Raw genomic sequence first — 65,049 nt, forward strand, 5'->3', positions numbered from 1 at the left:
TTTTTCTGCTATGGCACGGGGCTTAACTCGGAATGGCTTTTCGCTTGCGTTAACAATGAAAAGTGTTATTTGTAGGCGAGCTCAGAGATTTTGCGCCCTCCAAATGAATCGCTGGCACAGCCAATTTTTATTTCATTTGCGTGTAACGTTAATTCATTCGATTAACGCTGTCCTGGAGGCCGTGCTGCTGCTGCTGCTACTGCTAGCGTAACTAATGGTCCAGCATTGCGTGTCGAGGACAATATTTGGGCGTGGTGTGGCCAACTCTCGGGTCCAAGGGCGGCGCAAATTTTCGTATACACTTAATCGTCTGCCAGTCCGCTGCAAATTCTTAATTAACACACACACACACACATGCAAATAAATATTTATCGGCTTTCGTTAGCGCGTTACTCAAATGGGCAGCTCTGGGCTGAGCCAGAGCCTCGGTCTGGTCAGTCAGCCGGTCAGCCGTGGAGGATGTCGCGACGTCCTGCAACAAACCCGCATGAAACATTTCCGCTTCCGTTCTTGTCTCTTTCATTTTGCTCAGCTCGTTTACACTTGAATTCTCTATGCCCAAACTGCAAGTTTTTGGGTTGTGTGAAATATTTAAACAGTTTGCAGATACAGATAATAGTGATGGATGGGAATTCTAAAAGACAAGTTAAACAAGCGGTGCTTAATTTATTTATTGCAGCCACAATTTAAAATATAGATTGCAATAATTTTTTTTTTAATTTCTGCTCTTTTTGAATTAAAAAAAAAAACAATAATAAGTATAATTATCTTTTTATTTTTATCTTAAACTTAACTTGTTAAGTCCTTATTTTTTATTAACCTTAATAGCTTTGCTTATCATAAAATGTATCTTATGCTCATCAATTATTTGGATGCAATTAAGTTAAGTAATTTCTGCCTCGACGTGTTGAAAAATTTCATTACACTTTACAACTTTTTTAATTTTTTTCTTCATGTGTTAATGTGGCTGTTGATGTGTTGGTTGTCGACTGGTTACTTGGATTGCAGCAATTGCAATGTTAAGCGATTTAATGAAATATTTCAGTGCATATAGCATGCCTGAACGCGCTGCCACTTATGCCACGCCCACAGCGCCCCACATGAAAGCATATTTAATACTGTAAACTTTTTGCCCGGCAATCTACCACGAAGCTCTAATGAGTTTTTATACTAGACAACACTTCAACTTCAGTTTGCAGCAACCCACACACGCACACACACACACACACATAGCAAATGTCAAATATTTGATTAGCCCCATTACAGAGAAAAGCAGTAGAGAGCGAAAAAAAAAGGAAGAAAATTTCTGTGTTTGACCCACATGCAGTGGCGTAAGGGTTGTATGTTCTTAACCGTCGAACGCGCACACACACAGCTAAATAGAAAAAAAAACTTCATTATAATTTTAGCCATTAACTCGTTTCGTCGTTTCCCCTACATTTTTACTCATTTTACGCGCGGCCAGGAATAAAACACTTTTCATAATTAAGCATTGTAATTTGGGTCTTGGACTCTCTCTCCGTTGAGAATAATAGTTTTGTTGTTGTTGTTCTTGTTGTTGTTGGTGGGTGGCTATGACAAGCGTAGTAAAAGTTGTTGGCAGTTTGGACATATATGATTGCTTGTCTATTCATATTTCAATAATTCATTAACGCCAACACACATATGATTGTGTTCATGTGTGCGTGTGTGTTTATTGGTGGGCGTTTGCTAAATATTGTTTAAGCAAATAATTGAGTCAGAGTGTTTTGGCAGCTTGAAATTTAATTCGAGTTATTTTCAATTAGTCCGTCAAATATGTCAACTGCCTGCTTATATTGGAATTTTCAACATAATTATGCAGATGACTTGTCAAACTGTTTAATCCACATTTATTTAGCCATCAATTTAATTGAAAATTCTACACACTTTGAACTTTGGCATAGCTCTAGCCCAAAATGCTGTCATTAAATACTAAAAATTGCTTCCAGACTGCCAGAGCTTAAAGTCTGTGCTTGGCAGCAACAGAACAACAACAAATGCTGTTGCTGTTGAGCATTAGTTATTACTACAAACTATAATTTAAAATAAATGCCAAAGTAGCCAAAGCTCTAAGCCGCAGACCAGTCAGCCAACATACGCTCCTTCTCTTTCTCTCTATCTCTTTCTCACTCTGTCTAGCTTTGCTTGCTTTATAATAAATTTATAAATGAAAATATGAAAAATGGCCGTTGAGTGTTTTTGCCAAAAACTACAAGTAAGCTCCGAAATTTCGCAGCGCAACGCAAAAAATTTCATTTCTGTATTCCATGTGGGGGGTGTGAGCTAAGGCTTAGCCCTGAAAATTATCAATGTGGTTACGGTCATCAGTGTGCTGCGGTCGAGTCATAAAGTTGGCTACAAACCAAAAGCATAGCCTTAGCTCTTAGCCCAAATGCAGTTTTCAAGTTTTGCATTTGCACAATTTTAAGCAACAGCAAATAAAAAAAATGATGGTAACAACTTTAATGCACAGAATATTTATTTGCATTTTATTTTCAGTGCGTTATGTTATTAAATAATTGAGTAATACAGTTTTCATTATTGAAATAATTAATTAAATATTATTGAAATTTATTCAACAGTTTTGATAGCAAAAATATTTATTTTTTGTATTATTTATAGCATTAATGTATATAGCTCAAATATTATTTATTTGTATTATTATTATTACTAAATAAAAATTTAATTGTGATTTTACTGCTTTTATTTGTTACATTTTAATTTAAATGTGCTAGAAATCAATATTAAATTTGTATATATTTATTTCTTATTTGATTTAGCAGCAATTTTCATTTAAATTGAAATATATTTTTGCAACTTCGATGCAAAGACGCATTTCTTATTTATTTCATTTATTAAATCATATTTGCATTTGCTTTATTAAGCTTTGACATATAAAGAAAATATTTATTTTTATATGAATTTAGAATGTAAGAATTTAAAGCTTATAGCAGTATATTTTTGGTAGTAGCATGTGGCATATTTTTAAAAAAATTTGATTATGATTTAAGTTTTGCTACAATTTAATTAAAATATGCTAGAAACCAATATTGAAATTTCTATGCAACTCTTTGTAATATATTTTTTTTATTATTTGATTTAGCAGCAGTTTTCATTTAAATTGAAATATATATTTGCAACTTCGATGCAACCTGTCCACTTGTTAAATTTATTAAGCTTTGACACACAAAGAAAATATTTATTTTTATACATTCTTAAAGCTTATAGAAGTATTTTTTTTTTGTAGTCCTTAGCAAGTGGCATGTGGCATGTGGCATGTTTTTTTGCATATTAGCAGCTAGTAGTTTGACATTTGCAACTCAATGTCCAGAGCAGCATGCGCACAACTTATTCAACAATTTATTTCTTTGGACATGCACTTGCCACATGCAGACATGTTGCATGAATATTTATATAAACGCATATATATATATATATTTATTTATATATGAAGAGCAGCTACAGAATGACAAAAAAGAAGAAAGAAATCTACTGACACATTTTCAAGTTGTTTCGGTTTTTGTGGTTTTTCCTGTGTGTGTGTGTGTTGACTTGCAAAAGAAATGCATGATGGCCAAGCTAAATAAACTTTCACTCGGACGTACGACAGAGAGGGAGAGAGAGCATGCCTGGCAGCTAATACACGTGGCATGGACGTTCCCAGTACAGTTTGATTAGCTTTTCATGCGTTGTGCGTTTGCTTGGATTCTGGAGCTCTGGAGTGGAGAAGCAGCCAAAGCAAATGAAATCAAACGTAACTTTTGTGCACTGTTGTTGGCATTGTCCTTGGGCAATTGCACTTGCTGCTTGCTGGTTCGCTCTGTGTGCCATGTCCCGTTGCAAATTAAAGTTGCAACAACACAAGCGCCCAGACAAAAACTTTCGCCATTTTCTTGGCCCCACAACTTTGAGCTTGCATTTGTGTTGCCTTTAGTGCATATATAAGCCATAACTCAAGCGTGTGTACCCAACACCTGCTGCCAGCAAAGCGCCCTCTGGCGGCAGTAACAAGAACAACAGCTCCTGCCATCTCTGCCATTGTCGCAAGCTGAGCGTGAAAAAGAAACATTTGCATATCCTGTGACCCACTTATAATCATTTTTCATGAACGTGCACAACTGCTTATGTATGTGTGTGTGTGTGTGTGTGGGCGACATCTAGCGTGCAAAGCTGTCGCAGAATGAGGTTATGTTTGCCTCAGCGCAGCATCATTTGCATAAATTGTAAGTGCAGCGCCCAAGGTGCGTGATTTATACTAAATGCAGGCAAAACTAAAACTAAATAGTGGAGTGGACACGAGCACAAATACAAGAAGTTTCTATAGACAGAAGCCAAATTATGAACAAATTCTATTTTGGTGCTCATTAGCGCTGGCACAAAGTGTCAGCGTAATTAATAATCCAGCAGAATAAAAAAAAAAAATAAAGAAACGGAAAGAAAAATAAATAAAATACCATAAAAAAAACTATCAACTATATTTGTAGTTATTGCAAGCCGACAAGCAGATGCGCTTCAATTAAATTAAATAAAAAATATATGTATAAATACAATATAAACAAAAAGCTAAATAACATGACATATTTAATTATAATTTAAAAATAAATATTAGACAAAAAATTAAAATAAATTTAAATCTAGAAAGATATAAAAATTTGAAAAATATAATAAATAAAAATGTAATAAAAATTATACAAATTTATTTAAATATATTGAACAAAAATAAAAAAAATATTTGAATCTAAAAAAATATAAAATATTTCCATTTAATATGAATAGAATTTTTTAGGATAAATATTATTAGTATGATTATTAAAAGGCTATTTAGTAATATTTAAAAGTAATACTTGGGATTAATATTATTAGTATGATTATTAAAAGGCTATTTAGTAATATTTAAAATAATATAAAGCTGCAAGTTTTAATTACAAGTGCAAATATAAGGATATTTAATAAATCATAAATTATATTGTAGAGTATATAGTATAGCTCTAGTATTTTTATCTGAAGCACACACACCATTCAATATGAAGTGAGTGACAGCAAGAGGAAGAGAAAAAGGGAGGGAGTGCGAGAAGTGTGCGGACTGTGAGCGAGGCTGAGAATATTTATATGCCTGTAATTAATCAGTGCAGCTACAGATACAAGTACATCTAGTCATATATATATATATATATATATATATACAGCAAAAGCAATGTAATTTTATTTCTGTTGTTGCTGCCCTGTCTTAAGGGCGTTTATCTTGCCTACCTCATCTCCCAATCCAAACCCAAGTGCAACTCATTAGACTTGCGGCTTGTGGCATTAAATTTTCCAGCATTTAATTGACAACACACACACAGATTCTTAGACAGTCAACCTTAGCTATGTAAGTGTGTGTGTGTGTGTATTAATTGCTTTGGCCCGAGTGCAAATAATTGTAAAATTAATCAAAATGTGCAGCCCGCTGTTCAAACGAATTCAAAAGCAAAACTTTATATTTATTTTACAAAATTGGGTCAAATGCTTTATCGCCCAACCAAAAGCCTATTGTAAATAATCAGCTTGGATCAAATTCATTTTGACCAATGCCATTTGTTTGTCTCTCTCGCTCTCCCTCACTGTTTATTTGTTTTTCTAACTGTACGCTGCTCTGCACAATTTTCATTAAAAACGTTGTATGCAATATTTTGCCAAACGTCGAAATATTCAAATGTTTAAATAGTCTTAACGGCAATTAAATACAAAAGGCATACATATGTTTATACAAAATACAATTCAATTTTGTTAAATTTCAATAGCGATTACTAATCAATTAAATTATTTTTCGAAAATAATAATTATGTTAGCGTTGTAAAATATTTTCAATATAATTAGTGCCTGTTTATGAATTAAAATGTATTAAAAGAATTTAAAATATTTTTGTGCGCTTTTAATCGCTTTAAAAATATTTGTATGTATATAAATTTAAAAAAATATTGTTAAATACACAGAATTAATTTGGGCATAAATAGCACGAATTCTATGCGAAACAAAGTTGAAATATCAAACCCGAATTTTCTTTATATAAAATATTAATTGATATTGAGTATTTTTTAAATATATAAAAGTTAATATATTTAGCTTAAAGTAAAATGTGTTTTTCTGTGCACAAATTAATTTATACAAATATTTAAGCATTGACCTTGACCAACATTTTAATAATATGTGAACATTTATTTTGGCACCAAGTTCTTATAGATTTATGTAAATTTAGCTTGCAGCTCGAAAGTTTATCAAAGTTTGGCCAGCACTGGCTGTCAGTTCATTTATCACAAACACACACACACACACATATATAGTATATATATATATATATATAGCGCATATATCAATCGGTAGCAAGTTTTTGGAGCTGCCGCCGCGAACGTGACATGAATTGCACTTAAGTGATTTTAATAGTTCACGTGCGCCTTTTGACAAAACTCTGAGTGACTGACGACTGACCGAAGCCCAAATGGGGGAAATGGAAATGTGCGGCAAGCGCGGGACACGTTTCCGCTTCCTGTGCTACGCCAGTGAGTTCAATAAGACAATAGAGAGCAAAAGACAGAGACAGAGAGAGAGAGAGAGCAAACAATTTCCGCGCGCTGTCTAAGCAAATTTTTCTACGAAAATTTAGATTCAAATACAGTGCTAAACTGCAGGCATTGAAGTTGGTTGAGTGTGGCCTGTTGTTTATGCCACGCACGGCATTGTGCGTGCCTCAAAACTGTCAGTTTAGCTGGAATATTGAGGCACACAAGGAGCTTCAATCTCTTCTCGTTCTCGTTCTCGTTCTGGCTCGGCTCGGCTTTCGCTTTCTCGGCCACAATGCGTGTAATGGACACGCGCCACCTGACTTAATATCAATTTCAGCTGCCAACCAACTAACCAGGCCCACAGTTTACCTCAGTTTTTATACACTTTGAGGTATTTTTATAAAAAAAGGGCAAGGGGTAGCATAAAGTGGTGCCAAATGCATAAAATAAATTAAGGTATCAGCAAGACAAACTGATTAGCTATAGCCATGGACCTACTCTTCATACGTCTGTATGAGCAACAAGAGCTCAGCGAGCTTAAGAGCTAGAGCAAGCAAATTTGTTATGTAAGTTATCCTATGCAATTCGAACAATACGCTTATATTTTTGAAATTTTTTTAGCCAATGAAAATAGTAAAATATCAAAAATAAGTACACAACCCGCTTTGCTACGAAACCCTATTCAAAGTGTATCTAAAACTTAGTTGCGGCCAGCTTTAAAGCGCACACTTTGTTTGTTTCTTTTTTTTTTTGCTTCTGCTTTGTCTCTCGGCAAGTTTTTTAAGTCAAATGAATTTTTTATGACAACGCTGCATTCGTTCGCTGCCAGGTTTGCTGCTTTGGTTGCCTTTACGTGTTTTGCGTTTTAAAACGACGTTTCATAGTGTGGGTCATTTAAAAAACAAAATGCTTTTAAAATACTTGCCAAGACTGCAGGCCGCACCACAAATTTGCAAATTGAGTTGATTGTGCACAGAGACGGCAGCAATCGACTTTAAATTACAGCACCAAGCTGGCCAAGGTAATGGAAGGTGCTAATGGGATTATAAGGCAATTAGATGGTGTGGCCAAAGGTACGACAATAAATACAAAAAAATTTGATAAACTGGCGGCATAATAAATAATTATGTAGGCAAGGTCACATAATTTTTTACTGCTGCAGATTTATTATGTGCAAAATTCTAAGAATTTATGTTTTATCTAATCAAAATACCAAATATAATTACGTTAATTTTAATTTAAATGCTTATTTTTTATTTGCAGACTCAAACTCAACACAAGCTGCTATTAAGGTAAGTCTTTTATTTAATTTAAATTTTAAAAAATATAAATTTAAGAAATAAGAGTCTACAAAATATTATTTCGCTCTATTTACAATTAGTTAATATCATTTTGAGTGAGAACTGTGCAACTTTTAGAAAAATTAAGCTTAAAAATTATTATTTAGCTACAATTAGTTAATTTCAGTTCGAGTGAATGCTTTGCAACTTTAAGAATTTCTGCTACTTAATATTTATTTGCTTAGCTTTTCCATAATGAGATTTTTGTTGTGTCAATTAGAATGACATTCAGGCTGCCAAAATAAAAGTCATTAGTTCAAGACAATAAACAATTAAATGCTGAAAATAATGAACGAAGAATTCAGCGCACTATAAAATTTAATATAATATTTAAACATAAGCCACTAACTTATCTCAATATTTTTTATATATATTTAACAAATAATGATTTAAAATTCTTCAACATTTATTTTATGAAGCAAAATCGAAACAAGCATTACTGTTTAATTCCTATAATAGAACTTAAATGGATTTTTTTTGTAGCCAAAATTCCAGTTTCATATAAAAAAACGACCTTGTTCAACGTCAATGTCGTTGCAACTTCAAACCTTAACCATTTCCGTTTGGTTAACAACCAAAAAAAAAAAGAGAAAGGAAACAAACATAAAGCATTGCTGTTGTTGTTGTTGCTGTTGTTTTAGCCTCATGCTAATCCTGTAACTGAGCTCTGAAGGGTGACCCTGTGTGGCAGTGTGGCAGGCGAGGAGGCGGCATGCCTCAATGACTTTCCACTGTCGCCCAGGGACGACGCGCGCACTTGGCCAGGGATTATTTCCACACATTAGCCTGAAACACTACACTACACACTTCGGTCTTATAACGTTTGAGAATGTGCCTAATGCCGAAATGTGAAAAAGAAGTGGAAATGGAGAGAAAATCTTTAAGCCGACATGACCAATGGGCTTGCCACTTGTTAATATTCTCATACTAATTTCCCGTTGCCTTAGGTAGGGCGCCAACTTTATGTGTTTTTGTTTTTTAAGGGGGGAGGCGAAGTTCGTTCGCCTGCTGTTTGCCCCTTTCATTAATCACACTGATCGCTTTTCGAGCACGCACTATTCGCCATTCATTTTTTAGGATTTGGCGCATGTGAAAATTTCCCAGCCAAATGCTGCGACGCATTTCAACAGCCCAAACTAATTGAAATTTGTGTGCGAGTGATAAATTTCGTTTGTGCAGAGAGTGTTAAGCTCAGAATTAGCGGCTAAGTAGTAAAAGCAAACGAAAGAAAGAGTGAGAGTGAGAGTGAGAGAGAGAGAGAGAGAGAGGATAAGAAGCTGAAATAAACTTATGCTAAATAATTGACTATTTAAATTTTTTTATGGTCCTGCCAAAAATACGATTCAAATATAGAAGGTTTAAATAATGTAAAAAAAAATGAAATATTCAATTTTTGTGGATTTCATAAAACTCTTTTATTTGAATTAATCATTGACTTTTGTGTTAAATTTTTTATTTAAATATAGAAGGTTTAAATAATGTACAAAAATTAAGTCTTTAATTTTTGTGGATTTTAGAAAACTCGTTTATTTGAATTAATTATTTACTTCTGTGTTAAGTTTTTTATTATAATAAGAATTTTTTATTATAATAAAAAAAAATGAAATATTTAATTTTTGTGAATTTTATAAACCTCATTTATTTGAATTAATAATTTATTTTTGTCTAAAATTTTTTATTTAAATATAGAAGGTTTAAATAATGTAAAAAATGAAATGTTTAATTATTGTGGATTTTATAAAACTCATTTATTTGAATTAATCATTTACTTTTGTGTTATATTTTTTACTTGATGTTGAATATATTAAATAATTTTGAATTTTATAAGCTTCAGTTGCTTGGTAAGAGTATCTGGCAAGTCGTTGCTCTTTTTCTCAACAATTCTCTGCACTTGTCGCATCCATTTGTTGTCATTTGTTCCGTTTCCCTGTCGTCTAAAGTTTCCATCTCCTGTAGCTACGGTCACTGACTCCTTACCAAAAAATTTGATTCAATCCATTATTTATATTTTATTTTATTTGTTTGTTTCGCCGTTACCCTCGCATCTCGCGTTTTCATCAAATTGCATATAAATAAATTTTCAGCGTACGCTTTCCATTTCCATTTGGCGTTTCCCATTGTTTTGTTTTCCCATTTATATATTTCCTATATTTTCATCCGTTTGGTTCTTCACGCGCTGCGCACAAACATCCCCGGGTTGCAGTCCCAGGTGTATTTGTTTGATATATTGCGCAGTTATTGCACACATATCCACCAGATCTCGCCCTCTCTATAGCTCGGAACTGTATGCAACCCTCACCCTCTCCATGAAGCGAGCTGTAGCTGGGAATGCATCATGTGTGCGACGTATGTTGAAATTTCATGCGTTGTTATTGCTATTTGGGAAATGATTGTAATGCAATTTAATTGAGTGTTCGATTACGCAAAAACGTTAAAAACAGCGGCGAGGGCAGCCGAGAGGAAGAGAGAGAGATAGATCGGTGGTCTGCTATCGGTGATCTGAGATCAATAACTTAACAGCAACATTTATGGATCTAATAAGATTTGCATAGATATATGACAAGGCTCCAAAGCCCATTGACAATGCTTTTAATAATTTGAAAATTTTTTAGCTTTTCTACAAATTGAAATAAAAAGCTATTCAAATTGAAATATGTAAATATATTTACTCTCTTCGCTATTAAAAAAAAAACCCATTGAATTCGGAGATGTAAAACTGATTAGTTCAAGAACTACACTAGGTACAGTGTGTTCTCAATAAGTGTGCATACTTCAGATTGGAAAAATAGAATAAGGTAAAAAAATGTAAAATAAATTAATATACGAAGTATTGAATAGTCTGAAAAACTCGTTTGATTTTTTGGCACAAGCTATAAATGCAGAAGCAGAAATTTTTCAAAATATATTTTTAATAATTAAATAATAAAACAAAAAGACAGTTGTATAACAATTATTAGTTAAATTTGGACTTTCATAAATATATTTATATTTTTATTTTTAATAAATAGTTGAAGAAGTTTGAAATTTACGATTTATTCATGCCGCACTCACCTCTAATCTTAATTTGAAAATATTTCCTTATAACTTTGTATGCCACAAAATTATTGAATCTATAAAGTTTGCTTTACTAAATTAAATACTTAAATTACCTTTGTAAGCAGCCAGACAAGTTTTAGTTTTATGGCTGCTTATGCCTTTTGCCAATTCCATTGACAAAGATGCAGTTTATTAAATTTGTTGTCTTCGACACTTGGCGAAGTAGATAACTGCATCGACCGTAAGCAATTGGCCAGACGTGTGGTTAACACACACAAACACACAAGCAAAAGCTTAAGCCTTTATATGAATTTAATAAAGTAAAGTTTGGCTTGCATTGATTAGAGAGAGAGAGACGCAAGTTTAAAGTTGGAAGCGTTCACTTAGCGCTGCTAACTAATTGAAACTTTGCCTAATGCGTGTTTATGAGCATAAATAGGAGGCGGGTAGGGGCTAAGTGTTGGGTTAACAAAGCTGATGTGTCAGATTATAAACTGCAAGCTAAGACTTGGCAATAATTTGATAATTTAATTACACTTAACCTCGTTGAACCGAAGACTGAAGGCAAACCCTTTCACCCAACCAGCCCAGCCAGCCACCCACCCACCAAGACAAGCATAATTTATGCAATTGCTAATGTGTGCTTGGTGTTGTTGTTGTTGTTGTTGTTGTCGGCGACATTTTGCTTGTAGTAGTAGAAACGCATGCATAAATAAGTTTGCTACAACTTCGAGTGTGTGTTGGTGTGTGCGGCATCCACATAATTGTCGGCCATGTATCTTACAAATGCAAATTAGATGCAAATGTTAATAATCTGCGTGGATGAATTTTAATGAGCCAGCCAAAGTGTTTTCCCGCCGTCTTCGTCGTCGTTCGGTCACTTGAGCAAGTGTCAGACAGTTGATGCATCAAGGATTAGGCTACTGACCAGCAGCAGCAGCAGTTGCAACTGACAATGAGTTTTTCCAGCGAATGACAGCTGGAAACGTGCCTCATAAATTTCGCCACACGTTTGTGTAGCCAAGGTTAACCCCTTGTTGCCGCTTTTAGCAGCTGCTCCAGTCGTCTTCAAGTAGCTGCGGCTAATTAACACTGCCGTTAAGTTGCCTTTGTAGCAAGTGTGCTACGTGCCTGCCACGACTATCAAATTTATATTTTCTGACACTTTTCGAGTCGCGTCCAAATTTAGACAGCAGCGTCTGCAGCATTTCCTTTTCACTGCGTCTGCTGCTGCTGCTGCTGGGGCACGAGTAAGTTCAAAAATGAAAACAGATGTTGAAAATCAGTTGCACATTAAATGCTGTTCATGTGGAAACTTAATTGTTGGCCACAGAGTCGTCGAGCTCAGTCGATCTGTCATTTGATTTTGCAGCAAGTGTCGCTCAACATTTCGAGGGTGTTTGCCAAATTTGTTGCCACTGGAGTGCGCTAAATATAACTATCAATAATAACATTTTATATATAAACGACATATGTTGTGCGCCCGCTGGTCAGTGTTGATACATTATGAACACTTTCGCCCAAAAACGAAATCGATGCCTGCTAATGATTATTATGAGAAATATTTAAAGGGTCTAAAAATTGCCAAGCTGTGTTTTAACTTTTTAAAGTAATTAATATAATTTTATTTATTTGTTATTTATTAAATTAGAATTAATTTTATAGTACAGCTTGTTTTTGTTCACGTTACTTAGCTGCTTATATTTAATTTTGTATTAAGTTTTATAAATCTTTTTTATATTTTTAGTGCTGCTTAATATTTTGCTAAAATTTAATTTCATTTAGCTTTGTTTCTTATCATAAATTAATCCTCAGCAGGCTTAATTGTGATTTTGCAACTTTATTTAAACTAACTTTGTTCTAAGACTGAATTTAGTTCATTCTCTCAATTTATTTGCTGTTGATGCAGACTCCTTCCATTGCAGCTATGACTTGTTGTTGAAATATTTACTTTACTCGAGGTTGTTGCAATTTGAACCTAACACATAATCAACTCGTAATCTTGCTTGAGTTAAACTTAAAGCACTTGCAAATTTGTCTGCAACTAAAACACAAGCAACAAACACATGAGGCACATTTATCAACTAGACAGAGTGAGTCGCTCTCTCTCTTTCTCACTCACTCTGTAGGTAAATAATAGATAAAACTGCAATGGAAATGTTAATGCAGCAAGCTTGGGGCTTGGGGTTTGGGCTTTTGGGGAGACCAGCAATTAACACACTCAAATCTTGAGTTATGCAAGCAGCACGCAGCACTTTGATAGTTAGATAAACAAATGCACAAATACAAATACAAATAGAGACACACACACACACACAGACAGTGCTATAAACAATGGGAGGGCAAGGACATGCCGAAGCAGGAAGCAGCAAACTAAACACACACAACTAATAGTTAGAGCGAGAGAGAGCGAGTCGAAGACAAAATGCAATTCAATGCCAATATACAAAATGTAAGGTAACATGCAAATTGACAGTAAGGACATGGCGCCCAGGACATGACAAATGCAAATACACAAACAAAAGCCAAATAAAGCGCAAGCAGGCAGGGGTTGTTGGGGGTAGACCTTGCGTCAACACATGAATTGCATTAGTTGCAACGACGACGCTGGGGCGACAATTTGACATTTTACTCTTTGGGATATTTTTGTTTTGCCAGTCTAACCTCGAGCAATTGTTTGGCCAAGGACATTGGACGAGTCCAACGATAAACTGTCGAAATTGCAGCAATTTAACGCTTGATAAGCTGTCTTCAGTGCTAGTGGGGCAGAGGCGTAGTCAAAGTAAAAAGCGCTTGAGCTTGTGGCGAGACATTTGCTTGTGAGTTGAGTTCTTGTTATTTAATTCATTTAAAAATTAAATCGACAAGCAAATTTTTAAAATGAAACAGCTACAAGTAGCATAGAAATTTTTATTACAGTGTAGCCTGTAACTTTATAAAACTTATTCAAAGCACTAATATTTCAAATTTAATTTTTTTTTATCATTTTTATATTATTTGTCAAAATTAACAAAATCTTATTTAAACTTTTTCAATAATTTTTCAAATTTTATTTTTAAAAATTTTTACAAAATCTAAAAAAACTAAACACTAATTTTACAATTTTTATTTTTATAGTTTTTATTTTATTTAATTCTTTTAAAAATGAAATCGACTAGCAAATTTGCTATTTACAATCAAAAATTACAAGTAGCATATAAATTGTTCTTACAGTGTACGCCGGTTTTTTTTTTAAATACAAAACTTAATTTAAACTTAAACATTAAGAATTACTTTATTTTTTTTTATTATTTATATATTACATGTAAAAATTAGGAAAAAATTAAAAATTAAACTTATTCAATTTTTAAATTTTATTTGTATTAATTTTTACAAAATCTAAAAAAAAACTCAACACCAATTTTACAATTTTTATTTTTGAAATTTTTTCTTCTGGTAATTTTATGAGGCGTCGTCAAGGTAAAACCCAACTACAACTTATAAAGGGTTTGAGCTTAGGGTGCGATTGCATTTCGACATCTGATATTGTGAATTAGAGCTCTAAGTATTTAAGCGATTTTTGCTTTATTAAAAATCCCTCAACAACAAAGCAAACAAAACGTAAACCCACCACCAAAAAAAAAATTCCAAAATATTTTCCTTTTTTTTTTGCACAGGTCGCATGTGTTGTTGACTCCTGCAAATGTTTAGAGACTGTCGCAAAATTCATTCCCATTCATTCATTTATGCCCATTACGTTTCATTTCGTTTATCCCTTTTATGGCTTGTTTGGGGATTTTCATTATTACAATGACAACGTCATCTCAGGCAAGTCCATGCCACTCTTTGTTGCATGCGCCATGTTTATTTATAACTAGCAATTGTAATTAGGATTACTTTTTACTTATTTGCACAGTTGCTCGCTCGCTGGTATAAAAAACATTCATACATACATATTTCTTTTTTGTTCTACTGCTTCTTCTTCTTTAGCATTAAAGTATTTGCACAGACGGCTTAGTAGGCAGCAGCAGCAGCAGCTCGGCTCGGCAGCTCTAGTTAATAGCTTGACTATAATGATACTATAATATGGCCTGAGCCTGTGCCTGAGCCTTGGGCCAAGCCATAAGCAGCTGATGCTTTGAGCCAAAGCAAACTAACTACATAGATAACAAATGAGCTCCAGATTCATGAATGCCCTGAGATATTGCTGGCCCAGCTCATAAATATAGTTGGCATAGAGCCGCGACAGCAGCAGCAGCAACTGCTGTAATTTGTTGAGATTTAATAGCAAAAATATTCATTGTTAATCGAAGCTAGTTAATGTTGCAATTGTAGCAAGTTGTGTTAATAATTTTGCATTTTATTTTCCATTAAATTGCAGTTCAATAGCTGCTGAGACTTTTTCTCTCTCTGGATAGTTTAATTTATTCTATATAATATTTTTATAAATTTAGTAAGCAAGCTAATGTTGAAACTGAATGAAATTTAACTACAATTATATTGAGTTTGTTGTATTAAATATTTTTATTAAAATAAAATAAAATATTATTTAATATGCATCATATTTGCAATGTTGGTAAGCAAATAAATATTTAACAAATATTATAATATTTTATTTTGCTTTTGATTATTAAATTGTAGCTAAAAAGCTGCTAAAACTTTTTTTCAACATGTGGCGATAGTTTGCATATCGAATACGAAATAATTTATTAAATATTTTTAAAAATTTGGTAGGCAATTGAGTTTATTATATTAAGTTTATTATATTAAATATTTGTATTAAAATAAAAAACATTTAATACGGTGCAGATGTGCAATGTTGCTGCTTAATAAATATTTAAATAATATATTATTTTAATTTTTCTTGTTTTTGCTTTTAATTATTAAATTGCAGCAAAAAAGCTGCTGATACTTTTTGATTGAGAACTAGAATTTATAGAAAATAAATGCCAATGCCTAAGTGTTTATGACATTAAATAAATGTATTAAAAATTAGATAAGCTAAATCAATTAATGTCCGTTCTGCTTAATGGCAAACCCCTTTTTACTTTTTGCTAACTCTAATAATTTCACGCATTTTTATCTGAGGCACATTTCAATGCCCACATAATCAAACAAAGATGAGGAGGGGTCAAAGTGCGTGTCGCCCATCAAGCTGTCAACTGTCCGTCCGGCGAAAATTCACGCCAAGGCGTAACATGGGTCAACCCTTTATAATTTTTTTTGCTTTGGCTTTTTGGCAATGTTTTTGATGTACTAACACACGCAGCAGCAAATGGCGATAAATAAAGTCATTCAGCTCTAGCGAGAGGCGAGAGCAAATAAAATGCGACAAGTGTTACAAATTGAAAGGCTGTAAAGTGAGCAATGGCAAATGGAAAATGGAAAATGGCAAATGAAAATAAATAGCATGAAAACGTTTCGCAACTGACAATGCGACGAATTGAGCGAAAATTTTCACGCATTTAACAAATAAAAACATTTCGCTTGGCTCTGGCTTTCAACTAATACTCAATCTGTCTGACAGGTGAAGTGCGCCCAGCCACCCACAATTGGGCGTATTGCTGCAGCAGTGCATCATTTATTCAGTTCAACAATCGAAAGTGTCAATTAAAAGTCCAAGCCAAGTGCCTTGCCCCAGCCAGCGAGAACGTTATTATTTTATTATATTTGATTTAAACGTTCGACATGTGTGTGCGCCCAACAATTTGTGGCCTGGCGCTGCCTGTAATCGAGTTATTGTCGCTTTTCCATTTTCAATTGGCAAAATATGCCCGTGAATCGAAACAGATGTTCGGCCATTGATCCCCTAAGTGCTCACGCTCCAGGGCAAAAAGCAAACAAAGACTTACTTACGGCTGCTGTTTGTTTAACTTACAATTCCCCAGACAATTGCTTTTTGCTATAGATCAAGCTTATTTACTGACTTTTGTTTACCATATAAAATATAATCAATATGTGCGCTTTATATGGTAGAAAAGCTGAATAATAAAGCAAATTCTTAGTTTAGAAATTTTTATAAAGACAGAAAATTATTTTGAGTAGAAACTATAATCAAAAATGATAAAATAAATACTCATTAATGCATTAATCAATAGTTAATTCTCTTATATTCAAATGTAAAATAATTTATATTTATTTAAAAAAAAGATAAACTCTATTTTTGTTTGTACAAATATTTGAAATAAATTTTAGATATGTATAGTAAATGAACGTTTTAATATTTTCAAGAGTTAAAAATATTTAATTATTTTTAATAACTTAAAAAAATAGTATAGCTTGCTTTAAATAAGAAAAAATTTATTTAATTATTTATTATTAAAAAAATGTATGCTAAATGAATTGATAATTCCAATAATTTCAAGAGTAAAAATATTTTAGAGTGCCAACTGCTTTTTGTTAAAAGTAGATCAAGCTTATTCGACTGATATTTGTTTACCTTATAGAATGTTTATGTTTATTTCACTGAAGACAGCAAGTCGATTTCCACTCGCCTATGACTAAAAAATTTTTTGCACCACGCCTTTTATTAATTAAAACAACGATTTGCCTTCGTATGTGTATATAATTTGTTTTTTTTATTAATTTTTCAGATTTTTAGCTTTTGTTTTCCATGAATTATTACCCATTTTTTTTAATTGTCATTGGTTTAGTGTGTGTGTGAGTTTTGCAATCGATACTCAGATTCATTTATTTATATTAATATTTCAATTAATTGTTAATTGTGTGTGTGTGTGTGTGTTATGTGTTGATGTTGGCTTTGTTTAAATTATATCTATGCCGTTTTTTTATACTTGCCAGCTCGTTCATTTGAATTGATTGTGGTGAAATAAGAAAATTCGCATTTGTTTTTGGTTTTAAATAATTTAATACTATATTTTTTTCTTATTTGCTTGTGTGTGTTGTGTTTGTTTTTGTTGTTGTTATTTAATTAATTTAAAAATTAAACTAGTCTAGAAATGAATCGACAAGCAACTTTGTCATAATTTACAAACAAATGTTTTAAATAATACAATTACAAGTAGCATATATAATTCATTCATTTTTTTTACAGTGTACACTTACGCCTGGTTTATTAATTTTTACAAAATGTAATTTAAACTTAAACGCTAAGTTTTCTCAATTTTTAGTTTTTATATTTATTTAGTTTAATTTATACAAGTCTTGTAGGTAGGTTCGTGATTTCATTTCGATAGTGTTAGCGGAAAGTGTTGCAGGTTGAGCAGTGTAAGTTGTGTTTGGTTGTGTGTGTGTGTGTGTGTGTGCATTGGAAACTCGGAAAGTCAAAGAACTGTGCAGAAAGTATGAAAATTGTTGCTCGTATTCGCTTATTAACTGTAGTATTTAATATTTTAAATATGTTTTTAAAAAAGTGTTTAGCTTAATGCTTTTTAGCTCGATTTGCTTGTTGATTTAAAAACTTTTCAAAAGTGTTGCACAAACATTTTAAATAACTTTGTTTCTTCACGTGTATTGTTGATATATTTGCTGCTACTATTTCTACTACTTTTTTTTGCTGCTGTTTGTGTATGTGTGTGTGTGTTTTTTTAACGCTGTTTAAATATTGTATTTATGTTTTATGTAAAATGCAATGCTTACACTTTTTTTTTTGTGTTATTTGAACTACTACGAAGCTACTACTTTTTTATTTAACTTTTAGTACGTTTTTTTTTGTATGCGCATTAAACTAAAAAAGGAACATATACATGATTATTTATTAATTACACAATACATATCATATTAATAGTTATGTTTTTAATATATATTTAATTTTTTATATATTCATAGTACTTTTTTTTATAGTCAGAGTCAGTTTTTGTGTTGGGGCATTACAATTTGCAATAAATTAAGTATAGCATTAAGAACTGAATTATTATATGTTGAATAATTAATCACAAATCATTGATGAAAACACTTCCATTCCATTAAATTGGGTTCTCGGCGACGACGCTCTGCACGCTCTTCTTGGTCCGTTAAATTCCATTACAATTTTTCTTCTTCTACTTATCATCATCATCATCGACGTCTCTTTACATAATTTTTGACGCGGCATTACCATCTGCTCGTTATAAAGCAAACAATTCTATGTACGAAGTACGAGTATCTCACGGATACCTCTCTAAGTTTTATACACAGAAATTTACAGTGGGGGGTAGGGGGGCGTAGGCATATAGTGTGGGATTTTACAGGCATATACAGTTTAGTTTGTTTTTTTGCAGTGTTCAGAAAGGTACTAAAAATCAGTTGAACTTTTTATTATATATGTGTATATGATATATATATATATATGCTAGTTATATCGTGTGTGTTTCGTTTCGCTTCGTTTTATAAACAATAAGTGTCGCTAAATGCTAAACCTTAAATTCGTTTTTGTTTTTAATTATATATTTAGTTGTATATATTTTATTTTTTTTATTATATTCTGTTCGATTGCATTTGATCTATGAGAAACTAGTGCCCATTTTCATTTTCGCAGATATTTTTCTTTAAAAATTCAGCTCGTTTTTACTAACATATGCATTTTTCACTACCGTTTTTTTGTTTTTTATTTTTGCCATGATATACTAGATATATATATTTACAGTTTGTATGCAAGTTTGTAGCGTTGTCGTTGGCTAGTTAATTCGCCTTTACTTTGCGCTGCTAATTTTAAACTTTTTTCCATTTGATCAGTGGGTTCAATTGTTCGACGCGTGGTGCTCTCCGCTTTAAAGGGGAGTGGCGGGTACTACACACTATATAAGTGTAATTAGCTTTATTTTGTTTGTGTATTTTTTATATTTTTATTCAAATTGTATATCCGTGTAGAGTTTCAGCGCTGTCAACGAGAAGAGATGGGGAAGAAAACATATTTTTAATTTTGATTTAAAATATATCAAATTATTTTTAATGCAATTAATTTAATTTTTTTTATTGTTTTAGGAGCAAAATAAAACTATCTATAGTAAATATATTTAATTGAAAAGCGTAATTTTTGAATTGCATTAGAATAATTTAAACTAAATAAATTTGCTTAAAATAAATAAATAATAAATTCAATATTATGAAGAATAAAAAAAGTGGTTTATTAATTATAAAAATAAAAGGCTTTTTTTCATGTATAAAAATTAAATTTTTGTAGTTTAATAATTTATTTTCAACGCTTTAAAGGCAACAAAATAAATAAGGAAGTTAACTTCATAATTTAATTATTACGTAAAAATATAAAAATAGCAAAAAGAGTTTGAATTTAGATAAGCTTAAATTAAAAGTAAGTTTCATTATTTTATTTTATATTAATTTTCTTTTATTTTATTTAAAGTGCTATATCTGATTTTTATGTTTCAACTTACCTCAAATCCATTCAATTTGGGGTTTTCATCAATGATACCACAGCCTATTGTTTTGTGTTCTCATCACACTGTTCGTCAACGGATTGGAATTGTCGATTGCTTTTGTTGTTAATGTTGCGGTTGTTGTTGTTGCATTTCCATTTCCGTTGAGATTCGCAGTCAATTTAGTTGAGTTCGTAGAAGCTTCACAGTTGGTTGCAGCAGCAGCAGCAGCAGCTGCGTTGGTTGCCAGCTTTAAGCTGCGACTCAAATGCACGCCCACATCCTCTGAAGCGCCGGCTGGGGAGACAGCAGTGGGTCGCTTGTAGTCCGCCGGGCCGCCGTCGCGTGTAAGTCGCAGCGCTTTGAGATGCTGACGCTGCTGATGATTGTCGCGCAACGTTGAGGGATGATGCTTGCCACTGTTTGTGGCATGTTGCTTGTTGTGCAGCGTCAGGCTATATTTGGGCTTGCTGGCGAGCGTGTTGGAGCTGCTGCTGGCAATGCTCAGATGTTGCGGCTTCTTGGGCATGGTAGCGAGATTAGTGCGCTTAGCCACGCCCTGCTCAGCGGCCGTTGCTTGCTCCGCTGCGGCTGCAACCAACTTGAGTGAGGCTTCGAACTAGAGATTATCTGGATAGCTGCGGAAATTGTAGGTGCGCGCGCGTTGGAATTCAGCGGCGGCTGCGCTGTTGCCGCTGCTGTAAGGATTGATCATGGGCGCTGTAGATTGGGAATTCATGGTGCCCATGCCGTCATCATAAATGCCATTCAGCTGATCCTGCGCTACGCTGCTGTGGCTGCTCTTGCCGCCGCCGCTGCTGCAAGTGTTGGTATTCGAGCTGTTTGAGCCGCCGCCGCCGCCGCCGCCCTTGATGGGCTTAAATATGGCTGTGGTGGCATAGTATTTCTCCATGGGCGGTGGCGGCACAGTGGGCGGTCGAGGGAATATGCTGCTCAGCGGTGGCGGCGGCGTGCGTCGCACATTCACATAACCGCCGGCGGCATTGGCCATTTTAGTCGAAGGCATATAGTCCTGCATATGCGGCACTGCATAGCCGCCCTCGGGCACATCTAAAAGGGGAGAGCGGGAAAGGATTTCGCTTAGTCAGGCAATAGCGGCAAAAATTTATTTGCATTAGTTTGCGAGCCATAAAATATGGCGCCGCTAACGGAAATGGGCGAGCCCCCAAAGGCTAACGCAGGTGGGGACTTGGGGCTATATACACACCTGTATAGTCTGGCGTCATATTACATTGTAAATCATTTACCGCTGCGTAGCCGTTCACAACGCCGCTCGTATACATGTTCACATTGAAGGGCTCGTGGTAAAGACTGTTCTTGCCAATCGAGTCGCTGTCGTCGACGCTTGCCTGCAAAACAAAACCGCAGCAAAGAAATTCTAGCATTAGTCTTTACTATATATATATGCATGTGTGTGTGTGTGTTTGTGCGTGTGTGCGTTTAATAGAGTGACAAGTAATGGCAATAGGGCCACATAAAAATTTAAGTTTGTGCTGCAATTTTTAGCACTTAAAGGCAGTATCAGGTTGCTGGTCATGGCTTTTAGCTGCTAGCAACAATATTATTACATTTTATTTGCCTTTTTATTAACCAATTGTTATGTTAAAAGCTGCAACAACTTGGAACTTTCAACTGCTTGCTGCATCGATTAGCAAATTCTTATTTCTCTTAAATTGACATACAAATTTATTAGCTTAATTTGTTTAGTAACTGCAAATTAGCAATTTATGCATTTTTTCATTTATTTGCTTCATAATAAATGTGGCAAATTCTTATTGCTACATTTCTTTTAAATTTAATTTGCTTAGCAATTGAAAAATCAATAATTTATGCAATTTTGTTATTAACTTGCAGCTGTTGTAGCAATTTTAGTCCCTTGAGTGCGACTTTAAGTGTAGCTCAATGTCTTGAAGTATTTTTGCTCTTAACACAATTTCTTGGCCAAGCAGAGAGACCACCTATAATTTCAATTTAACAGCGTTCTGGCATTTTGAGAGCCAGGCAAACAAAAAAAGGTACAAACGGTCTTATAAGTTTCGTCAAATGATTTTTCTTTTGCATTACTTTTATTATAATATATTAACTACTGCATATTTTAATTAAGTTTGTTATGTAATTATTTTGTTAGTTTTTTATTGCAAGTTTTGTGGCACTGTCAATTTTTTGTTTGTTATTTATTGCTTAATTTTGTATTATTAATTTTTTATGTGTTCACGACCTACATATTTTTGTATGTATCTGATGCATTTTTTTTTATTAAAATTTGTTTTGTACAATTTTTTAGTTTTTTATTTCAATTTTTGGTTTCTTATTTATTACTCAATTTTGTTTTATTTAACTAATTTTTTGTGTTTTCACGGCCTACATATTTTTTCTGTACTTTTTTTAATATATCTGTTGCATTTTTTAATTAAATTTGTTAATTCAATTGTTTTATAGCTTTTTATTTCAAGATTTGTGGCACTTGTAATTTTTTGCTTGTTATTTATGACTTAATTTTGTTTTAATTAATTTTTTGTGTGTTCACAAGCTAAATATTTTTTTTGTATTTTTTATCTGATGCATTTTTTAATTAAAACTTTTTTAGCCTTTTTTTCAAAATTTGTGCCACTTGTAATTTTTTGTTTGTTATTTATTACTTTATTTTGTATTATTTAATTAAGTTTTTTTTGTGCTTACAGCCTACATATTTTTTCTGTATTTTTATATATATATTATGCATTATTAATGCGTCTCTAGAAGTCGACTGTGCTCGACTCTGTACATTTTTTTTGCACTACACAGCACTTAGGCTTAAGCTGCCACAAATCAACACGAGCGCAGTCGAGCCAAGCCATTAAAAACTTCTATTAAATATATGTATAAGAAAAGCAGAAGAAGAAGAAGAAGAAAATAAAAAATAAATGCCGGCTGTGGCGTCTGGTCAAGTGTGTGGCGCACGTAGCAGCAGCAGCAGCAGCAACGTGGCAGCTCCACGCTACATTGAACAATTATGTGGAAAATTTGAGTCCGGAATTTGTGTAGCACACAAACTATATATATATGTGTGTGTGTGTGTGTGTGTATGTGTGTTAGGCTCTCACCTTAATGCTATTGCCATTGGGTCGATGCTTGTCCACATTGCCGCCCAACGTGTTGGGATTGAAGCTGTATTGGAATGCGTCGAGGACATTGCTGCCCCTTGCGCGTTTAGTCCTCGATACGATGAACAGGATAATGGCAACCAGCAGTATAATTATCGTTGTTAGAACAACAATGACAACGCCAATGAAGTTCGCCTCGTTCGGCTCCTGATCAATGGGGCGTGGCGCAATTACTGCAATGGGCACAAAAAAAAAACACAAATTGTTTAAACAAAAGGCGCATTTAAATTAACATTCAAAGGCTGCTTTTGCGCATTGAACAGTATTTTACGAAAATTAAATGTAAATATTGTTCAACTAAATAATTAGCAAAAAAAAAGTGTAAAAAATTTCAGTTAATTGAATTTACTTACGTTGCGGTCCATTGTTATAGTTGTTGTTGTTGTTGTGTTGGCTGCTGGCATCGCTGGCGCCAGCATTGTTGCCACCTCCGCCGACAACCGAGTTGGACATTTTGTTTTTGTTATGATTGTGCTGATAGTCGTTGCTCTGCAAAGGATATTCGCGTGTATCCTGCGCTTGACTTGGCCCATTGCTGCGCTGCTCCAGCTCATCGGTGAAATTTCCTACCGCAGGCACTGCAAAGAGCAAGAGAGAGAGAGATAGAAAGTTAGTATACAGTGGTGGACAAAATAATATTACCATATATTATATATATATGTATATGAAGCCAAAGATATTTTCAGTTTAAAGATTAAATTAACAACAATTTTCCTAACTTGAAAAAAAAAATTTTAAATTAAATAATATCAAAAATAAATGAAGGAGAATGAGAATGGGAAACAATAATATTTTTTTTAAATTTCAATCAATATCTTTCGTTTTTTTTTGGCTCTCAAAATATTTTCTTCAATAGTTTTTATATTCTTAAGCTAAAAATTAAATAGTAGTAAATACATTCGAGCTAATTAAGAATTTCAATTTTTAAACATTTTTATATGTGCACAAAATATTATTTTTAATGTTTGTGCTCAATCTGTTCACATTTTTATATATGCTGAAGTAAATTATTAGACAGAGCTATATAAAATCATTTCTTTTAAGCGTCCCTTTTTGTTTGTCCACTACTGTATATAGTTGAAATTTATATCATCAGCCAGCGCACAGCTGCGCGCTCTTCTCTCTGATTAGTTTTCGATGTTGTTTTCATTCTTTGCCGCTTACACCTTTCGTTCCACTTTAAATTGTTTAGCATTCGTTACGCTTTTCTTTTACTTTCGACCTCTAACGCGTTCATTTCCTGCTCCGCTACTAAATTTATACACAGCTGTCTGCCGAACTTATAAATATGCATGCGTTTTTCCATAGAAAACGCAATTTGAGGCCACATATATTACAGTTTATAATAGTTGAGGCTAAATTTGTTGCATGTTTCATAATGCCGACTGCTGAGCTGTGGCATGCGCTTACTTTGAAGCCAAACTGTTGCAGCCTAGCAGTTATAGTTGCAGAGTTAGCTGCTCAGAGGGGTTTGTTATTAGCTTAGCGCGCACCTGCGACGCATCAAGCGTTCACTTTGATCCAAGCTTATGCTCTGGCATATGTCCCAAAGTGTTGTCATTTATCTACGCTAACATCTTTGCTAACAAAAGCGAGTCCCGTGGGGCAGCATAAGAAGCAGCAGCAACTGCTTGTGGGGGTAGCCAAAAACTGAGTGGGTGACCCCGTTTTGCGCTCTAGACAGAGTAAATGGGCGTAATTACTGTTGTATGAGAAGAAGAAGCAGCAGCTGAAGGCTGAAGGCTGCTGCTGTTTTGAGTTATGTCGCCCGGTGTCGCCTGGAGGACACCAAGACAGGACATGCCGCTCTCTGAAGTTTTTGTGCTTGGGCTGTTCCTTTGTTTTGTACGTTAGCATTGTTCTATTTGTTGATGTTTTTATATCTGGCATCTCTGCTTGCGCTTGTGGTCGTCATAAAACGTTTAAAATAATTAAAATATTTCGTGCCACATTTATCACACACACACATGCAACGCAACGGGGGCAAGCTCAAGTAATGGCAAATATGCGGCATATCCTTTTTTTTTTTGCTTTTGTTTGTCGCCTTATAACTAATTCTCTTTTGTATGCGTGTCCCCAGGCAGCGCTCGCTCCTTCTCTCTCTCGCATTGTTTTCTGTTGTCTTTTGTATTTTTAGAAACCTTTAAATACAACTCGCAATCACCGCAAGCAAATCTCACAAATTGGGGTTAAATCTCTATAGTGCCTGATAAAAATATACGCACACATACAAAGATATGTGCCCCTACCTTGCAGTACGTGCGTTTCTTTTGTTTATCCTTACCCTCACTCTCAAGTGCAGCAGCAGCAGCAGCAAAAAAATAAAAATAAAAACCCACAAAAAAACAGCTGGTTTCACTAGTTGACCCCCCTCTCTACTGCGCCCCTGTGCCTTGTGCGTGACAAATGCTTCGTCGTCGTCGTTGTGGTGTTTGTTGCTCCGTCATGTAATTGCTGCCACCAGAAAACGCAGCATGTGGCAGCCACTGCTGCTGCGCTGTGGTTTGCCAGCTTAAGGCTTTTGATTTGAGCCAAGGATACGTTGCTGCTTCAGCTCTTAGCTGAGAGCAACGCATGTCATGTTCTCAGTCCCAAACTGGGCAACAATTTGTGCTTGGTAATGCCTGCGGTAGGCGTTGATGTTCTTACGATCTTAAGTGTCTAAATGCTTAAGATCTTCATCATTGAGCTGAGTTTTTGAAAATTATTTAAGCAGAAGTTCTTTCAATTAGTTTTGCCATATGCTTAAATTTTTTTTGCAGTGTCATTATGCAGAGAACAAAAGTATTTAATTTTTATAAATATTTTCTAAAAAGTTGCCAACAAATTTTATATATAAAATTTTAATTTTAAGCGCCTTTTAAATTATTATATATATTTTTATATATATATATATTTAATTTTATTAAAAATACTTTTTAAATACTTTTAAAATTGTATGGAATTTGTATGGAATAATTTTTATAAACATAAATCGTTTATACAATTGAAAAATATTTATATAAAATACCATTTTTTCATAGCTCATTGTTAGGCAATAAATTCGATAGTGCTATTTATTTAATTTAGTAAGATTTATTTAATTTGCTTTATAACATAAAATTTTGCCCATTAAATGTTTCACTCTTTGCTTATCGCTTAGCCCAATAGATTGCTATATCATATAATGCTTCGTTCTTTTTATAATGCTTGCCATATGTTATTTCTTCATTCCATTGTATTTCTTTCTTTTACTTTCTTCAGCTATAATAGTTATTTAATGCTCTAATCTTTTATAACACGCTTCCGCTTACCTAGACTCATCTTAAATATTGTCTATAGGTCGATTTTATTATAGACTTAATGTATTTATTGCTTTGCTGCATAGCTAAAACTATTAAGTCTGCCCCTCCTACGGTTTGGCCCTAAAATCTGCTGCCAGCTGTATATATCGCATATAATTCCCTATTCATGCGGCACGCTCTATTTAACTCATCAATCAAAATGCCGCTGGCAGAGACTGACGTATAATATGATTGCCCCTGCCCCCCAAAACAGTTCTACAGTTATTTTCACACCTAATGCGCACATTGATTTTGATAATTCAACCCTTGTGTGATCTTTGGACTGCAGTTAGCGATCGTTGAGCTGCCAGCCCCTAAAAATTCTGACAGTCAAACTGCACTACAATTTAATAAGAGAACTGTCAGTGACGCTAAGCTGGCTAGGGTAGGGTGGGGGTTGGGCTGGATGGGCTAGCTACCCCTAAGCCTAGCGCTTTGTTTACTTTTGCAGCGTTGTAAGCATTTTATTGACTTTGCAACATGCACACAGCCCCATCAGGCACATTTTACAATAGTCTACGCTTATCTCGCCTCTGTCTCTCTCACTTGGTTTGGCTTGGCCTGGCCCTTGTTGTTGGCCAAATGTTGGGAAAAATGTTTTGTATGCTTTGCTTTGTGTGCACTTGAAAGTGAAATGAAGCTGAATGAAATGCATTTTGTCTGTTCTGTTCTGTCTGAATGCCAAGCACGTTGCACTTACCAGATATAAAGCTGATCTCGGATAGCATTATCCATTTGACGGCAAAGTACAAATTGATTTTCAGATATTTGCCCACACGATGATGCAGCTTAATGGTCACATCACGTGCATGATCCATTATAGTATCGGGCATATAACTAAACTGCACTGGTTCGCCAGAGAAGTAACGTCCGCCAATGCTGAAGAACACTTTGGCATGCACAAAGACCTAAAAAAAGTTGAAAAATTGATTTGAAATTTAATATTTTGATTAACAGTAGACAAAAATATTTACTAAACAGCCATAGAAATTACTTAAGTGTTTATTTCATATTAAAAATAAATGTATTGTGCTCAATATAATAAAAAATAAATTTTTTTATAATTATTTACTTTATAAAAATAATAAGCAAACAAACAAAAATATTTACAGAGCATAAAAATACTAAATTATGATTAAAAATGTATTTTAAAACAAATTAATGGTTAATTAAAATAATTTTAAAGTAAAAAATGAGAACAAATATTTATTAAACTAACAAAAAATAAAATATTAAATTTTATTTTATTTTTTATGATGCAACATTTTTTTTTAATAATTTAAATAATAAGTTTGTGGTGTAATAAAAAGTGCTAAATATTTTTTAAATATTTAAATAAGTGAAAAGTTAAATATTTACACGTTGAATTGGATAAAAATAAATTTTAATGCCTAAAGCTCGCAGGTAAGGGCTTGTGGTTAGACTAAGGGTTAGTGGGGTGGCTTTTATATTTTTGTGGAATCAACTTTAAGCTTCTTTATACACACCTGCACATCCTTGGTGAACATATTGTTGGTGTGTAGCACAATGGCGCTGAAATTGCGCACCGTATCGAATTTAAAAACAATTTCAACGGGTTTACCCAATAGACCAGGCGTATCATTGCGCCAGCCAATCCATTCATAGCCTGCAAAGCAAAAATAAATATAAATATATATATGAGTTCTAAGTAAAAAGGGAGCAACATACACATATATAATCTATAGGCTCGCCACATATGTTTAAGTGTGTGTGTGTGTGTGTGTGGCATGTGGTATGTAAAGCTATTTAAGCCGCAGCAGAGTCGAGTCAATGCCACAAATTTTTTTTGGGGGAGTGAATGTAGGCAAACAAACAAATAAAACGAAAGCAGGCACGGCTGCCCCTCATAACTAGAAATTATGGCCAAAGCGACATTTAAGCCATTTATTTATTTATACATGTATTTTTTTTCTCGTTGTTAGCTTGGCCTTAATTCGTTTGCTATAAGGTAGGCAAGCATTTAAGTTAAGGCAATATTAACTGAGAGCCGACTTGCAGGCGCCACGCCCCCCCTCATACTAAAATATCGATTGCAATGCAAATAAGTTGGAGCCAGTCAGTGTAATAAACATAAAAAGCAAGCAATGTCCATTTCAAGTCCATGGCGAGCATAAACAGCAATAGTTATGCGGGTAAACTTTTTATACACTTTGATATTCTTATAAAAAATAGAAAAGGGTAGCAGCAAGTTGTACCAAATGTTTGTAACAGGCTGGAAAAAGCGTGACTGACTGCAAAAATTGATTAGAACGACAAACTGAGTCGATTTAGTACGTCTGTTTTTACGTCTGTATGAGCAACGAGAACTCAGCGACTTTGAGAGCTAGAGCTGCCAAATTCTTTATGTAGCTCCTTCTATGCTATACGCATATCACTGTTAATTTATTTTGTTTTATTTCCTAACCCACTCCGAAGAAATCGAAAATAAACAATTAACTTCCACATTATTTAATGCAAAATACTGAAATAAATCACAAAAACGCTTTATGAAGTGTCCAAGCTGATGCCCTACTCAAAGTGTATATAAAAGTTGTTTGCACCCAACTTGAATGCGCTCAATTGTTTAGTCTGACTGTCTGTCTGACTGTCGCGACGACGACTGCATGTCTAATTGTCTGACTGCAAAGTTTTCTACTTAAAATCGCAAGCGCGCCGGCAATGCAAAGTTTTCAATAATTTTCGATTATTGGCCATTTGCCAAAAAATCAGCTTGGCATTGCAGAAAAAGTTTATGCGGAAATGTTGAGGCCATAAATTATCAAATATGCATAATGTTTACATATTTACAGCCCCAAGTCGAAACAAGTTATTATTATTTATATTTTGTTTAGTGTGCGCGCACGCAAAAAACTTTTGGCGAAACTTATGCCCAGAACTTTTGTAATTATTTGATGTTAATCAGTTTATAGTATATATATAAGGCTATAAATCTTAGTCAAAATGGGAGTTGGGCGCTTGCTTACCTTTGCCAAAACCATGAATATCGGTGCGGAAATTGTCTTTGCCCTTTTGGCCATCAACGAGTTGACCCAAACCGTCGACATAGCGATCGCCCTCCTCATTGCCATCGTAGGTCTTATCCGATAGATCAACTTCCATGCCACGTTGCACGCCTTTGGGTATGCTATAGGATACGATGCCTTCTGTAAGTGGAAAAGAATTAAAAAATTTGTTAAAAATAACGCATGGCATGTAATTTAAGTAGTTGCTCCCCTAAGCTGTGGAATTGAGTTACGTTTGCAACATAATTTCATTGTCTGTTCAGTTCGTGGTTTATATTTAGCCCACAGTCTGGGGTTTGGAGTTGGGAGCTAGGCTATCCTCTTTCAATGTCAAAGTCAATGCAAGCAGCTGAGTCATGCGTTACAGTTTTAGCTAAAAGTTTGTGCACACAAATGTGAGTGAGTGAGTGCGGCGGGCAAGTGTTGAGCACCCACATAAACGAAGATGTGAGTGAACTAAAAATTATCCACAAGTTTCCAGCCAGAATAATTTTGGATACTTTACAAGCTTTGACTTCTATTTGATTTCCCTCGATAAGCAAATTAAATTCAGTATTTTATATGAAGCAAGTTTAAGTAAAAATCGAGGAAAAAAAAAAGTTGCTGCTTATCAAATATTTCATAATAATTTCATTCATTAATTCATTATTATATATTATATGCTGCTAGGTTTCCATTCTTTAAGCTACTTGAAAATGTATAAAGCGGTTTTATATTCAAATCTAGCTTGAAACAAGCCAAACTGGCAACACTGGCGACGGCGGGTTAAACGCATAACTGGGCAACAATTACATTTCGATTGCTGCCAGCGCCACTCAAAATAATTACATAGCAACCCGCCAACCAATTTACTACCCAACGCACGTGTCGTAGACAGGACATAGATATAGCTATGCTTATATATTAATTCAATATATTGTGCTATACTCTAATAAAATATATAATTAAGCCTTAGACAAACGGCACACGCATTGCTAATGAGCGCTCAAGCCCAATCGGTTCGGAAAAACTTGCATTAATTATTATTTAATTTATTTATAGTTTGCCTAGCTTAATTACAATAATTAGCAGCCAAGTCCTTGAGCGAACAACACTTTAACTCCAACAGATAAAGAGTCTGCTTCATATATTTAATTAACTGTAAAGACATTTCAAGCTGCGCGTTTTACATTTGTGTGCGACAGCTTCTCATGCAATGACCACATGTCCCCCCCACCCCGTCACTTAACACTGCCCCATGTTGCATGTGAGCACGCGATTTTTATTTGCGTGTCGAGCAACGACACAAAACTAAAAACTGCCAAAAAAGAAAAAAAAAGCAGCAACAAAGTCCTCGCAATGCGTGTCCACAAAAGAAAACAAGCTTACTACACATATGTGTATACATATATATATAGTATATAACTATATGTCTCGACATCGCATATAGAATGTAATTTGTTTCCTTTTTAGCGCACATCACGCAAGCATTGACTGACAATGGGGCCAACTTTGGTTGGGGGGCAGCAGCGAAACGATGCGACGCGCTTTTTGTTGATGATTCAAATCGTTGAATGTTGAATGAATAAATAGTTACTTCGTTTTCGGTGGTTGCTACTTAACCACACTGAGTTGCCAACTTGCTTAAGCAATTAGAGTTCAGTTTGGGGGCGGCAGTTAACAAGCAAAGCCTCGCATAGCACTCAATTTATATGCATAGAACGCATATTTGGGTCAATTGAATAATATAAAAACGGCTGGCACAAAAATGGGAAACTGTTTTTGTTGCTAAACAATTCAAATTGAGCGTTGTACTAAGCCCCAGTGGCGTATGAGCAATTAAATTGGGTTCAGGACTTAGGTGCTGTATGGGATTTAAATTGATTGAATTTTCATATGCAGACTTAGTAGAAATTTCTATTTTGTTTAATTGAGTGCACAAAAATTTTACAAAAATTTTCAACATTTTTAGAACACAAATTTATGACATTAGAAACTTTATGAATTTCAATTTAGTGTACAAAACTTTGCAAAATTTTGTTTAAGCAAAAAAACTATACTGAATATTTTGAAACATATGTAAAAAGAATTTTTATAAATTTAGAACATGTTAAAATTGTTGTAATGGCAGCGCATAAAACGTAACTAATTTTTAAAAACACTTGTTAGAGCTTTAAAAATTTAGTTAAAATTTTTTTACATAAATAAATATGCTAAGCAATTTATAGCATTCAATTTAAGTGTGTAACAATTTTTTAATATTTTATATTACAGATATTTGCATTTAATCCGAGAAATTTCTCTTTACTTAAGCTTAATCCACTTAAATCATAATCTTTGTATTAAAGTAGATTATTTTTGCAAAGGTTTCCCACCACGCTCAAGTCTAAACCACGCGTAACTCTTTTAGTTGGCTTCACCCACACACACACACACACAAAGTTGAAACTTTCGATTGCCAACAAAAAAAGAGTTAAGCTAAGCTACCGCTAAATAGTCATAAATTATGCGCTTTGGCTTTTGTATTGTTGCAGACATAAATCTTCAAGCTCAACGCTAATCAGTTGTTGCATTTATAAGCTGCAATTTAGCCTGAAAAAAAATGAACTCATATACAAGTCGAAAGAAATTCCAAATGCTTAAATCGTAACAAATTTGTATTAAGCTTTGCCCATGAAAAAAAAATCAGTGTGTGTCACTTTGGTGGCTCGAAGATTATCTGCAGGGCATAACGTGACCTAAACCCAAGCGCTGGGTGTGGTCGCCCACGTAGGTGCGGCAAACACATTGATTTGCATTTAAAATGTGCGCATAGAAAATTTATGGCTACAATTTATAAACAATTATGTGTTTTTTTTTGGTTTAAATGTTCGTATCGATGAGCGGCTACAAGTTAAATATTTATTGATTTCTTAGCGCCAGTTTATGTGGCGGTCTGTCTGTCTGGCTGGCGTCTAGACTTTGGAGTTCTGGCGCTTTGGCTTAATGCGCGTGCTCCCTTTAGGCCACGGCGCTTATCTCGTTTAATTTGCATATGAAATGCGCTGTGGGGGCCAAAAGCAAATGACATGGCTGCAAATGCGGCAAATCAGGCAACCGCCCATTAGTTTTGGCCAGCAAGCTTTGCATGTCTCCCCCACACACACACACACACACATGCACAAAGGTCGCAGTGGCGCCAACTATTGCGTTAATTTACGGAATAATTTCAACTTCCGCGTTCGCTCCCCACGGTCTTGACCAAACAAATTGTCATTAGGCGCGTTGTTGTTGTTGTTGTTATCGCTACCTGTACATTATAGAAAAATTTGTTTGTCCAGACTTGTTATAGTTGTTGGCTCGTGCACTACTTGACAATTGCGTGCAAACAAAATCAACAACTGAACTGAACTGCAGACGTTTTTGCCTTGTTTGCCATTTTGCTCGCTTGTCGCTCCCTCTCAGACTTTAGACTTCAGACTCTATGTCTGCATTTCGATTTGACTCGATTTCTAGCCTTGCTCGGCTCTGCTCTGCTCTGGTCTGGGCCCGTACACTAACTAACCAAGCAAAGCCAAATGTCTGCACGCGATGTTTCTTAGTTCTTTTTTTTTGTTGTTGCCACAAGTACTGCCTGCCTTGTTGCAAATGCCACAAATTGCGTGCCACATATGTTTGCATGTAGTCAACAAGAGTCTGGCATTAAAATCGTTGCTGTTTTCATATTTATAAAACTACAAAGAATGCGCAGATTAATGTTATTCAACATAAAATGACCATTTAGGTAATTATTTGAAGCATTTATGCATATATAAAAAATAAAGCTTTAAATATAATATAATCTGTATTTTATTTGAGTAGCAAATTAACATTTTTAAATTAAAAAATGTTCGCAATTGAAATTTCTTGTCTGATTTTGATATAAAAGTTTTTCATGAATTTTAACAAACACACAAAAATATTTTACAAACGGTTTCTTTTGATTTTTACTAAAAAAAAGATTCAATTAAAAAATGTATTATTTTTTACCCAATATTAATTTTTATTTAATTTTTTATGCAAGCTGCGGTTTTGAAATATTTAAAAATAGCTCTAAAGCTTAAGCTCTAAAGAAAATAAAGCTTATAAAAACTTACGCTGTCAAAAAAAAACTTAAAAAATAAATTAAATTGTGCAATTTTATAAGCAAAAAACTATCATAAGACTGCTCAGTTCAACTGAAGTTTTAAGCAAGAAATTTTACTTAAAACTGTTGCTACAAATTCTGCGCAATGTTTCATTGAATTTGAATTTTATTTAAAAATGCCTTAAGCGCTTTTAGCTGTTGTTGCATTAGCGAAATTTATCAGACTTATGTGCTGCAACATTCTCATGTGGCAATGTGGCATGCCACATGCCTGCAGCAAGCTATGCTAATGCACTGAGCCGCACTAACTGCGCACTTTAAGCCGCTTTGGCTGCGCCTAATAGCCGCCTAGTCCATGGCTGCTAAGCTAGGGCCGCTCCCTAGCTGAAGAGGAGCCTCTGCCCCATGTCCACTTGGAGCGGCTGATAAATGAACGCTGACACTAAAACTCTGTTCGCCTTTCCGCGCTATCATTGCTCATGTCCAGTTTTTATCGCGCTCGTTTAAATTTCAAAGAGTTGAGCACTTACCTTCCCAGGGGCAGCCAACGATCTCGGCGCGCAGACAGACAGTGCGATCGTATATGCCATATGGATATATGCGTATCTTTGAGGCAAATATAATCGGCTGCAGCGCATTCTCTACCTCGCTGTAAGTGTTGATGTTGCCCGAGAGTATCTGCAAAAAGAAAAAAAAAGTCATTTAAATATTGCAGCCCAAGTTAGTGGCAAGTGCAGGCGTGCGCACCTCTTTGCCCTGCGTGTTCTTCCAGCGCTGCCATTTGTCAAAGCCTGGACGCCAATATTCCAGCACATATGCCTCGGTATATTCCTGGCCCTGACCCTTGCCGAAGCGTCCCTGCGTGCGAATAGCGGTTATCACATGCGTCTGCAGCAAATCCACCTGTAGATATTCCTTTAGAGCATTCGATACCATATGCTTGGGACACCAGGCTCCGCCATTATTATCGGTTTTCAGTCTGCAAAAAGCAAATAAAAAAACAACAACTTTATTAATTAACTGCACGGTAGCTAAGCGCTAAGAAAAAAAAGACAAGTGGGCGCCATCAACTTTCATATACACTTTGGACTAGATCAGCATATCAGAACATAACAAAGTTTATGTGTAATTTATTTCATATTTATCAATATTTTTAGTTGCCACACATCGTTTTATTTTAAATTATTGTGGAAGATGGAGAAAAGAATATGAGCGAATTGTTACGGAACTAGCAGAGCATACTAAGAGCAAATTTAGTTGGTCTAGCTCTTATAGTTACTGAGATTCTGTTGCTCATACCGACGGACGAGCAGCTGAACATTACTAAATCGACTCAGTTTGTTGTCCTAATCAATACTATACACCTTATATGCTCTGCCACGCCGTCTGCTGCCTGTTACAAACATTTGGCACAACTTTATTATACCCTTTTCCACTTGTTTATACACTTTGACATTTTTGTAAAAAGTGTATGCGTAAACTTGCAACCAGTTGCAGCAAAATTTTTATAAATTAATTGACATTAAGCGTGCTGGCACCACACGGGGCGTCAGGTCCATAGCTGGCGGCGCAGTTTGCCACTGACATTTGTGGGCGCTACCCAACCCCAAGAGCGGGGAGGGGTGAAGCGTAGACAGCTCGTCTCGTTCGTTAAGCTGTTGCGGTTTTCCAGACGCAGCAGGATGTTGTCTATGTAATTAAGGATTAATTTAAGTTAGGCACAGCCAGTCGATGCTGCCTCTCTCTCTCTCTCTTTCACTCTCTCAGCTTAATCAATATGCGTCTTGTGCCAGCTTCCACATGCTGGCGTATTGATATGTTAACCACTACAAATAGGTTTTTCGGTTTATATTTCAATTAAGTTTTACATGCTTGATTGCATTTTGGGGCCTTAATGCTTAGCCATTATTCATAGCCTGTGACTAGGCCTCCTGCCTGCCAGCCAGCCAGGCAGCCAGCCAGCTCGCCTGCAAATTGCTTCATTTTCATTTTCATAGCCTGGCTCTGGGCCTCTGTAGTGTCTCAGCCAGGCAAGCTGTGCTCTCTCTCTCTCCCTCACTCACTGTTTGTTTGTCTGGACAGGTTATTGCATTTGATTGCAATATTTATTTAGTTGCTCCGATATTGGTTTTAGTGCATTCTGGCACATTTACAATTTGTTATTAATTCTTATATGGGCCCCTTTTTCAGCTCAATTAGTTATGTGTCTTCCGCATCAATTGAGTTGCTTTGAACAAAGTTAATTTCATGTAAACTCAATGGCCCTTTAGCATGTCTCTATTGTGTGCTTGTTATGTTCAACAGGCATTGACAGCACTTGCAGCTAATTTATATCAGTTTAGTACACTTACTAAAGCATGACTAGAGTAGCTATTAAGCTTACAATGGCAATGGCACAACATAACAACATAAATAATATTTTTAGTACAGCATTAATTTGTATGCAATTGAGAAAAATAAACTGCTTTTTAAATAAGCAGGCCATTTAATGGCAAATAACAATTTAGAACATTTAGTACTTTTTTAGTACAGCATTAACTAAGTTTGTTTTTAAATCTGAGCAGCGTTAAAATACGTATTGCTTTTTATAACGTAATTAAACAAATTTAAGCAATTTAGAACATTTAGTACATTTTTAGTACAGCATTAACTTACTTTGTTTTTAAACAGAGCATAGTTAAAATACGTATTGTTTTTTAGCACGCAATTTAATTTAATTTAAGCAATTTAAAACATTTAGTACATTTTTAGTACATTAACAAAGACATATTTTTTAAAGCTGAGCAACGTTATAAAGCCAGCTGCTTTGAAAAACTTGATGATTTTACAGTATGAATAAATCCAATTACTGCCCATTAACTACTTGCAGACCACAAGCGTTGTGCACTAAAAAAAAATGTAATAATCATTACGCACAGGCTGCAATTATTTTCAATAGCAAGAGATCAAAGTAGCTTTATTAAAAAAAAAATGAACTGAACTAAAGCAGCGCGCCCACAACTCGTTTAGCGAGGAAAAAAAGGTCAATTTAATCAACATAAAATTGCTTAGATTTCCTCTTCGGCACTGCCAAGCTACTGCCCGCCTAACGTTTACACTGGAGCCCAGGCCCAAGCCGTAGTAGCTCATGAAAGTGCTGCTAAAGCAAATAACCTAAGGGCATCAACATAAGCGAAGAAAAAAAACAGAAGACTAAAGCAAAAAAAAATCAGAGAGTAGAGAAACGCATAAACATCATTTAAAATGCTAATATCCGCAGTTATGTGCATTTCAACTTGACTTTAATTATTGTTATTGCCAAAGTTAACAATCTGCGAGAGCCAGAGCCAAACTGATGGACTGCAAGAGCGTCCAAAGCTAATCAAGCGTCGACTTGTTTTGCTGCTGCTGCTGCTGATGCCTTTTAATATGTAAGAGGTTGTAAATTTAATGACTGGACCCTGGGCGACGTTGCTGGTAATGAAAATCAAACAGCGCCAACTGTCATTAAACTAATCTTTGTAATTCAATAGCAAACAAGTTGCCAAGGGCTAAAGTAGTAGGCAAATGCGCTTGACTTGGTAATGAATTACTTTAAAGTTGCTTAGTCAGGCTGCTGCACTATTGAACTAGCAAAAGAAAGTTTAGTGAACAGCGAACTTTGTGTGTGGCAAAGCGAATGGTAAATTTCTTGCATATATTATAAATAAGATTTAAATAAAATATTTGAAAATAGCTGCTGCTGACAAACAAAATGTTTGTTAATAAACTAGATAAAGCTTTTGTTGAATAGTGAGAAAAAAATATTTTAAGTCAGAATCAATTATAAAAATTCCAAAAATAATTAATGCTAATTATATTTTTTTATTTATAATTTATTTATATTACTTATTTTTGTAGTTTATTATTTGTATTATTTCACATTATTAAATGAAATAAATATTGCCGCTAATTATATTTTTTTATTTATAATATTAGCTTCAAGTTTTTGATTTTTTTAGATTATTATTTCATTAAATGAACTAAATATTGGCAATTATTTTCGAATGCTGATTTAGCACACATTGCGCTGTCAATGCCAAAAGCCCAAAGCTTCGAGTCAGGTAAACACACATCAAATGCAGGCTAAAGACTTGCAACAAAGCAAAGGCGCAACACAAAATTCCAGTTAAGAGCTGCAGCTCTCGAGTGTATTTTGTTTATCTCAACGTGCTCATCACGCATCGTTTTGTGGTTTTTTACTTTAGTGCCAGCGCCATAAAGGGTTAATGTTAATGTTGCCTTTGTGGTCGGTCGGCTATTTATATATATAGCGGGTATATCTGGTGTGGCTGTCAGTTAGCCCTGCACTTGAGTGTTTTTTAAGTGCACGTCTATAAACGCAGACAGCAAAATTATAACAGCCAGTGAAGACACGTGTGTGTAGTCTGCATTGATTCTGCCGTAACTTACGTGGTAATTGACATGTTTATGGTTTAAATGAGTGCTTTACTTTATTGGTGGCTTTTGTAGCCGTTGCCTGCTAATTACTTTTGCCTGCGTCAGTCTGTTCATCAATCATTGGCAAAGTCAATTGCAAAACTTCCGCTCAACATTGCCTCAAACTTCCTGCTGCACATAAAACGTTTTGAAAAATCAAACGCATCAATAAAATGTAAACAAACAAAACGAAAATTTCATCAAACTTTCAGCAGCTGCTTTGGAAATTGCATTTAATTAGCATTTGCTTGATCTTCGTTGCATATGCATGAGTTTTATTTCTTTAGCTATTGAAATCGAGCAAAGGCGTTAGCTGCTTACCAAAATATTTGTAAAGCCTGAGATATGCAAAAAGGCATTAAGGTAGGGTGCAGCAGACTTGTTAATACACTTTGATAAAGAATTAAAAATTAAATTAAATTATTTTTATTCTTTAAAATTGATTAAAAATATTTAGGTAGATAGAAAAATGCACATTACTATTAAAAAAAAAATGTTTAATAATTAATGGGCACATTCGACTTGTTGATACTTTGAAAATAGATTTTTTTTTGCGATTTGTCAAGTAAAGTTAGAAATTTAAATGCAAAATAAACTTAAGCTGCATTGACTATAGAAGTTTCTATATAGCAAATTTCTAACTCTTATAGTTTTTGAATTATTGCAGCTCATACAGACGTATACATACTCAATTGACTCAGTTTCGCTTTACTTTATGCCTGTTCAATACATTTTCAACATACCCTATTTATTATTTTTTTTATAAAAATATCAAAGTATCTACAGCACAAAAACTTATTTTATTTATTTATTTCTGGCAGCGCTTTGATTTCGTTTGCCGCGCTTATCACGCTAATGAAGTTGTCTATAAAATTAGCAATTAAATGGACGCATTGTTGATAAGCTTTGAAAGCAACTAAAGCTAAGATCAGAAGGGTTAAGTGGCAGAGCAGATTGAGTTGTGTATGAGAGATCAACATATAAAAACTAAAAGATAACATAAAACTTTATGTTTACAATAGATTAGACTGGCTTTTGATGAAGTTCAACATATAATACGAAATTCTTTTGTCATGCAAAAGTTAAAGCTGACGAACTTGTGTAAATTGCTTTTTATCTGCGCGCGCTGATCTTGAGAATTATAAAGATTTATGCGTTGAATTGAATACGCTAACAACAAACTAATGACAAAATTGTTGCATAAATAACTAATTTTGAATTTTTTTTTACCTTGCATGCTGTGGACCAACGAAGCCCGTATCATGAGCTGAGCTAGCTGTAATTTGAGCATCTGTTATTGCGCCCGATTCCATGCCCAGCGGCATGTTGCATGTAGCTGTAAATAGATAGAAGATAATATGGAATTATTTTTAGATTTAATAGTTGACGCCCTAGCCAAATCTATCAAAGCAAGTCAAGCATCAATTTGACTTTTTTGACATGCGCTGCAAAGTGGGAGTAGAGCCTTTAACAGTTTCCCAGGCTCTGGTGCTATCTACATTTAAAATAAGGCAGCACACTTAATCATTGCCAAAGTCAAGCCAGAACGGGCAGAACCGTCAACTGCTTTACTTAATTTATTGCCCCACCGATTGCAATTCCCAAACCCAAACCCAAACCCGTGTCGTGTCTACAGTCGAGTCTGGTTGGCCTTTGATATGTGCCACCGCCATTGGGCTCTGTCTAGCTTGTCTGGCTGCCTGCTGACATTTTCGCCAGAATCAACACTGATTTGACATGACTTTTGTTGCTCAGGCAGCACAGCATGGATCAGCTTCCAGTTTGCCCAGCCGAGAGATGCAGTGCAGCCAAAGGTGCGTGCATTCGTTTAGAAGTTTATAAATAAACAGACACACACACACACACACACACACGCATGCAGCGAGAGAGTGAACCTGGGCTGGGCTGGGCTGTGGCTCTTTGCATTCGCACTTGATTGGGTTTGATAGCTGGCAATGCTAATGTGTAGTGAAGTCGTGGCCAGGGTTAGGTTGGGGGTCAGTCCCTCAGTCGGTTGCATATTGCAAGTGCATTCATTTGGAAAATTGTTGCATGTTCAACTTGCAACAACAACAACAACCAACAACAGCAACTGATGCTGATGTTGAGGCACTTCCATTTGCTTGTTTGCCTTATGTGTGTGGAGTTGGGCGCTTTGGAGTTATAAGTTGTGCAAATATTACAGTCAGACAGACTGAGAGAGCCCGAGCATGTTTATAAATTCGCATTTATGTATTTGGCTTGCTTGATTAACTATAAATATTATGAACAAGATTTGATTTGCCCACAGACAAAGGCAAAAGTTCTAGATATAGCTCTCTCTCTCACTCACTCACTCACTCTCTTTTATATGCACTATTTGCTTTGCTTGTAGCTTATAAACAAGACAGATAAACAAGATATTACTTTGCCAGAGCCAAACGTTAAGTTAAAGCAATAATAAAAGAATTTTTTATAGGTAGCTAACAATAATTTAGAAAAAATAATAATAACATTGGCATATTGCAATAAATATATTAAGCAATATTAAATAAAATGAGATTTTTCAATGAAAATTTAATTTTATTTATTTAATGTCAATTTAAATGGAATACTTCAGTAATTTAAATGGAATACTTCAGTAAAATAATGTTCACTATTTTGCTAATATTATTAACAAAGAGTTTATACTTCAAACAAATATAAAAAAAAAATTAAATATAAATTATAAGAATATCTATATAAATACATTAAATGATTTAGTAGTAATTTACACGAATGCAGCTGTAGTTATATTTTATTTTTTGTTTTCATAAAAATTGCACAACATTAAAGTCGAAATATTATAAAAGGTCTTACATAAAAAAACATTTGAGTGTTTTTAAGCAAAATAAATTTAATTCTTATCTCTTAGCTTGTCATAGGTTTCATATCAGTAAAATAAATCAAATAAATTGCACACCCAGCTCTTTCCCATAATTTACTTTTAAAGCCTGCATCATTATTATTTTTTCTCTCAGCTTAACCCATTGCTAAAAATCAATAGCTAGACAAACAAAGCAATTTAAATATACAGAAAAATTATGGGCAAAACACACACACACACACATATATATTTAAGCTATTGTATGTTGGGGCTCAAAGTTCTTTTGAAAGTCTTCGCATTTGCCGCTTTGGCTTTGTGCCGTCCATCAGGGCAGAGCTTGAGAGCACCCAAAATGCTGCTCGTCCCCACTGCTTTTCATAATAGGCATAGAAATTTATGAGCCGCTGACATGCCAGAGCCATTCAAACTGGCTATAAAGCCAACAAGCCAACCACCCAACCCCCCCTTTGGCTACTTGTATGGCTTCATTAAAGCGAAGTTGCAACTACTGGAACCTGGAGCTGCGTCTGGATTTTAAAGTCCGCATATAAATGTCCATATGCCAATTAATGAGCCAAGCGGACAAGCGCTCTCTTGGCCCCCTTGGTGAGCTCCAGCTGTGCGGCCTGTCGCTGTGCCACAAAATGATGTGGCATATAAAAAAATGTGCTTTCAATGTCAATTAAAGTTAAGAAAGCAAAAAAGTAGAGAATTCTGGCGCTTCACGGTTAATGAACGTTGACTTTGGTCGGATCAAAGGTTCAATAGATTTTAACTACAGTTGAGGGCAATAGTATACACACACTCACCAATATCGAAAGCCGCAATTGTTGGCGCATTGAGCATTAGAGCGCCGCTGGCAATGATCAATGCCAAGAGGCTAAGGTTCCACTGTCGACGAGTTCGACTCTGAATAAATGTGGGGGGAGTGAGGCGCGGGTTGCAGTTGCAGCTGGAAAGGCACTGGCGGGAGAGCATCATGTTGTGGCTTGATTTGCTTGTTGTTGTTGCTGTTGTTGTCGTTTGTAGTCTGTGCATCATTTTGTTGTGCGCTTTGCCGTTCGCCATGTGAGAAACTCTTGAGAGAAACTCTTAAGTTGCCGTGAGATCTGGAAAGATAAGCAAGGCATTTAAATAAATATATGCATAAAATATTGGATAAGCATCAAAGATTTAGAGCTTCATTTAGCAGCGCTTCAAAATACATTTTATTGTATTTAAATTTGGATTTTGGTAACAAAAGCGATTTACATGTTTAATTTAACAATTTTGTAAATATATTTAATTAAAGTTAAGCCTCATAGGCGTTAAATACATAACACACATTTTTAGTAGAGTTCAAACACTCAATGGTTAGTTTAACATAAATGATATAAACTTGAGCTTCATATGCAGCTCTCTCTAATAATTTTGTATTTTATATAAATTTAGATGCTACATGTTACAAATTTTTTGTATAATACTAGATTTGATTAAAGCCGCGCCTCTCTATGCGCTTCTCATAAGCTTTAGTACTACTTTTATTGCTGTATTGAGTTTAAGATTAGTTTTTTGCATGTCATGTTAAGACTGCGCCTCTCTATGTGCTTTTCACTAGCTGGAATACCTTTGTAAATATATTTTATTTTTATTTTTTGTTAATTTAATATGAATTCTAACTGTTTTATACTATATTTTGGCTATGACAGTGAAACATGTTAAAGCTGCGCCTTTCTATGCGCTGCTCATAAGTTTAAGCACAACTTTTATGTTTAACATGAATTTAAACCTACTTTAGATTTGATTTTGCATGTTATGCTTAGGAAACGCCTCTCTATGCGCTTCTCAAAAACATTAATAACAATTAATAAATAGCTAGTATACAATTTATTTGTATTTTGTGTAAATTTGTACGGCTAAAGTTTCAAAATTCTGTGCATAACATTAGGTCAGCTTAAAGCTGCGCCTCTCTATGCGCTTCTCACAAAGTTTGAAATGCAAGTTTCCATCCTTTCGCTTTATTTGTTGCTTATTCTATTATGCGCACACTTTTGCATGTGCCGCCGTCTTCAGTTCTAATTAGTTTTGCTTGGGGTAGCCACCGTCGTCTTTGCCCACATCGCAACTCATTAAAATTAAAAGACATCAAAAGAAATTTGCAAACTAAACACAAACATAGCGCCAGCTGCAAGGACCCGCAAGGGGTGTGGTGGGTTAGGGGGCGTTAGAATGTCCTTTTTGCAGCGCCTGCTTTTGTGCGCTACCTTTTGCCCTTTTTTCTTGCTATGCCGCACGCTTTGCATAAACTAAATATATGCGAGGGCATGTCATAAAGCTAAAGAGAGAGCGAAAGAGAAAGAGAGAGAGAGAGAGAGATTTGCTGCAGCTTCTGCTTTAAATTGCTGCGCCAGCTGTCGAGGCTTTCCAGCTTGCAAATTAAAGCGGAAACTGGCTCAAAGGCTACGGGTCTGGCGGGTCTGGCTGGGGGGCAGTTAATGGAGTTTGGCCAGGCAGCAAGTGGGGTAAGTTTGCTTACAGCAACATGTTTGCTTTCAGTGTGGGGCACACACACACACACACATGAGGAAATTGTTGCAAAATAATGCTCGTTGCAAAAGCAGCAAGTCATCCCAAAGTGAAGTGAACTGAAGTCAGCTCAGCAGCACGCACATTCACTTTGCATTCATTCAAGCTCAAGCTGGAAGAAGTTATGGCTGCTGCTTCTGCTGCTGCTGTCGATGCGATGACGACGACGACAGCTCGCCACGCATTTGTTATTATTCTTTAGTTTCATTCACAGTTTGAGCCAAGAACTCGCTGGTGGCCATTCAGCTTGCAATTGCTGGCTAAATATTTAAGACAGACCAAACTGATGCTAAGAGTTAGTTAAGTTTCAGTGTTGTGGACTTCAAGTGCTCCGTGGCTGCTTTCACAATGAGTCGAGTTGAAAGTAAGCAGCACTCGCTACTTGTCTTCAAAACGTGCCAGAGCAAGAGGAAGAGGCAGCAGAAGAAAAAGTTGCCGCAGCATATTTTCTGTCTAGTGCTTGGCTAATATTAATTAATATAGTAAATTATTTTTTTAAGCTGTTTGTGCGATTATTAATTTAAAGAAAAATTTATTTTGATAATTGAATTATTTGTTGAAGCCTTTTTTAAATTATTATTTAAAAAAAAAATTATTTAGTAGGCTGTTTGTGTGATATTTAAATTTCAAAAAATCTGATTTAGAATTTATTATTGATTATTTGATAATGATTATTTGTTGATTGCTTTTAAATATTTATATTGTTTATAATTGTTTGTTAATTATTATTGAAAAAAAAATTTTAAAGCTGTTTGTTTGATTATAAAGTTTAAAAAAATATACCTAAATTTAGAATTCATAATTTGATTATTTGATTATGTTCTTAAAAATTTGTATATTGTTTTTATGTGTCTGTTATTTATTACAATTTATTTATTTACATAGAAATTAGAGCAAAATTTAATTTAATTTACATTTGTCTATTTTATATTTTATACTATCTTAACCACTGCCCAATATTTCGATATAGCTTTTTAAAAAATAATTTTATATTCAATACTAATTACTTTAAATTCTGCACAGCTTACCCTTTAAATTACAAACTATTTTTTCAAGCTGCGCGCAATTTATGTCTTAGATTTAGCCCCAGTCTAACCTTTGGCGCTGGCATTTCCGCAATTTGGCAAGCTAGTATATCATAATCCACAAATTGCTGCACAAAAGTTGCAACTGCAACTGCAACTCCCAACTGTGAATGCCACTGATTACTTTGGCTATGGTTCTTAACGCCTCTCAAGCATTTTGAGCGATAAATCTTTTATGGCAAGCATTAAAAAAAAATGCAACGAAAACAAAAAAAAAAATTGAACGTGGCTAGCGCGGAGTCCGGTTCGACGTTGGCTGGCTAATATCCACTTTTAGAGCCAATTGAGCGTGTAATTAACTAACTGTACATTTCAATTTATGAAATATGCAACTATGCGCAGCAAAAATAAACAACGCGCGAGCTAAAACTTGCTGCGGGTATCAAAGCGCCGCCAGGTGCAATTGGCCAGCAGCTCGCAGCAAGTTTTGTGTGGCGAGTGTCACTATTAATTTAACCTACATTGTGTGGCAGGCAGGCAGGCAGGCAGAGCGAATAGTCGGATAGCCGGATCTACGCCAGATCGCCAGATCGTAGACAGGCGCGCATTTATTTTCTGCTGTGTGCAGTGTAGAATTTTCTAATTTGTTGGCATCCTGTGCTGCCTCAAAGGGCGCCGCAGAGCCAACGAGCCCTGCGACGTTGAAAGATGAGCAATTAAGCGCTGAGTTATTGACAAGCGTCAAGGGAAAAACCAACAAAAGCAAACAGACACTCGAAGCTAGAGCGAGAGCTAGAGCTACAAGTGGGTGGTGGGTGGTGGGGGAGTCAGCAGCAGCAGCAGCTGCAACTGTGTGACAAATTGCTGCATGACGTTGCGCTCATTTCTGTGTTGTGCTGTTTTCTTAGCTACTAGCTGCTCTTCTTCTTTTCTTTTTGCATGCATGTTGTGCAGGCGGAGGAGTCAATGGTTGGTCGTTCGGTCGATAAGGCTGCTCAGGTTGCCTCTGCCCAGGTATGCGGCATGTGGCACATTTGTTAGATAAACATCAGCAGCAGCAGCAGTTGCATGTAAACTGATGCAAGCCTCGTTAGCAAAGGCTTCAAATTAGGGCGGAGAATAAGCGGAATTTGCAGCCAAAAGGCAGTTGAAGTGGCATTCAGAGAAATAATTATTTATAAAAGGCAGCACTACTAGCTAAAGAAAATTAAAATGCAATTATTATATAACTCTAAGAGCAGCTATAAGCAGCTTAGACTTAATCTTAGAATAGTTTGTTATTTATCATTTTATGATCAATTCAATGTATTAAAACTTTTTATGTTTTTATTTCAGCTTGCTTGGCGTAAGTGTCTTCAACTCTACATAAATCTGACTACTTAGCTATAAGATATATACAATAAACAATTGTCTGCAGTTTTATTGCTTTAACTGTGTTTAATGAGCGCTGATTTTGCCTTAAACGGGTCACAGCTCATCAATCAAAAGCCTTTTCATTCAAATGTCAACACAATAAGACAAACACACACACACATATTAAGGTAAATATGTGTGTGTGTGTGTTCTAAACAAATTGCTGGCCCGCGTGCTGAAATTTTAGAACATGAAAATGTGTTTTCGTCGTCGCTTCAACTTCCTGATTAACTCGAAATATAAAAGAACAACTAAAACTGCTGCTGCTGCCCGCAACACAAATAACAACAAGCAAAATTGATTAATTGATGAAACACACACAGAAAATAAAGTAGAGCAGACCAAGAAGGGAGCATAAGCTATATATATTTTTATAGTGAGTGAGCCACATGGCTCTCCACACAATTTGCATAAATCGAAATACAAAAAGCGAGTTGAAAATTGCTACGAGAAAAATATTTAGCTTCAATGAGAGCGATAGAGAGAGCATGAGTGTCAAATTAAATTGATCAATTAAGCAATTGACGTGGCAGCTTTACTAAAAAAAATGCACACAGACAAGAACGTTGAAGTATTGAGCGGGGAATTGAGTAGGCGTCGAAGATCTGCAAGTTAAATGCGCTACGGGGAACAAGTGCAGCAAATTGTGTTGCACACACGCTAGTGACAATTTTGTGTCAATTCAGCGGCGCTAATCAAGCGTTGCGCAAGTGACGAGACGAGCATTTAAATAGGGAAGCTTAACAGAGCCAGAGCCTGCTGCTTAAGCAGACAAATTGGCTGCGATTGCTGCCACACAGCTATATACTATATATATATATATATATATCGCATATGTCTGCAGCGTTGGCAGCTTAAAGCCAACATGCGGGTAGTAGCCCACCCGCAACTCGCAGCTAGACAGACAGCTACATCATATAATCCATCAACTGTGCAGCAGACAGTTGGAAACGTCAACGACAACTCTTGGCTGCGACTGTGGGGCGACCGACTACGAACTACGACTCGATTCCCCTAGTTGTTTAATTTATGTGACCGTCTTGGGCACCAACAATTGCAATTGCAACAGCAACAACTTTAACTGTAGACCAAACGGAAGGCAACTGTCTAACTGAAGACAACATGCAACTCTCTAAGGTATACACACACACACACTACACACATACATAGACAGCAAACTCAACTCTCGACGCGTTTTCCACAGACCATTGTCACATTTGATGGCCAACACTTTTGATGATTTAATAATGGCCACAGCTGGCCAAGCGAGCTAATGAAAGACTAAAAGTTTGAGAGTTGAGCATAAAGTACGACTTAATACACAGCGCGAAAAAGAGGCAAAGAATAAAATGTTACGATATGCAGTTCAGTTGAGAATTTACCTAAGAAGATTTTCTTATTTAAAAATATTTAAAAAGGGATTTTCCTGTTAATAATACAAATTTTTACTGCGTTATAAATTTTTAAACAAAATTTTGTGCAGCTATTTTACAATTTCAGCTATAAAAAAATATTTGTTAATTATTTTTTACAGTAAACAAAGTAGCTATTAAAATAATTGAAGTAACACAATTTTTGTAATCAAAAAATAATAATTTAAGCAACAGCTTGAAATTTTAAGCGTTAGCTTTTTGTTTTAATTATAAAATTTTTTAAATACAAAAATTTATAAATTATATATTCGCTTTGACATTCAAATTATTGTATATTCGCTCAAATTTTCTCGCTGTGTAGCTTTTGCAAACGAAATATATAAAAATTTGCATAGCCAGCGAGCGCATTGTAGGAAAACAAGACAGTTGACAACTTTTTCATGCTTATTTTTTTATGCTTGTGTGTGTTTTTATTTGCCTGTTACTGTCAGGCCGCACTCAAGCTCAGAGTTCTCAGTTCCGACGGACTGACGTCGGTTTGGAGAGTCTCGCGCGCGTCTTGACTGTGTCTCTTGGCTGTCTGCGGCGGCTTAAGAGCCACTTAAAGAACCTGCCTTATTGATTTTCGACATGTACCAAGTTCATTAAAGTCACATCAGCAATAAACACAGACAAACAAAAAAAAAGGAAATGGGAAGCCCAAAACGTAAGCACGCCCACATTTCAACCGCAAATAGACACGAGAGGCAACAGCAAAGCGCCCACAAATCAACGCCTCACCACAAAAGGCCAAAGTACTGTGCGCCGAATAAAACAGCAAAGCATAGAAAAAACAAAAAAAACAAAAAACAAAATCAAAATGTAAGCTAGCCGCCATTTTGTCTGTCCCCATGGCCATTAAATATGCAAAAAGCAACATGCGAAAAAAAGTGTTGCATACTTTTAGTTGCTGTGTCAAACCGCAAACAGGCAAAAAAAAAAAAAGAAAACGAGACGAGGCTCGGTACAGGCAACAGGAAGCCGGAAAAATAAATAAAAAGGCGAGACGAGACAACGCTGCTGTCCCCTTTGACCTTTCCAACGCCCAGCGCCAAACCATTCATTAGCATAGCAGTTAGAGAGCGAGAGAGAGAGAGAGGGAGAGAGAGCAGAGCAGGCAATATTGAATTTCTATGCCGACTTGTCTATGTGGCAAGTTCACAAGGTTGCGCAGAAAAATGTTTCACGCTTTGGCGAGCTAAGCAAAATCTCTGTAGCTTGCCCAGCAGCGCCTGGGGATTAAATTAGTGCACAGCTTCTCATCTTCCACACACATGTCAGCAAAAGGATAAGAAAATATAAAATATGCAAGCTGAAATGCTTTAAAAAACATAGCGAGGGGTACCAAAAGCTTTTGAGACTTGTTAAAGTGTGCAACATCCTGTGACGTGTGTGGGCCACACAATTTTTATGAAAATATATGTAAAAATATTTGCGTAGCATGACAATGTCGACATTGACAATGAGAGGCGGTAGTAAGTGCCACTGCCAGCAACAACAACAAAAATAACTCGCTGATTGACAGGAAGACACACAAAAGCGAAGCGCCGACTGACGACGACTCAGGCCAGACAGTGAGTCGTTAGGCCGAGCAGCGAAGCGTAGCCCAGGATATGTGGGCAGAGCCCAAGCTCTATCGATTTTTTACTCATAAAGGGTTTTGGCAGCTGCTCATCAGTGTGCAGTTCAGTTCAGTTCTGTCTGCTCATTGTTTTCACATATGTATTTCTTTTTTTTAATGATTGCCACGGCAGACGTATTAGCAACGCTTGATTAATTTTTATCACACATACGCTAAGCAACAAACGCGACGCGACTCGCCTCGACTCTGTTTTGTTTGCTTGCCCATTAGCCGCAGGCCACATTTTCTGTTTAATGCACTGCAATTAGCCAAATGACTTACAATCGGCTATAGCCTAACCACAAATTATTATTTGCTGCACAAGCTGCACGTGCAACGTACAGCAAAGCGGCAGTTGGCATTTGATTATAGAAATCATGTAGCCAGACAATTGTGACACAGTTGGGCACAGTATTTATTTTATGTTAACTCCCCTCCTCCCCCGCACTCGCTTCCCTTTGCTTTTGCTTGACCGGAAAAGCGGCATTTGTTTGGCATTACTTTTGTTTTTGGCTCTAACATTAACCCGTTCGTTGCTTGGGCTTTGTGGTCATAAAATTTAACGCTTGTTTGCTCTGTTGCTGCTGCTGCTGCTGCTGCTTGTTGTGGTTGCTACTGCTGCGTTTTCGGTTGCAGGAAGGCTTTATTAGCTTGCCAGCTTTTTTATAAGGCAATGTGTGCATTAAATGTTTACTTTGTTGCATGTACCGTAATCCAGCTTAAAAAACTCAAAGCAAATATTATGACTAGTTTCAAAGAAAAACGCGACGTAGCTGAATCTTTTGAAAAGTTCTATTGCTAAGGCTATTTTATTTAATATTTATTTACTTGGAAGTATATAATAGCAATAAAAAAAATGCATACATAAATTTTATTAAGCCAAAAAATTAATAAAATATTTAAACAATTTTGTGAAGCCATTTTACAATTTAAAATACAATTTCATCTATAAAAATATAAATATTTGTAAATTTCTGGCAGTTTTCTGGCAGCAACATTTTTTTTACATTTAAATTCATCGCTTCTTTATTTATTGCTTTGTTGTATTAACAATTTTGACTCAATCTATGCTTTAAATAAGTTTTAGACAAGTTGTTAAATTGTAATTAAATAAAATTTGTAATATTTAAATAATTTTTAACATTTATTTGCTTCTGTAGCCAATAAATTCAAGTAAATAAATAAATAAATTGGCTATGGGCAATAACAAATATTTTGTAGCAGCAAAGCTTTTGTTTTATTTTATAAACATTTTTATTGACTGCAGTTTGCATTTTGTATTAGAATTATTTAACATAAATTGTAATAATTATGCTTAGTTATTAATATTTAATGCGCTTGTTACATAAACAATTTAGCTTGGCTTAACTTAAATGAAGTTTTGTGATTTATGCAAAATTTTGCATATCTAATTTATTATTTCATAACAAAATGAAGCATAAACTATTTACTTTCAGGCTGCCATTAAATGTAAGAACCCTTTTTAAGTTTTTTGGCTGTTCCAACTTCAAAATGAACGAACGAGGAGCAGGAACAGCAGTTGGCACTTAACCCTCGGCACATCAGTTGCTCTAATTACGCAAACATGTTTGGCCATCTGAGTTGCCCAATGGGCCAACCCCTCGCTCAGTTAAATTTGGAATGACAAGTTTTAACAATTTTTGACACCTGGCGTGTGGCGTTGAGTAGACGCTTGGGAACTGGGAACAACCGTTACATTTGCATAGGCCTGGACAGCAGCGATAATAGTTTCTGTATTTTGTTAGCTAAATGGAAACAAGTTTCAGTTTGTGTGTGTGTGTTGACTGTGAAAAATTGGATTGCATGTATGACAAAAGTTTTTCAAAATATGCGCGCGTGTGGGTGTGAGCAATGGGCTCAGCTCATTGATTAATGAGCCGCTTGCAACTGTTGGCAACTGCATTTGGCAACTTAGAACGAAACCGAAACCCAGTTGAGTCTTCCCGCATTTTGATGGATATGCTGGGGCTGGGCTGGGCTTCGACCATGAGCCCAATATATTTTTTTTTATATTTAGTTTGGCTAATGACGCTTTATTGTCTTGTGATGCGTAAAATGTTGTTTTGTGTTGTCTGCTGGGCTAATTTCAAGACTTGCTTGAATACACACGCACACACACATGAACAGACGGACGGACAGACGTCCAATGTGTTGAGTGTGCACAGACAAAGGCCCAAGCAGACGACGACGACGACCGACCGATTGACATGCGGGACTCTTGAATGCGGCGATTCATTTCCGCTTTACTCTAAATACAAATTAAATATGCTTCATATGCCAATGCAACGTGCTCCTGTCTCTCATGCTCTCTCTCTCTCTCTCTCTCTTTCTTACTCTCTTGCAATCTCTTTCAAGACTCGTCGCAAATTTGCGCAGTGAACTGTAACCGAAAGTTAATTAGCTCAACGAAATTGTCGCCGCTAGGGGAGCATCGAATGTTGTGACGAATTCTCAGTGTGTCTATAGCTATTTACATATCGGGGCAATACATTGATGAACCTATAAGGGTCGACTGGCATATCAAGAAGCTATCAAGCAACGCTTTGTTGCTTCTATAAAATGCAAACTAAAAAGGAAATCTTAATGTAGTCGACAGAGGGCTGAGAAAAAAGGGTGCGACCCAAGCCTGAGAAACATTTTTAAATGAGCAAAAAGCGTTGAAATAAAAATGCATACTAATCAATACAATAAACATTAAATTAGCTAAGCTTGTTAAGTTTATTTGTAAACAACTAAGTTTATTGCAAAGTTTACATAAATTAGTATAAATTTTCAATAAGTGATTTTTTTAATATATATTTTAATTATATATTTCTATAATTTTCACAAAGCTACCTGAGTAAAATATTATATAATTATATATTATAATATATAAAAGTTATGGTTTCAATTCAAAATGAATTGCATACAAATTTCAAGTTTGCGAAATTTAATAGAATTTTTTTTAATATCCTAAATTTTTGGTAAACATAGGACTAGCTAATTTTATATTATATATTTAAAACTAAATAAAATTACTGAAGAAGAAGGTTAAATTCTAAAAATATGAAATTTGCTAAGCAAGTAAATTTATTTAACACCAACAAAAACTGAAAATAGGTAAATCTAAAATTTTCTATAACTTTTAACACAACTGCGCGTTCGCTTTAATAAGCTTTGGCGCTTTGAGCATTTATGGCCCATTGTACTTCTACCTCTCTCCCTCACAGGTCTAAAGCAAACTTTTGCTTGCATTTGTGTACACTTAATAGGTTCCTGCTCCGAGTTTCTCTCTCTCCCGAGCACTCTCGGCACACATTTATTTTGTTTTCAAAGCCTTGCTGACAACTTGAAATATTTGAAAGACTTTAACAGCAACTTTTCACTAATTAAGCGCCAACAAGAGTGAAAAAAGGCAGAAAGAACTTCAGGCTATGGGCTTTAAGCTGTGGCACAACAACACTATAAAAAAAAAAGAAAAAAAACATAGCGTAGCATAGCAAAGAATAACAACAAAAGCAAGGCCGGCGCCAAGTCATTACATGAGGAAAAAATTCTCAACAACATGCTAAGAAACAAACACACACACACATAAGTAACAGTGGCTACCTTAGCAGGCCACAACACTTGAAAGAAAATTTATTTTTTTTTTTCATTTTGGTTTTTTGTGTGTTACAAGTACAGAGAGCTAGAAATAATTTTACTGCCGCTGCATTTTTACAAGTTAACACACATAGAGTAGCAAAACCATAAAAAAAAATAAAATAGCGAAGAAGAAATAGAAGCAGAACCTAGAGAAGTGGCCTGTGCATGGGCCTGGGCCCTCTTCAAAAAGCGAGAAGCAACACACACGAAAAAAATTGAGACTAAGCGCAGGGGCAAGTGTGGGCGTGTGTGTGTGTGTGTGTGAGAGTTTGTGGCACCTGTGCGTTGCTGCTTTGCAGTCACTGTAGCTGTAGCTGTATCTTCAGCCGTGTATCTTTCTTTCTGCCCGCAGTCACAAATAAACTGCGGCGGCGGCCAAGTTATGACAGTCGGCCGCAGGAAACATTATTCTTAGTTAGATGCTAATTAATTAAAGCAGCAGCAGCAGCGGCAACAACCCGAAACATTGTGGCAAGCGTATGTGAAGGCAGCTGCGGCAACAGGCCAAAGCGCTGCAGTCTGAGATGAGCATAAATTTTAGACATGCAACTGGAAATTGGTGGGAGTATCTGCATTTTATTAACAACACTTGCATTAAATAAAGGAAGCTGCACTAATTATTATTATTTATTTAGCTGCAAATCAAATTGCTGCTCCAAACTTTAAATTTGCAATTGAATTTCAAATTAAATTGATAAACTGCCAAACGAAATTTAGTGCAGAAAATTTTATTTTAAGCAAACACAGTTTTTAATAATTTTGTTAACAAAATACAAGATTTGAATTAATGCGATATATAAATATTTTTTTCTAATGCTATAAACTTAAGATTTGCTACACTGCCAACTTCTTAAGCAATTTATTTTGTTTATTAAATACAATCAAATTAAATTTGAAGCTCATCTAAGCTGTTGATTGAAAGTTAAGTTAACAAGCAAATTTCGGTTAACATTATAGTAAGCACTATTTGCCTACAATTATTATTATCAATTATGCAATCAATCAATCAATAAGCTGCTGATTTCAATTTACTGCAGCAGCTACTTGAGCAAATATAAATAAAATAATCCAAAGAGCAAAAACTGCTTCTAATTTGAATGAAAAGTTCTTTTAATTCTTCAAACTATATCCGAGGTCTAATTATTATTATTATTATATATCAAATGCTTACTAAATTTACAACTTCTTCAATTTATTGCATTAAATAAATGCAATCAAATTGTAATCAATCTAAGCTATAAAGCTGATTGAAATTTATTGCAACTTGAGCAACATTTTTTTTTTATGAACAAGCAAATGCAAACACAAATAAAAGTTTACATAGAGCAAAGAATTCTGCTGCTAATTTGAATGAAAAGTTCTTCAAGAGATATCTTGATGATGATTACAGCCGGCGGGGCTGCTGTCTTGGTCTGTGGCAAGTTGTTTACATAAATTTTAATTGCAGCAATTATGATTTTTACACGATATTAATTATGCATGCGCGCACAGTGGGCTGAGCTATAAACAAAACTAATTTGCTCATGAGACAAATTAACTGGCAAGTGATCAAAGCAAACAACAGAAAATTTTCAAATTGCCTGCCGACTGATAAACTGCTAGGGAAAATGCATATCAAGTTTTCCGAGTTTTCTTTTATTTGTTTTGTGGCATTTTTTACGAGCCATAAGATACGACAGGTTATTTTGATTAGCCTGACATGTTGACATGTTTGACTTTTGCTTAATTAATGCTTAGTGGCTGCACTAAATTCTTAAAATTTTTAACGCGCGCGGTGATAAAAATAAATTATAGAAAAACAGCAACAGCTGACAGTTGTTGCTGCAATTGTTTATGTTTTTCTTATTGTTTTTAGCACTTACCTAGTTTGAAAATTAGCTGCAATTTTCAATACAAAATTTTTATATATTTATATCCTTAGCTGACATACATAGCATGGTATATATGTTTTTATTTTTTTATAGTTGAAACACACACTTTGAAAATCTCAAAAGAATTTTTGTATTTTAAATGCAAATTAAATGCAGTTGTTGCTTTTTTGTATTCATTTATTTTTTTTTTTCAGTTGTCACTAAACTTGGTTTTGATAGCTTGTGGGCTGTTTTGATATGTTTAGCACTTTATTTTGTTGTTTAAACGCGTTCACTTAACGTATTTCGGGTTCGCCTTGCGGCAGTTGCCAAGTTGCCGCATTTTGTTGCAACTTAACTTTGAGATACTTTTTTTTTTATTTGTTTGCCAAACAGTTATGCTAACTGTAATGCACGCACGCGAATTTCAGCGTCATGTAAACCGAAACCGACGAGATACCGTTAAGCGTTATACTGGGACGTTGTTGTTGCCGTCACGAGCGCTGGGATGAGACTGAACTGGCGTTGAGACTGGTTGCAACCACCACAGAAGACGCGCGACCGACAAATTCGTATTGTTGCAACAAAACGCCAACGCTGACGCTGACGTTTCTAGCTGCTGCTGCTGCGACTGCGACGGCGACCGAATGCTGCTGCTGCTGCTTGTTACGCTTGTTGTAACGCGCCGAACGAAGGTTGACGAGCGATTGAATTCAACGAATGTTGTAAACCTGCTCAGAAGCCGCCACACAGTTCGATTCTTGTAACACGAGCCCAACTTCTTGTGGATGGCAAACAGCACAAGAGAGCGAGAGCGAGAGCGTAAAAGCGCTGAAGAGAAAGAGCGCACACTTAAGTTGAAACTGCAGTTATTTGTTTGTGGATTGCATTTGGCTGTGTATCTTGTTTTGTTTGTTTTTATTGCGCGCTGTGATAACAACTTCAATTTTGTTGCTAACAAATAAATAGTAAAATATAAATATTAAATGGTTGTTTTTTTAAATAAATATCAAATACTCCTTATTTATGCTTATTTATTTTTTGTTTAAATTTATATTTATTTTAACTATAGCTGTTGCAATCAAAAATATTTATTTTATAATTTGTTATAACTTAACTTCTTTTCAAGTATTTAATTCAAACACAAATATATTATGCTTAAATATTTAGTTCAGTTATAAAAGTAACTGAATAATTTTTTTATGAATGTGATTTTTTGTATTATTATTAATCAATTGTAGTATTGGAAGCTTAAAATATAGTTAAAATTTATAATTACTAAAATAAATAAAACATTTATTTAATTTGTCTATACTTTACATTTAGTTTTAACAATTAAAATATATGCATATTTAATAAATTATTATTTACTCAATTATTTAAATTATTCAGCATAGTTAATGTACATAATTTTTGTAATGCATGATTTATTTATATATAGTTTTTACATATTTATTATATTATTTTTTTTTTATATTAATTTACTTAAGAGTTGCTTTCGTTCATATAAAATTTCAAACTTAACGCGTTCTCTCTGCTCCAACTACTTGAAATTTTGCTCTTAAAAGCAAGTATAAGAGTTTTCAATTCCATTTCGTTCCCTAGTAATTGAAATGAAACGTTGCGCTGCCATTGGCATGAAACGAATTAACACTAAATTTTGTTAGCGCGCGCTGCTTATTTTGTTTGCAATAATTTAAATGAAATTGAGCAACAATAATTATTTAATTTATTATAAAATTATGCATATTTTGCTTTCTTTTCACTATAAATTGTTGAGCACTGTCAACAGCTTGCGTCAATTTGATGAATTTTCAATAATTGCCGCGCGCATTAATCAAGATATTCACACGAACGCGCGCCGCCAGATACAAGCTGCAGATAGAGATACTTGCAACAACAACAATGTGCGTAACGCGCCGCAACTTGTCATATAATGTGGCATCAGCTTAATGCCCGCCAGAGATTTTGCTCGCAAGAGAGCAGCAGCGATCTCGCAATGATTTATGACAGTCTCAGTTCTGTTTGCGATACAAACTCTCAGATAGAGTCGCGAGTCTCTCTCTATCTTCGGGATGCGGGTAGCAGACACTGGCCCCCGTTCACTTGTTGTAGATGATATCGTAATGCGCTTTATGGCTATGGGTCTCTCGGTTTTTGATTGATTGGTGCGTCCACATAATGTTGTTTGCTCTACAGGGTTTGGTTTATGATACGTTCCCCTCAAGCTTCAGGCAAACACTTTCGAATTTTTTTATTTATTTATTTTCTTTTTTTTCTGTTCAACTCGTTGACATACTTGTCCCACTGCTGCGCATGCTGAAGAGATTAAGATTAGATCAGCTGCCAACGTATAGGCAATGCTACAAATTTGTTTGCTTTTGGCCTTAGAACGTCATAAATATTTTAAATCATTTCAGGTTTAATTGCTGACTACGGTCTGCAAAAAGTATTATATACTGTGTATTATAAGCAATAAAATAATTTAAATTCAATGAATTAAAAATATAACCTACATGTAATGAAGATTTTTTGAAGGTTTCGTAGGCATACAAAATATTTTATTTAGTGAAATATTTTTACAAGACAACTTAATTAGAATCTAGTAAAAATTCATTCAAGGCAAATATTATTATTAATACACGGAATTTAAATCTAACTTAAATTAAATAAATTTTACGAACTCAAAATATTCATATTTAAATATTATATTTGAACTGAATATATTTTATATAATCGTTGCTTTATTTCTAATAATTGTTTACATTGTCTTTATACTTCTGAGAAAAAATTGCATTAAAAAATTAGTCGCAGCTAACTTTAAATAACATAGAGTATTAATATAAAAATTATATATTATTTGACTACCAAATATATTTTTCTTAAAAATATTATTCTAAATATTGAATTTGAAGTTAATAAATTGTGTATCAAAACTTTTAATAATTAAAGAAACGTAAAAAATTATTACCAGTATTATTATTTAAATACTTATGTATATTTTATAATACATATATTAGTATAGCTTAAAAATATACATAATATAATGTAAATTGATAATAAATAATTATTTCTGAGGAGCAAATATTTTTAAATAATGCAATATATTTTATAATTATATTTGCTTTATATATTTTTTTATAAAAATTATTTTAAGCATTTAATTTGAAGTTAATAAATTGTGTATCAAAATACTAAATAAGTAAAGAAATGTAAAAATTCTGCTTTTGATAATTATTAACAATTCAAGAAATGTAAAATTTTTGCTATAAATATTTAGAATTTATAGCCATATTTTCTTTTGTTGCAACAGCAACAAGTTGACGCAGCTCTACTTTTCCTCTAGCTCTTTCCCTTTCAGCTATTGTTTGTCTTTGTCTAAAAGCAAACAAATGCCAAGTGACAGCTTAATATGAAAATTACACAACTCTATTAACCTGGGCCATGGGCCCTGAGCCAGCTGCGCCTCAACTCAAGTCGCTCTGGTGTCTGAGATAAATTTATCGAATTGTGTAAATATTTTTCCAATGCGATAACGCGCCAGTTGTTATGTCGTCTGTGTTATTTCATTTGCCTGCTTCGCTGTATATTTATCCAATGCAATTCATTGATTGCATTTTTGTGTAAATTCTTAGCTCCTTTGGCTGGCTGGCTGGCTGGCTGGCTGCTTGTTTGGCTGTTTGTTTATGCTTGGCGAACAAGCAAACAATGCAAACGCATGCGCAACAGTTTGTTGGCTTGAGTTATGGTTTGGGTTATTATCAGTTGTTTGCATAAATGATAAATTGCTAATTGATAAATTTCGCTAAGCGTTCAGCTCTCTGCTGTGCATTTGTCATTTCCTTGGCAACAAAAAAAAAAGAAGCAAAATTGTTGTATTAATATTTAAACACTTGGGCTGAACTTCAGTTCAGCTTAACGCGTGCCGCAGTCTCAAAGCTCTGCTGCCTTCCGCTTCGGCTACAGTTGCAACTCTTGATTTGTATTCGATTCACGTGCGCGTATATCAATTGTTGCTAGGCTAGGCAAATGATGGGCACACAACTTGACTGACTCACTCACTATTCGACTGACTGACTGACACTCCGTTCGTTCGATTGACGGGTTGACTGCCATGCGGCTTTTGCCCAATGCCATTCATTCTGTTTATTCAGTATTGATTCTTTAGCTGCCAGCCTACTATATGATTTGTTTGTTTGCCCCCACAACATTGTTGCAAATAAATTCTCTCTCGCTACATATGCATTAGACTATTTGCTATGCCATTGAACCTTGTGCAGTAAATTATTAAGATTATTAAGCAAATATTTTAGAAATTACTAAAACAGAAATTATCTATTTTACTTCAATGCTGCATAGTTATGGAAATATATACAACAAGAGCTTAAATTATTGTAATGAAGTCCACAGCAAAGCATAACATAAATTAAATAAACTAATTTTTGCCATATTTTATACAATCAAATATTTATTGATGGGCTTAAGAAAAGTCTTTAGAGCAATTATCAATAATTAAAAGCGTTAAGCATAATTATACTACAATTATCAATAATTAAAAGCTTTAAGCATAATTACACTACAAATTTGATTTAATTTGTTACTTAATTTGCTTGTTAATTATATACAAATTTTTTATTTTAATTGACAGCAATTAAGCATTTAACAAAAATTAACTAAGCATTAGAAATTTTTAAATATTTTATCTCTTAGTAAAGATTTGCAGCAAGTTGTTAAAAATATTTGTTTAATCAAAGCATAAAAGATTAACTATGAAAAGCTATAAGCATAATTAAATTTCAAAAGGAATATAGAATTTTGAATATGATTTTAGTTTTAAATATTACACTATAGCTTAAATAAGCTTTTAAATAGTTAAGGCTAAAGTGATATTAAACGAGAGGTTAAAAATATTAAGCGAGAGGTTTCAAATATTAAAGGAGCGGCTTAAAAATATATTAGGTAACATAATTTAAGTGAATTAAAAGGCTAAAGAGATATTAAACGAGAGGTTTAGAAGAGATATTAGATAATATAATTTAAGTGAATTAAAAAGGCTAAAGAGATATTAAAATAGAGTGGTTAATAAATACTAAGCGAGAGGTTTAAAATATTTAAGGAGGAGGTTAAAGTGATATTGGATAAAATAATTTAAGTGACTTAAAAAAGTTTCTTAAAAATTCTATTAAATAATTATAAATGCATAGCAGGCATTTCACATATTTAATTAATCAAAGAAATATTAAATACAATTTATTTATGAAAAACTTTGTACATCTTTATTAAATTTTAATGCTTAGCTTACTTCACATCTTCAGCAATTATTTCTCAGCAAAAGTTCCTACAATTTTAAGCAGATAATGCTAAACTTGACTAACAAAACCAACTGCATTTGGCTACAGCTGTAAAATAATATTAGTTAGGCTGCGTCTGGCAGCTGCTCATCAATAAATGCGTTCGAAACCAAAAAGCAAAACAGCCAAAGCTCTACAGCAAACATTTTGCCTGCTTTTGCACTGATTTTTAACACAATTTCGGCAACAAGAGCAAAAGCAACATGTACATATATGTAGCATATATATATAAAGCTGATATGCGAGCCATTCGGCTGCAGTTGCTAATCCCTCAAGCGAAACAGCAGCAGCAGCAGCAGCAGCAAAGGCAAAATGTTTGCTACAAGCCAAAGTCAAATTTTAGCTGCAGTTTTTTTTTCAGCCAAACAGACAACCAGCTAGCTAGCTAGCTCTCTATGTGTGTGTGTGTGTGTGTGCACTATCTAAGCTCGTTGATGTGTTAATTGACCAAAAATTTGGTATACACACGCTAGAGGGCAGGAACATAAACTAGCTCCAGAGTCTAGTGTAGATAATCAGTGCAAGCTGCTGCGCTGCTGCTGCTGCTGCTGTCGATATTAAATCGCTGTAAAACTTAATTAGAAATTCCATTTTTGGCTTTGGGGCGCATTACACGTGACGCGTTACCAATTATCGACTACAACCCAAAAACTGTTGCATGCAGCAGCAGCGCTGCCGCGTTAAGCTGCAACATGCGGCAATTAAAAATGCCTTTTGATGCGCTGCACAAGTAAAAAATATATATAGCTGCTATATAGCAAGAAATCAAAGCACACAATGCGTTGGGTTGAGGTTGGGGGTGGGCTTGGCACGTAGGCTGCTCTGCTGACTGCGCTGCTGGCAGGAAATGCGTTTGCAAAATGGCGCCGACGTGCGTGCTAATGAACGTGCAACGTTTCAGTTGCAACTGCGTCCAGCAAGCAAAATGAACCAACCAACCACCCACCCACCCAAGCTAACCATCAATGTTAATTCAGCCAAAAGACTGCACTATTGTTGTTGTTGTTGCTTGTCTATTGAAAAATCACAGGCCTGAAATTGAACACATTTTGTCCATTTTGTGGTTTTGCAGGCGGCAGCATCACCATCAACATTTTCGGTTGCTGCTGTTGCATCAACTCTCGCAGCTTTGTTTAGTATGCAAGACAGCAAAATGTTAACGTCAATGTAAAACGCAAACGCACTGCTAAACACGAACGAGTAGACTCAGGGCGCCCACTGAAGGGTAAATAATCACAGTCAACTGTCAAAACTTCAGTTGCATGCCCCGCATGATGAACAGCACAAAAGCAACAACAACAACAACAACAACAACAACAACAATGAGCAGCACTTCAAGCATAGCTCTTCATTCAATTGGCAAACGTATCAAGTTGGTCAGCAAATCTATAAGAGATTGAAATAATTATGAATTCAGTTATCAAACTTTGTTTGCTGCATTGCTTTGATGTCTTTAGCACAAACATAGCACATTAATGTTCATTTTTAGACGCTGTAACATTAAGAACATAGAGGTCTATTAGTTTGTAGTGCGAGTTGCATTAAATGCATCTTTAGTTTAAAAAAATTAATAGAATGGAATCCAAAATTATGAATTATTTTGCGCGCTGCAATGAAAAAGAGTGAGCAAATTTATTATTTATTAGCTTAAGTAAATTATAATAAATACAATAAAATTTAGAAGGTATCATTTTAAAAATTGCATGCATATTATTTTTTTTTTAGTATACACAGCAATTTATTAAAGATTTATTTACTAATTGTATGCAATTAATATGTTTTTAAACAATCGTCTCATTATTTAAGGTTATCTCAACATTTTAAAAGTGAAACAGTAACGCTGAAATTTGTAATTTTAATTTTAAAATTTGTTTTATTTAATTTTTTTATTTAACTTTTTTAATTTAAAATAATATAACAGTATTTTAGAGCAGAAATTAATTTACCATAACTACCATACATAGTTGGCTTTAAAATCTTGTGTGCCTTTTAAATTTTCATATATAGAAATAGCTTAAAGTCTTCAAATTGCTTAAAATCTTTATATTAATTAACAAGCCAAAACAACTTTGCCAGCATCAATCGCATGAAGTTTTAATAACAAAAATAAACACAAACACCAAATTGAAAGCTAAACAATTGAAAATTGCGAATGTGGTGACCACCCAAAAAATTCAATTTACTGCTAAATGGAGCGGAACATAAAAATTCACTTGGCCATAAACAAAAAACTTCAATACGTCAAAACGCTGAGCTGATTGTTTATTTAAAAATCGAATTCAGGGGCTTTGGCATTTTGCTTGGCTGGCGACTTCCTTCTACGCATTTGACAATTCACAGAAACTGACCTCACGCCTAACAACAACAACGACAGCAGCTAAAATAATAATAGAAACTCCAACCCAACTCAGCTCATCACATAAACAAAGTCGATTTCAATTGTAGAATTATACAAAACTAACAAGCAAATGATTTGTTGTTGTTGTTCGCTCAGACAAATTCAAACAAATATAAACAAAACAAAATTAGCTACACAAGTTTTTGTTGTTGTTGTTGTTGGGCCCACTTGAGTCCGACTCGTTGCCATTTCAACATCCTGCATTCAACATCGTGCACTGACAATTTGTGCATATAATTTATGAGCCACTGTAAGTGAAAAAAAGAAGTGAATAGAAAATGCAGCGGGAATTCTTTTAATAATTTTACGACATTTTTACAACGTCACGTATGCTGATTATTTTTCGTTTCGTCTTCTGCGCTGCTTTATTCGATTTTTATGCATTTCTAATTAGCCCTTTGACACCTATCGATGAGTTCGAAGCTGGCTCTGCGCTATTTTACGGCATTTTTATTTAATTGCAAGCAGCCCAGGTGTTGGCCAGATCGTTATATTACACGCTTTATTATAATAATGTTGAAATTGCAGTCGTAAATGTTAAGCAAAGAATCTTAAGTAAAAGCGGAATGTTGTTGTTTGTCTAAAATAAAAACTGCGTCTGACATTTAATTTGATTAAAATGGCAAGACACAGAAATTGTTTTCGACTATTGTTTTAAATTTAAAAGTCCCATTTAGTTGTTTGCTTAAAAATTAGAGACTGAACTCAAAGTTTTTGTATAAAATGCTTGTTGAATTAAAAGTTAAGTGACAGAAATTGACTTGAAAATAAGCTTCAAAAAATTAGCTTAGTGCACAGAATAATTATTTACGCATTTTAACATTTTAAATAAATTATTTTATTTTTAAACATTTATTCCAAAAATTTTAAGTAGCTCTATTTTGTTGTAATATAACACATTTAATAAACTATCTAATTTTTTTTAATTTAATAAACTAACAAATATAAAAAATCTAGAAAGCTTTAGAAAATTTGCATAGTGCACAGAATTATTATTTATATAATTTAATTTGAATATAAATTATTTTCTTTTTAAAAAATATTTTTAAACATTTTAAGCAGCTTGGCAAAATTTTGTTATAATTTAATATTTCATTTAATTTGAATACAAATATTTAATACAAATTATTTTCTTTTTAAAAAATATTTTTAAACATTTTAAGCTGCTTTAAAAAATTTTGTTATAATTTTAATTTAGTTTATTGAATTTCTAAAATTGGTAATTCAACTATTTTATATATAAAAAAATGCAAATTTTTTATTTTAAATAATTGTCGACTTAAGACAGCTATTTTAGTTTGAGGCTTATACATTTAATATTAATAATCATTGTAATGAATTGAACTGTGCTAGTTGTGTGTGTAACCAACTCTCGCCACTTAATTAATTAACTCAGATAATTTAACAGTCAGCAGTCAAAGTGAATCCCCCAAAGCGTTTGCCTAAAAGTCTGCATTAAAAAATTAGTGAGCTACTGAAGCGCACAGAACAAAAGAGAGAAAAAGAGAGAGAGAGAGAGAGTGAGCGGAATTGAGGTAACCAAAGAGTTGCATGCAACATGATATAACAATGCAACCGCAGAGCATAATATGCAATATGTAAATGCATTGTGCGGCAATTTTCGCTGTGTAAACTAAACAAATTACAAACTAATTTCCAGACTAACAACAACAGCAAAAAAAAAAACAAAAAACGCGGAGAACGCAAAACGTCAACACGCCAGCAACCGCAGAGCAACAACAATGGCTAAAATGCCACGCCCACACAGCAGTACACCAGCTACCCAGCCCGCCCTAGACTAGTTGCACTTCATTTATTACATTCCATTTATGCAATTGCGCCAAAATCCATGTTTGCGGTTAATGGAAAAATTATTTATTTAAATAAATTTATTCGACACGAGCCAAGTTCGCCAAAGTGCAAGCGCGACAGCGACAGCAACACAGCGAGCGAGCGAGAGAGCGAGCTTAACCCATGTGGATTCACTTGCTTTTATGTGTCCGCACAAATTGTTGCTGACATCAGCACCCATGCTACAGCTCCAATGCTAGTAACGCCCTCTTAGCTCCACATGTTGTGGTTTGTTTGTGCTTTTGCTTTTAGTAGCCTTGCCTGCAATTTACACTACAGCACTGCCCAGCCCAGCCCACACAACCAGCCAGCCCAGCTTGCCTGCCATTTGTTTATTGTAATGTGCGCAGCTTAATTTGCGAGAATTGGTGGCAACCAAAACACGGAAATAGTTAAGATTCTCACTTTAATCTATCAATAACTCTTAATATACTTGTTAAATAATCATAAGTAATGATTATTATTTGTAAGCTGTATATTTGTAAGCTAATGCTTAAAATACGCTACAAGAAGTGAATAAATATTTCGGCAATTATTTAAAATAATTTACAATAATTAAAAAAAAATATTTAGAAATTATTTAGAGAATTTCAAACATCAACATTATCACTAACAAATTATTTAAATATTTTAATATTTTCTGAATTATTTTTCAGCTACGCTTACAAATAAACTATAAATATTTTGGGAATATTTAACACTATTCAAAAAAAAAATATGCAAAAATTTTGGCTTAATTGAGAAAATATAAAATCATTTGGTTCAATTGGATTTTAGCTTCAAATATTAAAA

At 34.6% G+C, this 65,049-nt stretch overlaps 1 protein-coding gene across 1 annotated transcript; it reads right to left on the reverse strand.

Annotated features, from left to right (window-relative positions):
- Positions 1-18,711: 18,711 nt before the first annotated feature.
- On the reverse strand, positions 18,712-55,376 carry LOC108608419. The gene is made up of 13 exons (XM_017999781.2): positions 54,670-55,376; positions 41,936-42,235; positions 39,512-39,617; positions 34,571-34,802; positions 34,354-34,501; positions 29,701-29,880; positions 28,204-28,343; positions 27,417-27,624; positions 23,747-23,971; positions 23,334-23,566; positions 21,458-21,599; positions 20,248-21,300; positions 18,712-19,733 (listed from the first exon to the last, which is right to left on the reverse strand). Exons 2-12 carry the CDS (start codon positions 42,192-42,194, stop codon positions 20,849-20,851), a joined length of 2,325 nt encoding a protein of 774 aa, XP_017855270.1. The 5' UTR covers positions 42,195-42,235; positions 54,670-55,376; the 3' UTR covers positions 18,712-19,733; positions 20,248-20,848.
- Between the last annotated feature and the right edge of the window lie 9,673 nt (positions 55,377-65,049).

This window comes from Drosophila busckii, unplaced genomic scaffold, assembly GCF_011750605.1.
Source record: "Drosophila busckii strain San Diego stock center, stock number 13000-0081.31 unplaced genomic scaffold, ASM1175060v1 hic_scaffold_46, whole genome shotgun sequence".
Taxonomy (NCBI): Eukaryota; Metazoa; Arthropoda; class Insecta; order Diptera; family Drosophilidae; genus Drosophila; species Drosophila busckii.

What these genes read in the sequence shown, in the direction of transcription:
- LOC108608419 (XM_017999781.2), bottom strand. Translation starts at nt 42,194, where the DNA reads ATGGCGAACGGCAAAGCGCACAACAAAATGATGCACAGACTACAAACG. An exon ending in CGAGATCAGCTTTATATCTG is followed by an intron (nt 23,972 to 27,416) that starts GTAAGTGCAACG and finishes TGCTCTTTGCAG; the next exon opens with TGCCTGCGGTAGGAAATTTC. An exon ending in CCAATGGCAATAGCATTAAG is followed by an intron (nt 21,600 to 23,333) that starts GTGAGAGCCTAA and finishes TTTGTTTTGCAG; the next exon opens with GCAAGCGTCGACGACAGCGA.